This window comes from Fundulus heteroclitus, unplaced genomic scaffold (assembly GCF_011125445.2).
Source record: "Fundulus heteroclitus isolate FHET01 unplaced genomic scaffold, MU-UCD_Fhet_4.1 scaffold_80, whole genome shotgun sequence".
Classification (NCBI taxonomy): domain Eukaryota; kingdom Metazoa; phylum Chordata; class Actinopteri; order Cyprinodontiformes; family Fundulidae; genus Fundulus; species Fundulus heteroclitus.
Window position 1 is genome coordinate 1180681 of NW_023397252.1, and position 72089 is coordinate 1252769.

Consider the following 72089-nt stretch of genomic DNA (forward strand, 5'->3'; position numbering starts at 1 on the left):
CTGGGCTTCAGTCTGACGTCACTTAATCAAATTAATGTCACTTATCAAATGTCAGACCTTTGTTCAGATTTAATTATATGATAGCATTATGATGAAGGGCAGATTTTTATCATAAAATGTTTCACTGATTACAGCTAAATATTAAATATTGGGGAAACAATACATTTCGACATGTGACGTCATAATCTACACCTTTAATTAACCGTTTGCCACAAACTTCTGGTGTGAAGCAAAATCGGTTTGGTTTTCTCAGTGAGGTTAATAAAAAATAATGCAGTGGGATCTTCTATGATGACATTTGGAGGTTGAAAAAGACACAGAAAAGAAAAAACATACTGTCAAACAGAATCACACATACTGTACCTGCTCCTTTGGATCTTTGGTTCTGACAGAATCTGGTTTTGAAAAGTATTGGACCACCAATAAACACAAGCTATTAAAACAAAGAGACCCTGACATCGATTATACAGTTTAATCTAATTTTACCGTGCTATAATTGTGCATTTATGGTTTTAGTTTCTTTTATCCATTTTGAGTTTTACTTGTTGTGCAGCACTTTGGTCAACCACGTGTTATTTTTTTTGTAAACTTTGTATTTATTTACATGTATTTCATATAAACACGTACAGTGCCCCTGTTCATGTTAATATTACTCCATTGCTTACGGTTATGCATGTATTTAAAACCATTAGTCCATAACGTTGGTAGTTTAAAAATGAGTCAAACTACACAGAGGAGCAGCTGGTAGCCCTGTTGTCTTGCAGCCAGAAGGTTCTAGGGTCTTTCTGCAGGGAGTTCCCATGTTCTCCCTGTGCATGCATGGGTTCTCGCTGGGTACTCCGGCTTCCTCACACTGTCTAGAAACATGACTGTAAGGTTAATCTGTCTCTAAATTGCCCTTAGGAGTGAGAGGGCATGGTTGTTTGGCCTTTGGAACTCAGTGCTGTCCTGTGATTGGTCACCTGTGCAGGTGCACCCCACCTCTCGCCCAATGACCACTGGAGAAAGCCAGGGACCAGCCGCCATGCGGCCCTTCATAAATAAATTTTATTTTGGACAGTTTCTCCAACATAAGTTAGAGGTTTGACCAAATTTATGATGTGATGGATGGTGTGTTAAAATAACGCATCTTATGTGTTACATAAATAAAAATGTCATGGTAACTTATCTTAAACACCAACACAAAAATATACTTAAAGTTCTATAACAAAAACTTAGCGTCAGCCGGAAATAATGAGACGGCTCAAATGTTCCAATTGTGTTTAATTTCTTGATGAATTTCAGGATTTAGGGGAAAAAAAGCTGAAATGAAAATTCGAAAAACACCATTGGGTGGTCGCTGCCTTCACTGACTGTTAATTTACACGTCTGTGAACGCACCGCTGGTTATGAACCGTTCCTACAGGTGTTTAGGCAACACATGCTGCCTCCCAGCCAGATAACATCTCTTTAACAAAGAACTTGCATATTTCAGAAACAAAAAGCCTCGCCCTGTCTGCGTGAAAAGGGAAAAAGATGGAGACCTACCTGAAGGACCACACCTGGAACCCCAATGAAATGATCTGGAGCATTAAAGTAAAACATGAGCGAAGGACGTCCAAACTGCTAAATCTTACTACAGATTAGGAATATACCAGCACAGCAGAAGAAAATAGAAAAAAATAGAAGTTGTGGCAAACATTGTTCAAGCATCTTTTATGTAAAAACACGAAGATTTATCTATTTCAACATTAGAGTTTTTGGTTTTCAAAACTGAAATAAGCTGCAGACCACCGTCCCATGATTGGTGTACTGTAATAAAAAATAATTAATCCTGAAATATAGACAATCTGGTAGATAAGATGAGAGAAAAATAGCACAAAGGGTCAAATAATTAAAGTTGTAAATAAAAATGCATTCATGTTAAATTCTTATCAACAAATTAACATGAAACCTGTAAAAATAAGAGTTAATACAGTCACATATCAGTTCAGTTTAATTAAATCAGAAACTTTTTACTTCTGCTTAGTTTGCAACAAATGGCTTCAATATCATCCTCACCTTCCTCCCATCAGTTTTTATTAAAGGATAATTATTCTAAGATTAACGTTAATTTATGAACCATGCTTTCAATTAAACCTTCCAGATGTTACAAACTTGCTGTTTAATACGTTTGGGAGTGTAAGAATAAACATAAAATAACGAATATGCCATGGAATAATTTCTTACTTTTATTCATCTAACAAGTAAATGTTTTTATCAGCACTTTTTCTCAACGTGATCCTCACGCCCATCTAACGATAAGCCTCCGAGTCAAACTAAAACCGAGCAGAACCCCGATCCACTGATTCTCCAGGTTCACCAGAGGCTCAGCTCCAAAGTCACGGAGGGACTCCTGACGAGGATGAAGCCGGTGAGGAATGCATCGGTGGAGAGGGAGGGAATGTACCACAGGGGTGTTGAGGAAGGGGGTGGGTGGCAGCAGAGGAAACACGGAGGGGAGGAAACAGTGGAGCCTTTTGTGAGACAGGAAGCCGCTGAGAGCAGGGTCCTGTCTCTGGGTCCGCTGGTGAAGAGGACAGAAATCTGTGAACTGAGAGCGACGGCGATTAAAAAAAGATGGGACTGATGTGAGGAGGGAGGAGAGGTTCAAGAGCAAACAATGAGAAAGAAATAACAATGGGCGCAAGGTTGCATAAAAGTCCTCCACCAATCAACCGGCAGGGGATAGAAATCTGTAAATTTGCTGAAACCATTTTTGAGTCTTTGGTGCACCTTGCTTTTAGTTAAGCCAAAACAGATAAAGATTAAATTAATAAACTTTTTGCATAAATGGGGTAACCCAGTCAACCTACAACCTGCTGCACATTTTATGATTTATGATCAATGTTTCCTACATTTAATGCTCACATTTAAGAAAAATGAAACTAAAACCAGAAATACGTTTCAGTCTGTAAATGTTTTTTGCATCTTTAGCAGAAAGAAAACCGAACCATGAATAGAATACTTTATTGGGCATATTGCAGAGCTCAGTTCCCCCTGGAAGTCTCAAACTTCAGTCCTCGAGAGCCTTTGTCCTGCAACTTCCAGACGTGTCACTGCTTGAACACGCCTGACCTACTGATCCTCGGCATTCATTAATGACGGTAGGGTAGAGAGGGAGATTGATAGACAGATTGGGGTCATCTGCAGACGTTTGAAGACAGACCTGAGCCAGAAAAAAACAACTAAGCTCTCCATTCACTGGCTGATCGCTGTTCCAAATGTTAGATGTGGCCATAACTTATGGGATATGACCAAAAGAACAAGATCCTGGATGCGAGCAGCTGAAATGAGCTTCCTCCTTAGGGCTTTGCTAGCAAATCCTATTGGGAGCAGACCCAGAACATGCAGGTGGGACTTTATTTCGCTTCAGGCTTGAGAACGCCTTTGGGATCCCATTGAATAAGCCAAAAAATGTCACTGGGTAGCAGAATGTCTGGGATTCCCTTCTGGACCTTTGATCCCTGCGACTCAGTATTAGAAAAGCAAAAATAGATAGATATATGCAGCTCCCCGGTCACATATCTGCTCATAACACATGAGAATATCACGGTGACATAATGAAAGCACTGAACAAGTTTTAGTTTTAGAATTCAAATATGGGTCAAAATAATAATAATAAAAAAAACTTAAGAGGATGAAACCAGAATCAGGAGCCTGTGTGGAGCTTGTTGTCTCACGTTGGGATGCATAAAAGTTCAAGGAAAGAAAAACAAATTGCTAATAATTTCCAGAAGGAAGAGACAGAACACAGACAAATTATTTGTACACAGCAGCCGCTTAACGAGGTCAGGGAAAACCGGCACTAAAAACAATCCAACTGTTATGGTTTGGAGCTATTTCCAGTCTGTCAGACCTTTGAAGTATAGAGAGCTTTTCATCTCTGCCTTAAGTTCGGTTCATCCGGGCTGTTGCTGTACGAACAAAACATGCACGGGGCAAGGCGGCATCATTAATACGCGTGGCGTTGCAGGATGGAAATACTACCCTCCCTCTTCCTTCTTGTTTCTTCTCCTTTTCATCACTTTCTTCCTCTCTGATTTTCCCTCTGCACGCTCCCTGTAAACCGGCAAAAGCTCATTAACCAAAGTCTCAAATTCAACCATTACTCTCTTGTTTCTTTTAAGGCGGGAAGGTATACATCTGCCTGGTCTGCACGATTTCAAGAAAACATTTAACAGCAACACCTTTGCTTAACATATCCTGATTATATTGATTATGATTACCTCTTCATTCTTTACAACCACTCTCTCAGAGCTTTAGCAGGTCAGCTACAGAAGAAATACTCCTGGTGTTAGGATAGAAGGAAGTGCATTCAACAAGCATGACTTTTAAATATTATACCCCACAAAATATTTTATTCAAGTAGTCCCTTGGAATTGCAATCTTGCATGCACTGATATTTAAATTATAATTAGGATTCAATATATTGTGCAGCTCTAGCATGAAGCCTGGCTCACTGTATTAGTTTCAGTCTGGACATCTTTAGTTTTTGCTATTTGACACTGAATACTTCAACCTGTTTCCAAGTATTTGGTAGATCTGTAATGGAGGGCTTATGGTTCATTAATTGCTATCAGGGAATGTCTTATGGATTAATTTCTAAATGATTGTACAAGTTTTTTAGATGTGGAACCACTTTATTGAAGATGGGAAGATGATACAAACTGTCAGGTTCAGATAACTCCTTGTTGCCACCTGTCCTGTGAAACTGTCCACATCAACATGAACTCCGCTCTACAATTCGACCCATCCATGTTCGACTGAAACCTGCAGCTGCCCACATGGACAGGCCAAATGCTTCTCAATAAAAGGTTTTAAGGTCAGAATAAATTTTGAGCTATTTGTCTGAAATGTCAAGAAACGTGTCTGTAGGAGCTAAGGTTGAGTATGGTGGTGGTGGCATCATGCTGTGGAGCTGTTGTGCTGCCTGATTGTTGCATGAAGTTGAATCAGGATCAGTTTTAATCACCAAGTTTGTGCACACAAACAAGGAATTTGACATTAGTTCCACTTTGCCGTTAAAGCCCCAACGCGTAAGACTTACTCCCATTTCGTGGTTCGCTAAATGCATTTCAAACGACTAAGAAGCGAGCTCTGGTGCAAGGATCACCAACCTTTTAGAAGTAGAGAGCTACTTCATTGGTACTCTGTGAAGGCTTACCTGTACTGACCTTTGAACTAAAAGAGTCAAAACTCACCTTAACTTTGTTATAAAAACAAGTTTTTTTTTTTACATTTATCATTGTAAATACAAGTATGATTGAAAAGGATGAGCAACTAAATAAAAATAACATTTTAGATGCAGCTCACTGGAGGGTTGTGCTGGTTTTAGAACAGGCTTGAGGACACCACATATGGTCTTTGAAGGCTACCTGGTGCCCGCAGGCACCAAGTTGGTGACCCCTGCTCTGGTGCCTCACTGTTAAGCATGTAATATCTACTACTGAAGCTACGAAGTATCATAAATGTGACAGTATCAACATCCTGCATGAGTTCGAGTGTCCCGTCAGGCGATGAGGTACAGAAAGATAACTGATGGAAACGGAGCTCGTCCAGGCTACCAAACAAACTAGCCATCTCTACAGAGAGGACACAATAACTGCTGGACTACACTGCCCTGCTTCCAACATAACGGCAACATAAGATTCATTGGTATATTGAATTAACGTACCTGTCCATCAGAAAGCCTGCAGCCTCCGCATCCATTTTTAATCCCCTCTCCCTCATGAATTATCTCCACCTGGTAATAATAGCTGTGCCGATATAGCCTCTCATTTTCTCCTGGTTATTACGTCTTTTTTTCTTTATTACTTTCTCTTCCCTCTCGCTTGGCAAAGAGTATGGCTGGTCCTCCATTTTACCAGAAAACGGCACATAGAATAATCGACAATTTTGTTTGCTTGTTTATACTCCTCCACCACTGTGGAGGAGTATAAACAACAAACAAGTATAAACAACAAACAAGTATAAACTTAATATGGATGGATTACTGCTTCCCCCTCTTCAGATGGTCTCTTCCTGTGCCAATCCTCCAACAGGAAGGCCTAATTTCCAGGAAGTAAAGTAAATCAGGTAAATTCACTGAAATAAAATACACAAGATAAATGAAAAAACAATTACAAACTGAATGATTTGAACCACGATGTTATAGTAAATAATCATTAGAAATGCAAAACATAAACAAACCCGGGATAGTATTTATATTTGCAAACTAAAGACTAAATACAATATGGCTAAATCAAAACAAACCAGAATGTTACCAAATGTATATAAACAGACAAATGGTGTTCTCACCCACTTTGTCACACTCCCCCCCCCCCTTAAGACCGTTACTCCTCTGAGTCACGGGACAGGAAGTCAGCAATGACATTCTTGTGTCCTGGTCTATACTGGATCTGGAAACGAAAGGGCTGAAGGGATAAATACCACCTAGTTATCCTTGCATTTGTATCTTTCATTTTGTGAATCCATTGCAAAGCCCGATGATCAGTTTCAAGAACAAACTCTTTTCCAATGAGATAATACCTCAACGAATCTAAAGCCCATTTAATAGCCAATGCTTCCTTTTCAATCGTCGAGTACCTTATTTCTCTAGGAAAAAGTTTCCTGCTTATGTACTGAACTGGCAACTGTCGTCCTTCCTCTCCTTGAAGCAAAACAGCTCCTAGGCCGACTTTAGAGGCATCTGTTTGCACTGTAAAGGGAAGATTAAAATCTGGACATTGCAAAACAGGTTTCTGACACAGACAGTTTTTCAAATCATTGACTGCAGTTACAGTTTCCTCAGTCCACTTAAGCTTCGTAGGACTAGATTTTCTCGTCATGTCCGTCAGTACAGCAGCTCTTGAAGAAAAGTCTGGAATCAGTCTTCGGTACCAGCCTAGTAATCCCAAAAAGGATCTCAATCTTTTCTTGGTATTTGGTAAGGGTGCTGCTGCAATTGCATCCACTTTCCCAACCTGTGGACGGATACCACCCCCTCCTATCACATACCCCAGGTACTGCACCTCAGGTTTGGAAATGTGACACTTCTTGGCATTTATAACAAGTCCAGCATTCTTGATACGGTGAAACGCATCATCTAGATGTTTCAGATGGTCCTCCCATGTACGACTAAAGATAACAATATCGTCAATGTATGCAGCTGCATACTGTTCTGCACCTCTTAAAACTTGGTCCACTAACCTTTGAAATGTTGCCGGTGCTCCGTGTAAACCAAAAGGCATTACTGTGAATCTAAACAAACCACTTGGTACTCTAAATGTTGTTAAGTCCTTTGAAGATTCTGACAATGGAACCTGCCAATAACCTTTACAAAGGTCAAGGGTCGTCAGAAAGTTAGCATTTCCCAAGCGATCAATTAGTTCATCAACCCTCGGCATTGGATAAGGATCAAAAGCAGATACAGAATTTAACTTAGAAAAGTTTACACAAAATCTAAGTTTAGAATCATCTTTCTTTGGGACAAGCACTACTGGACTACACCACTCACTATATGATGGCTCGATGATTCCTGCAGCCAGCATCTCCTCAAGCTCATTCTTTAGTTCCGGCAATAGCTTAGCTGGAATACGGCAAGTGGTATCTCTAATTGGCTGTTGGTCTGGAGAATGCAGAGTAATCTTGTGTTCAATGAGGTGTGTCAGACCTGGTTTTAAACTAAAGAGTTCCTCTGTCATAAGTGACTGCAGTTTGCAACGTCTTTCCACTGGTAAATGATGGAGGTCTGGAAATACAGATTCAACCACTGAAGGAGGAAAGTACTGCTCCTGAGGGTCTTCTTCATCCACAACCGCGCACGCCCACATAGATGTTGCTTCCTGTGGCTGATCTGTCCATTCTTTCAACAGATTAACATGAAAGACTTGATGGGTCTTTCGACGCTCTGGCAAATAAAGCTCATATGTGACCGGACCTGTCTTCTTTGTGATTTGGTATGGTCCTTGCCACTTTGCAAGAAGACTGCTTTCAGAAGTTGGCAACAGTAGAAGAACTTTTTGGCCTTCACTGAAAACTCTTCTTCTTGAAGCTCTATCATATCTTTGCTTTTGTTGTTGTTGTGCATGAGCCAGATTTGTATTGGCAAGTTCTTGAAGCGTCTCCAATTTGTCCCTCATTTTTAAAACATGTGAGAGCTCATTGCACCTCTGTTCTGACATAGAACCCTCCCAAGCTTCTTTCAAAACATCCATTGGACCTCTAACTGGATGCCCATAAAGCAACTGGAATGGTGAAAATCCAGTAGATGTTTGTGGAACCTCTCTATAGGCAAATAACAGAAATGGGAGCCATTGATCCCAATCTGACCCTGTATCATTTACAAACTTCCGGAGCATTGATTTTAAGGTCTTGTTAAATCTCTCCACAAGGCCGTCAGTTTGTGGATGATAGGGACTAGTCTTGAATTCCCAACAAACTGTAGATGTCTTTAAGCATCTTTGAAGTAAAGTTGGTACCCTGGTCTGTAATGATTTCTCTAGGTATTCCCACTCTAGAGAACAACTGAATAAGGCAGTTAACAATCTGACGAGCCTTTATTTTCTTTAGGGGAAAGGCTTCAGGGTATCTTGTTGCATAGTCACAAATCACAAGTATATATTTATGACCCGCCTTACTTCGTTCTAAAGGACCAACTATATCCATAGCAATTCGTGTAAAGGGTGTATCAATGATTGGCATACTAATAAGTGGAGCCCTATCTGATTTTCTGCCTGGAGCAGTTAATTGACACTGTGGGCAAGCTTTGCAGTATTTTACTGTGTCACTAAACTGTTGGGGCCAGTAAAACCTGGGAACCATTCTAGCAAATGTTTTAGACTGCCCCAAATGTCCTGCCCAGGGAATTGAATGACTCATTTTCAAGATTGTAGGTCTCAAACTCTGTGGGATCACCAGCTGGTCCCCAATCTGGCTGCGGCGATACAACAAATTGTCCTTAAGCATAAACATTTCCTCTCTACCCTTAACTTGATTTGATTCATTAACACATTTAGCAAACAATGGTTGAAGTGTTGGATCCTCTTTCTGTAGTTTAGCCACATGACTAGCACTGGGAAGAGCTTCAACCTCTAAAGGCTCTGGAATGTGCTCAGCTATTCTTGTTCCCCTCACCTTCTCATGTCTTCTCTGCTTTTTGCTCTTTTCTGTTTTATTGCAAGTGCTAAACCCATCCAATGGTCCACCCTCATTTGCAAAAGGCAACTCATCCCAACCTAAAGCATTAGCCTGTTGCTTCTTTGCTTCCGACCTTGTGACAGCTAGCAAACTCTCCCCAACTTTGGCCTGACAGGAATGCTTCGTTATTAGCCCAGCTAGTATTGGGAGATCACGGCCCAAAACCACTTGATATGGCAGTGTTTGCAGTACTCCCACTGAAAGAGTGTAACACTGGCCATCAACTTCAATTGAAACCTCAGCAATAGGATAAGGTACATTGTCACCGTGAATACAACACACATCCACTGTTGCTCCTGAAAATATCACATCTCTAGGAAGACTGTCTTGTCTAACCAGAGTGCGGTTACTTCCTGAATCCAGCAGAGCTACACAGGGTTTATCTTCAATAAACACCCCTATGGATGGTTCATGTTGCTGCAACTCACATACACTTTTATCCTCCCTACTGAGTTGATTTTGTAAAGCAGAACACATGTAGTTTTTACTGGAAGACATCTTTGTACATTGTGCTTTAAGATGACCTATTTGACCACACAAATGACACGCTTTATTTACTGTACTTCTCTCAGATCTGGCAGGATCTGTGTTGTACCAGTTCTGTCTTGTAGCTTTCAGACGAAAGTCAGTGCCACTAGATGACTTGTTGGAAGGCAAGTGTGAAAAGGACTTAGCTTTAATGAAGTCTCTGGATGGTCGACGAGCTGACAAGAAGGCTTCAGCCAGTTCTGCTGCTTCTCTGGAGGTCTTTGGATTGCACTCTTTAATCCATGTCCGAAGATCAGGATTCAGTACCTTGAGAAACTGTTCCAAGATGATGGCATCTCCGATTTGTTCCTTTGTCTTTGTTTCAGGAGTCATCCATTTGATGTACCAGTCCTTGAGGCGGACCTGCAGTTCCTTCGATGTTTCCTCTTCCCTCATAGTACTGGAATGAAATCTCAGTCGATATGTTTCCTCACTTATTTCATACTTCTGCAAAACAGCACACTTCACTTTTGCATAGTCCATAGTGTCATCCATATCCATAGCTACATATGCCGAACGAGCTTTACCAGTTAGCAGTGGGGCTAGGTGAAGAGCCCACTCATCTTGTGGCCACTGGCAGGCATGTGCAATCCTTTCAAAGGTGGTCAAATAATGTTCAATGTCCTCACCTTCATTGTAGGGTTGCATTTTTGGCCCTTTCCAACCAGAGTGTCTCACCATAGTTGGATGCTGTGTTCCACTGGGTTGTTGCATTGATTCAGAGTCACGCTGGGGTAGATCCTGTGGAAGGGAAGATGGTTCTGGAGTAGGTCCTCTTGATAGCGCAGAAGTAGATGCTGGAGCTTCCCATGATTGCAGATGGTCAACCCTCTCTTGCTGCACCTGCTGTTGAAGCTGGGAAAACTGATGCCGAATTTGCCTCCATCTGTCCTCCTGTCGCTTGTACTCCTGCTCCAGTTTGACATCACGTTCTGCCTGTTGTTGCATCAGGGATTGCAAAAGTCTCGTCAGTTCAGCCACATTTTGTTGTCCGGTAACATGGCCACTTACTGCCCCTTGTTGGTCATTGGCTTCTTCAACTCCTTCCTCTTCACAGTCTGGAACGAAGGCCCTCTTTGACCGGGTTGACATCTTCTCCACTGCCTCTTCCTTGGCCTGGAAGTCACCACTGCCACCAAATGTGAGTTAGCCTGGCCAAAGTGGCTAAAAGGAAGGCAGTCAGGCAAAAGATGTCCAGTGCAGCAGGTGATTTATTCACAAAAAGGTGTTGAAAAATATTTACAAAAAATCTCAAAAAAATAACCAAAAGGTTTAACATGGCTAAACAGATCAAAACTGAACATAAAGCAACCAAAATTAATGTCACGTGCACACAACTACACTGACCTGGTTCTCTCCCTCTCTAGAACCTCTCAATTTCTTGTCTTTTATACCTTTCCCCACCAAGGTAGACAAAATGGCCTCCGATGGACTCTCCCACACAGGCACCCCCAAACAATTGATACATTTCCTATCAAATGTATCATTGTTAAAATCAATACAATTCAGCACTATCTGAATATGAAACAATGCAACAATTGAAATACAAACAGCATTAAATTACACAATGCCCAAAACTTAATATGGATGGATTACTGCTTCCCCCTCTTCAGATGGTCTCTTCCTGTGCCAATCCTCCAACAGGAAGGCCTAATTTCCAGGAAGTAAAGTAAATCAGGTAAATTCACTGAAATAAAATACACAAGATAAATGAAAAAACAATTACAAACTGAATGATTTGAACCACGATGTTATAGTAAATAATCATTAGAAATGCAAAACATAAACAAACCCGGGATAGTATATATATTTGCAAACTAAAGACTAAATACAATATGGCTAAATCAAAACAAACCAGAATGTTACCAAATGTATATAAACAGACAAATGGTGTTCTCACCCACTTTGTCACAACCACCATCAGCACGTCTTCATATAGAAGAAAGGCTGATAAGTTTGTCCCCTTTCAGCTGCTGTAATCAGAAATAGTAAAGCAACATGGCGTCTCCCAGTGGGTGCACCAACACCTTTGTATTTATAAACTTCTAGTTATGAGAACGCTTTCATTTATGGTGTGATGTTATTAGACTTGGCCAGAATATGTATTTATAAAAGCAATACTTGATTTTCACTAATTAAAAGCCAAATTAGTTACACACATGCTTTTAAGAATAAATAACGGAAAAATATTTTGTTAATGTGTTTTTACAAACGAGGAAGACATGGTGGTGTTGGTGCAAATGAGCACAGCGTTGATCTCTGACTGTTAAGTGTCCATCAGCCTGAGGAGAGAAACTCTCTGTGGCGGCCGGTTATAGCGAACAGCGCTCTGTAGGCTATACCTGAAGGTAAACTTATTAAGAATTTGTTTTCATGATGTTTGGGGTCTGGAGAGTAGTTAGCTGCTTTTTTCCTGATAATGAAATAATAAAGAATGAGGACAACACCTAAATCCTTTAACTTACCTTAAATATACGGTTGTTACCCAGAATCATGTTAGAAAGTTGTTGATGGCTACGGAAAGTGCATGGCCAAGATACATCATGGTAGGGGTGGAGAACTACTGTATGTTTATCAGTGAGTCTGTCGTGAGTGTATTTCTGTCTTATGAGGAATATAGAATACCCATAAATTTTAAGACATCTTTTTTAAAGCATTATTGACCTTTTAAGAGATATAATCAATTATCCTGGAAAAAGATTGGTTTTAATGCACCAATAAAAGCCCTGAATTAATTAGATATTCATGTCCATGAATTGATCACTTTAACCGTAAGTTATAATCGTAAATACTAAAATTCACATTAGAGCAGTCCTAGGCAGTTACAAATAAACTAACTTCAAATCATGATTATACTTTTGAATTCTCTACAACATATAGTTTGCAGTAAAACCCTTCTATTTAACATTTTTATGAGTAAACACTTGTAGTTGAAAGCAGAACAGCCTCCCTCAAATCCTGACCTTTTCTTCCACGGCTTCTAAGACTCTAACTATCTCAGTCTGTCTGTTTCCTTGATTACAAAGACCAACTGGCCCCAAATGTTAAATTATTATATTTTGTTGCACTTCGCCCACATTTAGCTCTCCTCAGGAGGAGCTCTCAGTCATCTAAGTGTACCTTGGCTCTGATTTAGTCTGTTTATGCCCAGAAAAAAAACATAGCATATGATTACAGCTGAAAGAACATGGGGACAGTGGCTGACCAGCAATTTGGTTTTGCTAAATACTCTCACTAGTCATTCAAAAAGGATTTTACCCCCTTGATCGTCTGGATCTTCAAGATACAAAAAACTAACATTTGGTTTAAGAATTAGACGTTCTTCATAATCAAAAATAAACATGAACCTGTTACAATTATCTTGCAGACACAAAACCTTTAGGAAACAGTAAAACATTAAATTCTTGTCCTCATTTCAAAACTTTGGTCCTGTCAGACAGTTTTGATAAGAACCAAAAAGATAAATTGGCTAAATATTTGAAGGCAAGTGCAGATAAGAAATAATTTGGTTATTTTTAACCTAATTCATGAATAATAAATCATACTGGTACAGATCAGCAAACGTGTTAAAATCTCACCTTCTGAGTTCAAACAGGGATTATTCTGTTTATTTCACTGCTTGACTGAACACAAAATAACAGTGAGCAGCAAACCCAGCTGACAAACTGCCTCGTCTCAAGAATGCGCAGCATCAAATAAGCTCTGTTTTCCACACAGGTGTGTGTTTTAATGGCAGAGTGTGGGGTACCTCTACCACACAGGATCCAGCAAATGGCTGGTGCCAAGTGACTTCAAACACCGCTTGTTTATCCAGGGCACAGCAATAACATTCAGCTGCTGAAAAGTGACATTTCTGTAGCAGAAATTAAGAGGAATTTGACCCCGGGCATAAAGGTGTCTTTCTATAGAGCTCAGCCTCACATACCAGAGCGGACGGGAGGGAGAAACAGGAGAGGGAGGCCGAGCCAGGAGGGCAGAGAAGATACTGTAAGGTTGGCAAGGCAGAGGAGACAAGGGGGGTGAATTAGACAGAGGTGGATGGAGAGAAAACGAAGATAATCTGACCTAAAGAAGAAACAAGGAGGAAGAGAAGATGAAGCTGGAAACAGCCAGAGAGACCAGTAACAATTTAAAACAGAGCAGAGAACTTTAAATAACTCTTGACTTTAGACCCCTTATTCTGAAGCTGAAAACATACCAAATATGTGCTTAATATTATATCATACTCACTTTGGAATGATTACTTGTATTAGGTGGAAATTATGTTTAAATATTCCACCTTTAGAAACTAAAAACTTTATTTTTGTGAACATGTATTTGACCAAGTTATGAGCTGATTCTGTCTTTTCTAAATCTGCTGCTGCTGACTTGGCTGAAAATGTCTTTCGCTCCTTAACAGAGAAGTCATTGTGCTTGCGCCCTCTGCTGGTGGCGGTTGGTACTACAGTAAAAAACCTTCCACACAGGTTGGTCAGCCCAGAAACCTGCAACATGGAAACAAATGCTCCTAAAAAATAAACACTCCTATGTTCCCTAGTCTACTGACTTTAAGCCAGGAAAACAATGCTTAGTTCATGATTTATAGTATACTCACATTTAATAAAATACAATTGGGTTTAAAGGTAATTTGAGGGATTTATAAAAGCAACTGTGCATCAACTTGACTGTGCAAAAATAACGTGTAGTTATGAGGGGGTGGACAAAGATGTGGGAAAGTAGATGAATAATCACAAAAAAAAAAATGCTGGAAATGTTTAACCTCATGTCTGTGTTAATTTTATCAGTGTTTTTGTGACTGGTAGAGGGGAAATAGGCACCACTGCAGGGTGAAATGTCTCTGCTCCTTTAATTTTAGCTGTGCTGCATCCTTTTAGGTGAAGTTGAGTCAAACGGGTGGGGTAGGAAGATGCACCAAGGCTGCTGCTAAGTAAAAACAACTAAGGGGGGAGACAAGAGGGGGTGGAGAAAAGTTAGCAGACCATTGATGTTGGAAGTTTGTCAGGATAAAAGGTCAGTGCTCCCTCTAGAGGTTGACAGGAGGTAGTGCAGGGCTGGTGGTCAGCAGGGGCCCTGGGGTCCTGCTGGACTGAGGAGCGCATCATTTTACCAGGAAACTGTAGGAGCCCAGGTGAGACGTTCAAGTACCACTACAGGATGGGTTTTATGTGCGAGTTCTGGATTCTTTCTAGGTTGTTTATTATTTCTTCCTGATATTTGAATAATTTGGAACAACTGGTCAGTCATGAGGGTGCAGAGTGTGTGCTTTCTCTTAATAATAAACAAAAAACACTTCACATACAGTATTAAAACTTTTACTCGGACATGATACAACAAACAGAAACAAGATTCAGAATTAATGACTGAAAAAAAATATTTTTCATATTTTTTTTTCTTCTTTCAATCCCCAAAGCACACAATAAGTCAATCAGCTCCACGAGGAAAATGGAGGAGAATACAAACAGGACAAAAACGAGACACAAAAGAGGGAGAGAGAGAGAGAAACAGAAGAGTGACAGATTCAGTTCTGATCTTTTTTTTTTCAGTTCTTGCATGTGTTTAATACTTGGTAATAAAAGGAGGATAGCATAGTTGGAGTCGATGGAGACGAGAAACAAGACAAAGAAACATCGTGTGAAGGTTTTTAAGATGAAGAGTAAAAGATTAAGGAAGATCCTAGATCTACTGGGAAATCGTTTTTTTCTTCTACTTATCCTCTCGATCAATAACTGAACGCCTGATCAGTCATTTAAATACTTTCCCCGCTTCTGACCCGACCTTTAAGAATAACCCCCTCATCCTGCAGCAGACCTGCCATACTGGACCAGTCCTTCCTGTCAGGATGTTTCACCGTCCTGGTCGGGGTTTTTATCTCTGAACTGCAACTCTTATAGTTCCCAGCTGTAGTCACAACCACAGCCTAGCAGGTTCAGCCTCGCTCCTATGCATGTCGTCAGGTTGTGGGACCCTATAAAAGCACCAAATGATCAGCTTGAGCACCCAGAGGGGTCCGCCTCTCCGCCCTGTGACCAGGCCTGCCCTCTCCACACAAGCTGCCACTCCCATTCCTATCAGGGCCCCCGTTCAGAAAGCACTACCCAGGCTGAGGTGAGCGCACCGTCTTCACTGTGCTGCTCCAGAATCACCATTTACAGAAGTGACGAGGACTGAGAGGCCCCACATGAAAGATGGCTGCAAACAGCTTGGCAGTGATTGAAAAGTGTGAGGGTGGTGGTGTGAGGGCTGCATAGCACACGCTGGCCCTCTGATTGAAACAGCGGGGGCTCCGGGGGAACGTGCGACGACACCCTCAGGTCAGATCCTGCCATCCGTTTAAAAAAAAATTTGCCTTTTATCAAAAAGAAATCTGAAGTCATAAAACACAAGAAGTTTCAACAACGTAACAAAGACGGCGACAGCAGTACCGCCACGCAGTCAGAAGGTGGCAGCATGCGTCGGCCTTGAGTGCACACTTGCAATGACAAGCATTTGTGGGCGGGGCTTGGCGATTCACGCAGATCCTCGCAGCTCTGCCGTCAAGTAAAGGTAAGCAAAGAGGGACACGCGGCTCCGAATCCTCGTCTCTACAGCCTCCCGGCGAGAAAAAAAAGCTTCACGTCCTCAAACAGTCCGAGAACCAGAGGTTTTTAGCTGCAAGTCTATTCCAGCGCGAAGCCCGAGCGGGCGAGGCAAGCCGCTGTAGCTACGGCAGCTGAGAGGGGCCAAACCGCCGCCGGGAGGCCCGGCTGTTTTAATAAAGCTCAACATACCAGCTTGGTTTCTTCACTCCACAACGCTCAGCACGTCACAGCCAAAGTTACAGTTTCTGCCAGTTAAAAAGATGTAGCTGCAGATTAATGAACATAAATGCATAAAAACGCGTTTAAAAAAAACAAAAAAACACTCGACCGCCAGCTCAGCAGAGCTAGAAGTGGCTTAGCTTAAGAGCCTGCGCTGAGTCTATAGCTTTCATCACTGCATGTTTCTAAATCATTCAAAGCTAAGCTCTCAGCTAAATAATGACACAAATACAGAAACCTAAAGCAGAACAAGTAAGGAGGGACGAGGGGGAATAATCACTGTGCTGCTAATTAATATCATGTAACAGACAAATCAATGAAACAGACAGAAACATGGTGCATATGTAGCAGAATAGCTGTTTAATCATCTGAGTGATCGCCGTTAAATATCCAAAGCGTTTTCGTCCTCCTCCCTGGTCATGGACACCGTGCAGTAGCGGTAGGCTCAAACATTCAAGACAGAAAGCTCCGAAACGAAACGTTTCAAACAGTCAGAGGAGAGAAAGCAGAGATCCGGCAGTCGGCTTCACCGCCGAGATACGAGGAGAAAAAAAAAATGCTCGTTATGGGTTCCTGGGGTCCGACTGAACTCTGATCCGGACCACAGAGCTAAATGCTCAGCAGCTACAGAATCACTCTCACTCAAGTGTCACAGCGGCATCCTAAAGCCACACCAGTGGAGCGCTGAGACTTTCCTACACGGCAGAGACGGCTGGCAGATGTTGGAGGGTCACCTAAATCACCAGGACGCCTCCATCTCTTGCTTTCCTTCGCCAACAATCTTGAGTCAGCAATGCTGCACAAGAAGCTGACTTCTCTGCAAATAATGGCAGCGGAGAAAACGCCACTAGCTTGACCAAACATATAAAGACGGGAGGAAGGCAGAAGTCTACGGTTTAGGCCAACATAATTAAAATAAATCACCCGTTTAACAGGTCAAGCCTCTATGCCGCACTAACAGGGAGGCCAAACTCTCTGAAACAAACTAGGGATCATCTGCTGAGCTTGACGCTCACCGCTTCCTCAAACCCTGCAGCTTCCTACGTCTCACCGCTTCAGGTTCTCTCTAGAACCCGAACTCTACAGGAACGCCACCGTCAGTCGTTACAGACTGCGGCCGAGCTGATGATGGAGAAGAGAACAAATCTCTGTGCAGCTGAGAGGGGGAACGTCGTGCGACTCGCCTGTTCTTGCATACTGTGTTTGCATTGATGTGAATGAATGTGCAGGCCTTTAAAAGACCACGTGGATGATTTAGCACCTGGAAGAAGACAGCTGTACCTCCTCGCTAGAAAAGACTCTAATTCCTATTAAATCTGCTGACTAAGGAGGCGGCTAAATATACTTTAGTTTACCAACTCTTTAAATACGCCGCTGCCTGCAAAGGGAAGTAAATCTGTGCCCCAGTGTTGCTCACATTAGAGGGTGCGTGGAGGGTTTTCTTCTGAACGCGTCGTAGCTGCTTTTGACCGTTTCACCGATTCGGTTCTTCACAAATTGAAATCACAGTAAAATGTCAAGTGCTAATGTCAACAGAGACGTCCAGCCAATGGGTTACTGGGAACGACAGGAAACATTGGCAGAAGCTGGTGCAAAAAGCAGCAATGAGGTGTGGTTCTGGCCCCGGCCAGTTTCATGTTCTCCAGAGATAAAAAAAACAAAAAAAACGTCGTGTTTGATAAACAGACAAAGAAAAAAAAAACAGGAATTTTATTTCTTTGAAGCCACGAGTTTCACTCTCCGAAGTGTGGGGAGACCATTGTTTCTGCAGGAGTTCTCTGTTTTTTTTTTTTTTTTGGTATTATTTACAGCTATTGTACAAAAGATTCAAGCAAACACACAACAAAACGTCCAGATCCACAGGTAGTAGGTGTAGGATTTCCTTTATACTGTCGGGCAGAAATAAATGGCCTTATTTTAACACTAGTCAAGACATCCTGTCCTAATACCAACAGGGACGCACCGTCTATCGATCCACGTTCACAGCCAGCGGTCCGAGGTTCTGCTAAATGTTAACACCAGTCGATACCGTCTACACTTTTCCCTCCGTGGCATCGTTTCAGTTTCCAGCCTCCGACTCCTCTGCTGCGTCTTTACGAAGCGCAGCTAACGAGCGCTCAGCACCTTGTTTCTAAAACAGAACAAAGTGGAGCCGAGCCACGTCTTTTAGCTCCGACACCCTCAGCGTACGGTCCCAGGACGCTTCAAAAGTCCGACACGTTTGTTTCCTCAGCGACGCTCAGAAACAAGCCGTCCCGATTATACACACGATTTCTGAAAACTATTTCCTCTTTCATGGCCTCTTGGATAAAAGCCGTGCTGCTCGTTAGGGGGCAGACCCTCGTCACGGTTTTCCAGCCATGGTTTAAGACCCGGCCCGGCCCAAATCTGCACCAAAACTCCACAATCGCTCGCCAAGTTCAACAAGTTAGGTTTGCAATAATGAGGAAAAAAAACCTACACTTAGTACCTTCAAGTTCCTCTTAGGTGTCTGGGAAGGGGGGGTGGTCATTTTTAGGGAACAGGAACATTTACACAGTTACAACTCACAAAAGTGCATTAATGACCACGAGAGAAGAGGGGGAGGGAGGGAGGGGAGGGGGCGGGGAAACGGAAGATAAAAAAAGAAACAAATACTTTTATTTTCATTGCAAGAAGCTTTACTTCCTGTAAGCTTCAAGCGTCTTTAAAATGCCGAACTGGAGAAAAAAAATCTAAACTTAAAAATCAAAAGAAAAAAAAAATTATTCAAGTCATTCTTCCTTTCTTACAAAGCCCGCTGTGCGCATCAGGGTGGGGGCGGGTGGGGGGGCTTCGTTTTCTTTTTTAAACAAAGCACTCCCGGCCCCCTTTTCCTGGATTTCAATGCCTTAAAAAAGCGCTCATTTCATGAGTACAGTACTTCAAAAATAGAAACTCTTAACAAGTTTCTGCGTGAATACAAAGAAAAAAAAATAATATTTCTATGTTTACCCGATTGAATAAATTTGCTCTGATGATGTCTTTGCATGATTTAGTTTAGACGCTGGACAGTTGATTCAAATGCTAAGCACCTGATTTTTTTCAGCTCAAATGGTGAAAAACAAACAAACTAAGCAGCTCGTTCTGAGTAGAACAGAACAGAGGTGCAGCTGGCAGTAGCTGTAAGTAACCAAAGTGAAAAGAAAAGAGGGGGAAAAACACCGGTTGTGCAGAAGCAAAAGTCCCACTGAGAACATGAAGATGTGAAAACTGGCGTCTGACTTAAATTAAGACGTTTTGCTGTCTGGGTGTCACGGTTCCTAGAGTCGACACCCCAGCAGAGGAAAAGTGATCACGGGAAACAATAGTGAAAATCCATGCGTGGGTGAGCGTTAGCAACTATTAGCTTCAAGCCTTTTTCTGTGGATTTGTTATATCTTTTCAGTTCGTGTATCCAGTTTCAGTGATCTGCATGTGCATGGGTGGATATAGTGAGCGTGGTGACAGGAAACGTGTGTGTGTGTGTGTGTGTGGGTGTGAACGCTGGCACATTAAAACCAGCAGGTGCTGCAGTTAAGCGAGGCCCAACAGGAGGAGCCAGTGACCAGACACTGGGGGCCGCGGCCATAACCCTGCTGTGCGTCGGATCCGGACCGGGTCTGAACGCGGCTCCCTTAGGTCAGCTGGTGAGGCGCCTCCAGCATCTCCATCAGAAAGGTGTCGATGGGCGTGTCGCCGATCAGCTTGAAGAAGAACAGATGCTCCAGGCACTTCAGACCGATGGAGCGCAGTGCTGGGAGTCGCAGGAGGAGCTTGGCGAACCTGCGGGGGAAAAAGGAGAGGCGGGTTACGACGGGCGGCGGCAGAAGCGTGACGAAGCAAAACGAACGTTCTGCTCGTGTAGAAGCTTTACCTGCCCTGCTGATCGGGGTATTTCTGTTTGCAGTACGCTTCAAGAGATGCATAAACCCGCTCTCTGAGGAGCTCCACCTCACTGGGGTTGGACAAACCCTTGGCATCTTTCAGCAAGAAAGGACAAACAAGCCATCAGCGGAGGGAACGAACCCATTTTACATGAAAACACAGCCAGAACTTCTCTGTGAATGTGCCGAATGCGGTTAAAGGAGCGGCAGTCTGTACCTGGGTTAAAGAGAATGATAGCCCGAAGGCAGCCCAGCTCTGTCTTGTCCATTTGCATGTCTCTCATTTTGCTTACAAGCTCAGTTAGAACCCTGAAGAGAGAAGAGAAATGCAGTAGGACGGTACGACAATGGTGGCATTCATTAAGAGTAAAGCAGCAGCAACAGAGAGAGTGAAAGAAAAAAAGTGGCGCATTAAAAAAAAAAAAAAGGCGGGACAGAGGAAATGACTTAAAGAAAGAAAAACAGACTACGTGGGCTCACATGGCTCATTCATAATTGCTTCTCAGTGCTGCTATGGCATGGCTGAACTGCTGGTTCTGCATAAGGAAACCGGGACGTTTATAACCAGGGCGGCAGACCTGTTGGCTGACTGAGAGCTGCTCTGGTTCAACACGGATGTACATGGAAATGTGGAAAGGTTGGTGTTAAAAGATGCTGAATGTTAAAACTGAACGCAACCGATGAGGAAACAATAAGAAAAATACATTTAAATACAGTAAGATTTAGATTTTTCAAGTCTTAAAGTCACATTTTTTTTTCAGGGATCAACCTTTGATTGTGCTTGGAACCTCTGATCAGTTGATCACCACTTCAGAAACGTCAAGAACAAATTTTATTTTATGCTTTTATTACAGTAATGAAGAAACCCCCCCCCCCCGTCTGTTAAATTGTTGCTGGAGGAAATGATAAGGCCGTCCCACCTGGAGCGAATACGGTTCTGGTAAACAAACAAACCGACCCGGTTCAATAAGATCTGGAAACCTCTTCCATAATATATTGACAACTGAATTTGAATAGTTGCACAATCTGACCCGCGGTGTAACAAGATGCAAGACCAGGGAAGGAGGAGGGGAATATGAGAGGTTATATGCAGGTTTTTATGGCGGGTTCTTTTTCCTGTCTCGTCTATAATGCAAAAATTTAAAAAAGAGAAAAGAAATAAGGATGGATGTGCATTACTGACTGTTTTTCCTTGGATTGATTTCTCAATAAAACGTTCAACAGCAGTTCTAATTTCACACAGATCAGTATTTTTAACAGGACCAATCTTAAAGTGGCTACAGATTTGAAATTTAGTTGTTTTTATACCTTTATCACAGCTGAATAGGTGCAGCGGTAGTTTAAAGTCTGCAGTATTTTGGACTTTGTATTTCAGCTGACAGCTACAGTTGACCCAAAACAATTCACCTAACTGCAGTTTTATTATTAAGGATATCATCATTTTCACCAACCAGGTTCCTCTGTGCTTTACTGCAGCTATACAGAATATAAATATATTAACAGAGGATTTAATTCAAATGCTTTAAAATGTCCCGGGAGTTAGAACAACTGTGGTATGTTAAAGTGCTGAGAGAGAAGACTTGCTTCCATTTTTTATTATGATAGGATTATTTTGTAATTTAGGCATCTTCATAAAGCCAGACATGGTCAGCAATGTTTTAACAGCTCATTTTTCTAAACTATTACAGCCAAAACAAAGATTAATTTACATTAATTCACAGTTTTAACTGCTTTAACTCCAAATGACTTCATTCAACAACAAAAGGCAGAAAAGTGATTTTCTTACAGTCTGACTTGAACTTAATGTGTTTGTTAGTCTCAGAGCTTCGCAGCCTGTGTGGCTAAAATTAGTTACTGGTTCTTAGAAAGAAAACCTGTTAACCCAGTCAAATATTTCCCCATTATTCACCTTTAGGAGTTAAATATATTTTAAAAATGTACTCATTAGGAAATGTACTGTTCTTATTTTGCTACAGTTGAATAAAATTTAGTTAAAAGTTTTGCAAAGTTTGAAAGGTTAAAATAAACCTTTAGCATATCCGACCTCTCCATGTCTAATCTGATTTAATCTGTTTTTCTCATGTGTATATTTCATCTAGGAAACATAAATATAACAAAAGCTAATTCAGGAATTTGTCCACTTTAAGCTGCCATCTTTTTATTCTGATACCCAAATTAACAAAACTGTTTAGAAAAGACAGAAAGCAAAAGAAAAAACAACAATCGCTGAAATGTTTCAGTGAGATCCTCCTCTGCCTCATTAATCAGGATGTTTAAATAAAGAAGTTAGCATGCTTTGTGGGAAATGTGTAAGAATTCATTAACAGTGTCTCACAGAAAAGTATCACCTGTATTAAAGATAAAACCACCAGGAAGGATTCAGCAAAACATGCAAATTAAAGTGTGCTTATCTACAAATGGATCTGATTTTAATGTTTTTTTCACAGGCAACACCTAACTAACTGCAATAACCAGTAAAACTCCAAATGAGTTTTTTTTTCCTGTGTAGACTTATCTGGTTTAAAGGTTAGTAGATATAAAAGAAGAAAAGAGCAGATTGTGTTTCCGATCACAGCTGGTGTTTACTGATGCTGGCCAGAACAATTTATATAAACCTCTACGGTAAAGTAATGTAAGCAGAAGACCTGGAGACGGGTGTAATATCTGTCCAAACAAGCACAGATCTTCTGACAGCACTAATGGTTTGGAAGAAACAGCGTAAAGAACCGATTTTCTTTCCGTTTTTTGTCTCAAAAATGTTTGTAGTTAAAAGCGATGAGCAGAAGATTCCTCTGGGAGATTAAACCGAATCAAAGGCACAAAATAAATAAATAAAAAGATGGCGTCAGACAAACCATGCCAAGGCTGAGCCGTATGCCGTGGTTTCTGTTCAGATTTTTATTTTGCACCGAGGAATCGGGGAAAAAAGCTACGAAGACTCAGCTGTTCTGCTTATTTTCACATCAAGTCAAAGAGGAGGGGGGGGGTTCAAGAGAAGTGTTTGTGTTGTGGCGTAGTTACCTGTCAAATAGGGCCCCAACCTCAGCATTGTTCGCCCTGTGTATTCAATCACAATGTGTTATTACAATGTCATTACACAGATGCTCATTAGTGTGCATAGAAATAAGCCGTTATGAACGTCTGCTCAAAGAATCCAGAGAGAGGACGCCAGAACGTCCAAATGACACAACGCGGGGCTTTGTTCACGCAGCGTTTTCGCCTTTAGAGCCGAGTTTAGTCTGAGGCAGACCTGAGAGAACCAAGAGACCCGACTGATGATCGACTTGCTTTACTGAGCATCACCTCAGCGTGCAAAAAGCCTCAAGATGGTTACAGCTGAACTATAAAATGCCACTACACCAGGGGTCTCCCACTCAAAGCCTACTTTTCTGCAGGACTCACTGCAGACCCCGACCACCAGCTGCGGTGGAGCAGGGATGCATCTAAAGCAGGGGTGTCAAACTCATTTTGGTTGAGGGGCCGCATTCAGCTTAATCTGATCTCAAGAGGGCCACACGAGTTAACTCATTGCAAGATTAAATAGAACTAATAAATGTGGACTTGTTGTTGATTTTTATATTAAGTTAATTTCACTTTTACACAATATATTATGAATAACCTCAGCGTTTTTAAGAAAAGTATGTGCAATTTCAACAATACTTTTACTCAGTTAAACATTTACTTGTGCATTATGCACAAGAACTGATCACAGTGATTGTACAATGTTGAAAAACATTTATTCACATTTTCTGGAACTTAAAAACACTGTCCTGCATGACAAAATACATCAAACAGATAAAAATTAAGAAATGATTTGAATTTTTCCACACCTGAAGCTTAATCTGCTAATTAAAACACAGCGCGGACAATATTGGAACTGCATATTTTCAATTATACGAGGTACACGTTTTTTTCAATAATTGTTTTATCATTCTCTTCCTTTTATCTTGTCCACTTGTGAAAGTCAAATCTGATGAGCTCTTTGTGGCATCGTATTGCCACATTGCCAGACAGGACACTGGGGAAAAAAAAATAAATAAAAAAAAAAAAAAAAGAAAAAGATTTTTTTTTTTTATAATGATAATGCATTTAGCCACAGGGCCGGACTAAATTGTTCGGCGGGCCGGATCCGGCCCACGGGCCGTATGTTTGACACCCCTGATCTAAAGGTTCGACTACAGATGCTGCTGAGGACTGGAGGCGGGGAACCCAGTGAAACAAAAACCAGGACATTAAAAAACGACTTCGTCCTTCTGTGGACGACACCGTTCCTCTGGATTCTTAAACATGAAAAGGGCCAATGGCTCTTTTCTTTTTTGACAAAAATCAGCCTTAGTTTAGGACTGATGCATTTAACTTTCTGAAACGACGTAGAATAGCAGGGAGCGCTTTAAGACCTACACAAAGTAAAGTCATATAAAAACAAAACAAATCGTGTGTTTATGTAATTTTTAATGACTCCTTTTAAACAGAGGATGACGTCAAGCTGAAAATAATCCTGCTGCAGCAAAGGATCAGAGTTTTGAGGCAATTATCAGCAGAAAATGAGCGATTTGCAGTGAGCAAAATTAAGCATTTATAACAAAAATAGTTAGTGTAATTGACAGTGAATTAACACGTTGTGACGAGACTTGATTTTTTTAGGACGTTCTGAGATCTGCAGCAACACATTTTGATCAAAGAAGATAGCAATCAAATACAAAAATTAAATAATATATAAAGCAGCAGATAATATATATATAATTACTTCCTAATGCCTTATATGGGACAGCTTCACTTAACCTAAACTTTATTTATTAGGGTAATCGTCCAAACCTTGCGTGAGGTCATTAAACCAGCTACTATATATAGGTTTTGTCACAATAGAAATATCTTCAAAATTAAGATAAAATACCAAAAACTGAAAAAATTTTAAAAACAAACATGCTCTAGAATATTCACAATAATGGGATGCACTCTTAACACGGAAATTAAATCATCTTAAGAAAATTGCTATGAAATATTCCTTTGTTAGTATTTTTCCCTTCTCCAGCCATTATTGTTGCATTATTAAATACGACAGTGGGTGCTATGCCGCTAACTCAGGGTGGGTGTGCATGCATGTTCATGGGTAAGCATTAATCACCCCCCCCCCCCTTTGCCTCGCATGCACTAAAGTCTGACAGCCAGAACAAAAAAATAAAAAAGCAGAATCTTTCAGCCAATGCAGAACACAGCAGTTGCAGCCAACCAAAGATGAGAAGATACTATCCTAAATACGTAGCCCAGTCAATAATTAATAACCTTAATAAGCATCCAATACTAAGTAAAAGCATAAAAAAACCATTGAGACAAATGATCGTTAAATTAAAAAGGTAAAATTAAGCAGGGATTGTACATTTTCTCTTAGTATGAGATCATAGTCTGCAGAAGCAGATCATTTTAAGCTCTGATCTCTGATAAAGTAGCAAAAGCTTCTGAAAATATCCTTAACACGTCAGATCCCTCCGATTAACAGCATCTTTCGTGAATGACTCTGCCGAATCCCGAGGAAAACCTTTTCTTCTGCGCATGCTCACTTCAATTACCTGTCAAAGATGGCTCCAACGCCGGCGCTGTGGGCGCTGTTCCTGTGGACATGGAGGCCGGTGGCCAGCAGGATGCCGTCCTTCACCGAGATGGAGCGATGGGAGAAGGAGGCGATCAGGAGCTCGTTCCAGCCTGTAGGACAGTTGGTGTCTCAGCATCTCAATCTTAAATACTCCAAGAGTCTGTTCAATTCTGTTACTAGAATAATTAAGATAATTACTAAAAACGTCTGACATTAGAGGCTGATGTTAAAGCCATATTATAAAGGCTCAAATCTATGGATCAAAACCTCTGACCTATTTAAGGTTAGACACAGCACCATTTTATGCAGTTATGCAACACTTTAAATCTAACTGGAACCAAATGTGTCACAACAGATTATATAAAACCAAAAGAAACCCTGAAAACCTCTTTCCCAACGAAGCCGTTCTGGCTTAGACAAAACGCTGATGCACAAACCAGTTCTTCGTCTTTCTGAGCATCGTTTCAAACTGTGAAATGTCCGGCCTCCCAATCACAGACTCAGAACTGAGCTTTGATACAGTTTGCTCTGGCCTTCAGGAATGCAGGCTGCTATTTACCTTTTGCAACAGTTTGTTGTAAACACAGACAGCTGATTGTTAGAAACGGGTTTTACACACAAGAACTGTGACAGCAGGCTGCCTCCCAGCAGGGAGATCATCTGAACACCCAGAGGAGATTTCATCCGTACTTCAGAGCGCAAAATAATGGCGTCACTTTGAAAGGTTTTAAAGTAAAACCAGTTTCATACAATTAACAAGTTAAAACTGGTTTGAAAGATTATTATTTAGTTTATCAGAGGTGATTTTGTAGTGGATTTGCAGGATTTACGCTCTTTTATATGACACAAGAACAATGATCGTCAGGAAGGAACATTAAAACATCATCTGACCCATTTGTTACAGTTTAAGAATGTGAAAGACAGAAACTTACACTACATATGATAAAATGCAGGTAATATCAAGTTATGCAGCTATAGTTGGACAAAACTCCTCTAGATCAAAAACCCCCAAAGATTTACTTAGTAGGGCTGAATATTGATTCAGATTTCAAGAATGGATTTAATTCCATTCTTAGAATAGATTTTTTTTATATCCAATCTCACATTTGATTGCCGGTATTAAAACAACATTTTTTGTCTGTTAACTGAATTACATGACTGTGTAGTTATGCAACATATCGATACTAGTATTATATTAGCATTCAACAGTAAATGAATAAAGCAATGGTAGCTAATGGCGGCTCTAAGGACCAAAGCCTCTCCCCGAGTGTTGAGAATTAGTTTCATAAATAAAACCCAAACAGATCCAGGGTAGAAAACAGAGACACCAGAGATATCGACAGCTGCTATTTCTATTCAATCAAATTCAAAACACTTTATTAAACCAAAATGAAAAATAAACTTGGACACTAACCTGGTGCAACATTAAACATATCACATTAAAAATTCTCCTCCCAGACTGGAGAGTGAAGGCTCCTGTGATGCATGTCGAGCCATGCCTCCGACCACTAGGTGGAGCTTGGCGCTTTGTTTTGTTTTTGCTGTGCTGAGATCTCAGAGCAGAGGAAGAACTAATAGACTAACGCGGTTACCAAACTAAAGTCGGTTCCCGGTGTGCTTTACTGATAAAAAACACAATATCACAGCTCCCACATACTGTGAGCCGCACGGACTCTCAGCTGACCTTTTACCTTCACAGCCAAGCGTACCCGTTTCCTACATTTCTTGTGACAAATTCTTACAATTCCCACACTTTTTGCCAACGGGACGAAGCGGGAGAAGGGATAGTTAAATGTTTAATTAGCTAGCGGGTTGAGCATGTAGAGCCGTTTCTTTTCCAGCAGGCTACCACAGCACATCTACCAGTGCTCACACAGAGAGAAGGACTGTGAGGCCGACCGGCTGCCTGGAGCAGCTCAGTGCATCAAGCTCAGTGTCAAATACGAAAAGGTTCAATGTGAAGACTTCTTGAAGCCGAGCAGTTTATAGTGCAACATCGCGTACGCAGTCGTGAAAACTGAGTTTTGTGTGTGCCGGCTCACATTTAAGGTCAGAATGGATTTTTTTTTTTTTTTTTTTTAAATCGATCTTTGGTTATGTGACTCGATCTTTAGAAATTAATGAGAATTGATTCATAATTGGAAAATAGATTTTATTTTATTTTTTTATCCCGGCCCTGCTACTTATTTAATATCTTATTATGAATAGAAACTATTAATGATGCTTGTTATTAATTGTTTCTATTTATAGTAAGAATTTCCAGTGAGATTCTTGTTCCAGTGAAAGAAGTCTAGTCAAGGATTTACTTAGATTGTTCCTTTATTGTAATGTTTTTCTTTTAATATTTCCCTCTACTGTTTTTTTGTTCGTGTACAGCGCTTGTTAATGAAACGTGCTATATAAATAAACTTGACTAGCGGTAGTTGTGGCTAATAAAGCCGGAGACTAACCTGCACGGAGCAAGATGACCTGATCATCCAGAGGGAGCTCTGAGAAGTGAGGGATCCTCTTTGCCCACTCCACCAGAGTGAAGAGCTGCTTGTCTGCTGCCTGACAGATGTTGGTGACAGGATCATTGGGCTGAAAGGCACAGAAATGGAGGTTTATTACTCACAGGGACAGTCGATTAAAAAGATTTAATTCAACCTGCAGCACCAGAACACGTTTGTAATATTCCAACTTCAGATTCAGGTTTGGAACATGGTCGTTACTCACAGAGCTGCCGCCTGAACTTCCATCCGCATGAAGCTCCGTCTTCTGCTCTACAGCCATCTCAGCCTCTAAGATCTTCTCCACCGGCATCTCCTCGTTCACCGCGCTGGTGGACTCCACCTCGCCTTCGCGCTCCTTGTTCCTCTGCCGCTCCTCTTGGACAGCTGCAGAACCAGGGATCAGAGCGGGAAAGGACGAGCGCAGGATAAACGACGTTGGAGAACGGAGCAGGGAAAGGAGAAGGTGTGATGATGGTCGAGTAGATCAGGTAAAAAAAAATGTATGAAAGGAGTAAAATAAAAGGGCAAAGATGAAAGATAAAGAGAAAAGTGAGATTAAAAAAGGTAAAAATGTGTGACAGCGAGGCCAGGAAAGAAGATCAGCGTCAGAAAAGGTTTGTGAACAGAAGGAGAAGCAGAGAAATGTAAAACGGCATGAAAATATGTAAAAGAAAAATATAAAAACACATTTCTGTTCAGTTTGTAGTTAAAAGAAATGTTTATACTTTTATGTACTTTAGGTTTTAATTCACACCGCCCTTAATAACAAGTACAGATGCCGCTGAGACAACTAAAACACTGAATTCATAAATTATATGGTTGCAAAGTAGGAAATTATTAAAACAGCCCGAGGAAATGTAATTCCTGAACACGAGTTTCTATTTGCAATCAAGAAATTTCTCCACAAACTAAATTACCACCCCCTCCATCCAATTAAGCCGCTCAGCACAATACATTACAGCTAAACAACTTAAGCATTATCAGTCTACCTCACATGAGTCTGGAATGTAATTTGATTATTTGTTAATTATTGTTATTCTATAAACATGTTCATAGAAACCAGTCAGAACTGTTTACACCGGCGGATCCCAGCTTTTTTTCAAGGACTTTTGACCATTAAAATAATCCAGATATTTAATTCTTCTGAAAAACAAACATCTGTGTTGGCATCAGAAGTCGGGATGTGGAGAATTTTTTATAGGCTTTGTTTTTAATTTAGCTATTGAGCTGAAATCTCTGATCAAGGCTTATTTTCCAGATCCTGATGTAAATCTGACCGGCGACATTTTGAGGGAGTTTCCTGACTCAAACTTATTTTACCGCTACAGATGGAAAGACACGCATGAAAATTAATCTTCTTGCCCTGCAGACACACCACCGCCCCGGCTTTGTTACACCTGCTGCTACCTATACGTTTAATTTTAGACGTTGCATCTGCATGTTGGTCTCAGAGCAAAAACTGATTTATGTCGTCATAAAAAACATAAATGTGCCTGAAACAGTTTTTAAAACAAGGTTTTATTTATTATTTTATATAACTATTAGTCCTATTTAAATGTTATATGTGTAAAAGTAGCAAATTAAAGCTGCATCTGGATTTTTGATAATCATTTACTGTAAAATCACAGGTTTAAACACCGTTAGGAGAAAAAAAAACACAATATGATTTAGGTTGCTGTTGGCAACAGTGTAATTAGACTCCCTTTACTCCGCTTTATCAACCATCTACACTGATCGGCTTGTGAGATGGAGAAAGAAAATTAAATGCCGTGCCATAAATGAGAGTCAAATAAAAACATGTGCAGGAAATGAAGCATCTATACTTCCAGCCCCACAAGCATCAAAGTCTCATTAAGCCTCTTAACAAATGCAGCTATGTCCTAACTGTGCAGCAATCAGATGGGCGTAAAATAGCCTTTTTTTTTAAAAAGAATGGGGACGACTCAGGAAGTGTGAATATTTGTCTAAGTGCAAATCCACAAAGGGTGAAAACACCTGTGGAAGTCATTGAAGGCTCGCTCTGGTCTGCCTCTCAGGCCTGGCATTAAATTATGGAAAATAAAACGATTTAAAACGAGCTCCTTAAGTGGCAGCAAATCTGTCTCTATGGTGAGATCGCTCATACAGACAGCCACACCCCCCCCCCATCCCTCCCTCCCTCTTCTCCTTACATCTGTTGTTCATCTTGGCCACTACAGAAGGAGGGAGGGGGAGAGAGAGAGAACGAGAGGAAACAAAAAAAAGAGGAAGAGAGAGGGCAAGGGGTTAGTGTTTACAAGACTTATCCACCCCCACATCCCTCTCTACAACTCTTTCCTCGTTCTTTCCATCCCCTACTGTAAACACGTCACCCTCCCACTTTCAGACACACAATATCAACCACTTCTGTACGGCAGGTCAGTGCATAAATCCAGTTTAGCAATGAATATGCAAAGTACTTCAAATTAAGAGATTATGCAACAGATGTAATCTGGGAGAATTCCCAGCGGCTCTGTAGCGACAGACCAGCTCATGTTTTTTTTTTTTTCCACACAGTGACCCCAGATTACACCCGGCTGTTCAATAACGACTCAGATGTTGGACTTTAGGGACAATTAAAGCAAGAAAACATGCTGCGACAGGCTATAGTCGTTCAATAAATCCAAATGTGACATGATAAAACATTGAGAGAGTTATAATCTAAAAATGACAACTAGAGGTCGACTGATATATCGACCGGCCGACTCTTCGGCGTATTCAGCAGCCGTGCCTTGAGATCACGTGAAGCGCATACGTTGCCACTCCGTCCCTGGCAGAGAGCGGATGGTAATGTTGTAAGATCGGATGCTAACAACAACAAAGGTACGTTTTCAACTTTTGATGAAGTTTTAACTGTCTAATTTGGCTGATCTGGCCTTTGAAAGTGTCTCTGTCTCACTGTGAGCAGGAGGAAACAGTGGCGTCTGTCTGCTTCTCTAAAAACACACGTCTGGTCTCCAGCTGGTGAGCTGCCACTGCTGGACATGTTTCTTCCGTAGCAATCGCTACGCGTACAGCATCTAACTTTACATAAAATAATGTCCTCACACTGCAGCGGTGATGTCAGTTTTTTTTCTCCTCCTACGAACTAAATAAGCTCTTTTCTCGCTGGGATGCGTTCATTTAGTGCGAGAAAATCGCTGCCATAAGAGTTGTGACGCATGTTTTTTCAGCGTACCCGATAGTTAATATTAGCTGTTTTTTACGAAAGTTTTGAGACGTGTAACATTTGTTAAAATTGTCCTTTTTATCGAGTAAATCTCGAAAAAAAAAAATAAAAAATATCGGCCCCCCAAATAAATCAGCAGCACATATCGGTACCGGTTAGACTGATGTCAGAATAATCATATCGGCCTTAAAACACCTTTATCGGTTCTAATGACAACTTTTATTTAATGGTAACTGTTACGAAACACTTCTGTTGTATTTCAGATCAAATTAGTCTGGTTTTAACACATATGCAGATAAAATATGTCTGAATGATAAACAATTACTGCCTGAAATATTATTCCTGGAAATAGCTTTACTACAGATTTACCTGCTCTGATGAAAATAAAAAAAATAATATACACTTTAAATATTGATGCAATACTAGTGTTTATGGCTGCACAACGCATCACTAATGTATTGTTATCATAATACGCATCCAGCGTAAAACAGGCTGGACGGTAATAAGTGTTAGCTAAGGTTCTTTGGACTAGTGATAAATCTGGTGACACCTGTTGTTTAATAACGCAGCAATAATTAAATAATGCAGCGTAAAATGTTTGAGATGGTATAGAGGCAGTAAGGTGGTAGAGAATACCACTATGCTGTTTCAGTGCTAAAACAAAACAGCAACCAGAAACAGCATTTTTTTTTAAACTATGCTGTCATGTTGTTGCTGCAACATTAACCAATACTATTGCAAAAAGTATGTTTTTAGACATTAGATATGCAAAATTAGATATGCATCAGACAAGGTCACATATCTAATGAGAAATGCACAGAAGACCAGCTGCTTTATATGTGCCTAACTAAAAGAGACCGCTCCTGTTTAACATTCATGTAGCTTTAATAAAACTATACTTCATTTTGAAACTGAGCCTGCTGTGAAATTCTCCCTAAAATAAAACCAGAATATGAGAAACACCAAAACAACCCGATTACTTCTTGAACTCTAAGCGATAACCTGGTTTAAAAAAAAGGATGCAGGTTGATCTGCTGCGATGAGACTCCAGTTCATGTGGAGAAAATCATTTAGTCTGCTCCACATCTGGACATTTTAATATTCTCATTAACAAATCATCTATATTTACCGGAACGCACACCTGGTTAACTCAGGTAACCCAACAGTTAACAGTCTGAGTTTTATATAGAACAATCTAAGCAGAATGGGGATGTGCTATACTTCTTTAAAAAGCCCGTCTGGGGCAGGTTTTGCTCTTCTCTTTTGTAGAAATGATCGGATGTTTCAATAAAATGAGGAATAACGCTTGATGCTCCAAAAACGAACCAGACAACAGCTTCCTGATTCTCTCTTCCCCAAAGGATACTTACTTTGTTCTTTATTTAAAAATCTTTGTCTACATTAGACGCAAAACACTTTTGATTTTGATTCACAGTAAAATGATTCAAGGACAAAATAAATAAAATAAATTGCTGCCTATAATAAAAGCTGATGACCTTAAAAGGTTCTCTCCCTTTTTTTACTGTAAGCTATAGAAAAATAAACCAAAACACTTGAAGAGGATCTGACAGAACCTCCCGACCCCACTGGGTTTAAAAGGGACATTTTTATCTCTTTGAAACCTGTTCTGTTTTTTTTTTTACCTTTAAAACAGAACATTTATCTTTGAAATAAATGAAAGAGTGCGTCTTTTTGAAGCTCTCTCACCTTCCCTCTTCATGCCCATGGCCAGGCATTTCTGATAGCGGCAGTACTGGCAGCGGTTCCTCTGTCTCTTATCCACCGTGCAGTCTTTATTGTCCCGACAGGTGTAGGTCAGGTCTTTCCGCACGGTTCTCTTGAAGAAGCCTTTGCAGCCCTCGCAGCTGTAGACGCCGTAGTGCTTACCTGACAAGCAAAAAAGGGTGAAAAGACAGCAAAAGTCAGAGGACTGCTTTGATGCAAGTTTGGTCGAGACTGCCGAATCAAAGAGGTTTGCGGACCAGAGGATCTGTCTCCACAGATGGAGCAGAGGCGTTTCTGGGAAAGCATGGGCCCCGGGCTGTGGGACGACAGCTGCTTCAAGCCAAGAGGAGGTTTCACATCGTCGGAGCTGCTCACCGCATGGAGCCCTGACATGGTCACTGTCGAGTTGATCTGAGAGAACGACACAAAGATGGGGTTTGCTGAGCGGGATCAACCCTTCATCAACCCACACCCCCATTTAAAACCCCGACTTTGACATTTGGTACCAACTTGTTTCCGTCCCATAACCGTAAGCGAATGCAGATTGTGACACTTGATTAGGGCTGAACAATTAATCGCATTTTCAATATAATCGCAATTTAAAAAAAACGCAATTTCCAAATCGCAGAGTCTGCAATTTTTGGCTATGTAACAATTAGGGAAATAGACACGTCCATTAGGTGTTGGTAAAATGTTTAAAGTGTGTTTGCCTCCACATGGAAGGGAAGACAGTTGCGGAAGTGAGAAAATCTAATTGTATTACTTGTTTTAGTGTTTATATAATCATACATAGCATTAAGTACAGGTCAATCAGTTTAATACATAGACTTGCTTGTTGGTTGCACTTTATGTTCAACAAGGATTGATGTCCAAATCAATTAAAAGCTGTTCTCTTGAATAATATTCTGATTAATAGAAACATTAAAAGTTCTTTAGTTTTAAATAGTCCTTGTTTACAAACATCTTTATCTAGACGCCATTTTTGTTGCTTGTGGTTAATGTAGAGAAAAGTCAAAATTGCAATTTTGGTTGAAATATATTGTAGGCAGAACGCAATAATTTCTGCTCTGAGTTTAGATGCTGCGAGTCTTTTAGCAACTAATCCGCACGGCGAGGAAACAAAATGATTTGTTGTTTGTATATGTTTAAAAAGACATGATAAATTAAACTGGAAAAATAAATTGCATTAAATCGCAATATTAAGAAAAAAAAAAATCGCAATTAGATTATTTTCCAAAATCGTTCAGACCTACACTTGATCGAACTAAAACAACAAAAATCAGCAAAAGGCTGAAATGTCCGGCTCCAGTCTTTAATAGACTTTAATAGTGGATGTGAAATCAATACTGAAAAAAAGCAAACGCCAAAGGCAGAAATATGACAGAATAATCAAAACACTTACTTTAACATATTTTGGATTTTAGTCTTAAACAAAAAAAGTTAAACTATTATCATTTGTAATCCTTCCAGGATAACGTCTAGGCATCCTGCCACGCCAGCCTTGCTTACCTGGGGGCTGCTGATTGGGCCGTATCCCACCGACGGTGTGCCGGGCAGGCAGGGGGAGTCCAGTGACGAGCTAATAACAGAGAAGGGCGAGCCGATGCTGCTGATGGGGCTGTTGACCCCGCTGGTGGTGATGGGCGCCAGCGAAGTCATGGACGCCGCTGACGGAACCAGCGGGGGCGAGCGTTGGCCCGATGGAGGGGAAGACATAGACGAACTGTCTGGACTGCGAGAATCTGACGAGAGACGACCAGAGAGGACGTCAGAGGAGGTTTAATTCTCTGAGTGACGTAAAAAGCCGACGATAACATGTTTGCAGCTGCAGGTTTGAGTAATCTGTTAGGCAAAACATCCTGAGTGTGGAAACACATTGTTGGCAAATATATTCTTTGTGGAAAAAGTTTAACAGTTTTATGTGAAAAAAATGATCCCCCAAAACATTATAAACTGAAGCTCTGAAATGTGAAACATTTATTTCAGTTAATTTGGATTAAAGAAGTCATCTTTCAGAGGATTCACTGACATTTCCAAGTTGTCCTGTTTTAGATAAAAACTTCAAAGCAGCATTTAGGACCATGCAGACAGGACGAAACCAGGTTTTTAGGTAGTTATTAAATAAATATACTTTAATTAGACATCAAACAAAACAGGTAACAGCAGATGGAAAACTATTATCACTTGGTGACCAGTGGGTTTAGACTGAGAAACAACAATTTATGTTTAACATTGTATTTTAATGCCACTAATGAAGATTAAATGCATTTTATGTTAAATAACCACAGACCAGGTTGAATTTGGATGTCGTGATCTTTTGTGTTGTTAAAGTAAAATAAGAAGCAGCATTTAGTTCCTATGCTCCACTTACCTGGAGCAAACTTCCAGAAAACTGTAAAAGTGCTGAAAGCCTAAGTTCCTTTAAATCAAGATAAAAAACACATTTGTTTAGAATTGCCTTCAACTGTTCTAGATAAACTGTTAACTGAAAAATAATAAGTTTATGTCTGTAACTGTTTTTCAAATCATTAATATTTGCTTTTAGTTTCCATTTGTTTTATTTTTCTACATTTGATTCCATCTGTTTTTACTTTCCTTTGTTTTAATCATGTAAAGCACTTTGTGCTGTCCTTGTACTGAAATGTGCTACACAGATGAATTTGCCTTGCCTAATTTACGCTACCATTTTGGAAGTCTGTAATATGTCTACGGGAGATTTTTTTAATTATTATTTTTTTTTTAATGTTTTAGGTCAGTTTTACTGAAACAAATACTGTGACAGACTTGCCTGTGATAAATTAGCAGTCGTGTTTGCTTTGATAGCTTCAAAAACCCGACACCATCACCGGTCGCGGTCTGGACTGCATCGCCACTGCTGCTTTAGGCTAAATGCTATTTTTCACCTGATCTGTTTATTTTTCTTCCGATAATAAAGATCAGCTGACAACACCAGTCCTTATAAAACCAATCAAACACTGACTTTTATTGCTACGTCAAAAGTTGTTTCTCACAAAGGGAAATTAATCTTGTAAACTAGCTGTTATACTGGAATATTTTATGATTTTTACTCCTAGTTTACCAACAAAGATTCAGTGTTCAGATGCATTAACACTAATAAACACTTGAATTAGATTTCAATCCATAACTTTGCTTAAAAATCTCCCCTAAAAAGAAATAAGAATAATAAATGCTTGAGGAAACTCTGCCATTTCGATATTGACCGAACCATAACGACCCTTTATTTACGTTTTTTTTAGTGAATCAATTTCATCATTGTGCAACTTCTAAGTTATCCGGGTCATCGCAACAGCAAACAGGCTTAAATCGGAGGCGAGCGGACTTTCGCTCAGTCCTTTCTGAAAACGTTTCGACACCTATCCAGGAGTCTTTGTCAATTCTGGTGGACCGCACTTTTTTTTTGGTGTCATGGTTTGGTAACACAGCTCTGAGAGAGAAGAGTTCCCCCCCAGCCGGTTGTGAAACTATCAGACTGATAGGAGAGCCCTAACCATCCCCCTACACTGGCAAGTACGGCGTAACCACCACGTGTCCAAATAACCGTGACAATGGCACCGTCAGAAAGTCACAGAAACTCCTCTAGTGATATTTGTAGTGAATTACAGCAAACCGACAGCTTCTTGAGTGACATCAGCAACCTTTTAAAAGAAACTCAATGAAAATATACTGTTTCTTTCTACAATGTTTATGAAATTCACTCGGGGCTGTCTGGCTGCTGCTTGAGCTCGATTATAGCTTAATGCTTTTTATTCTAATATACTTCAAATCACTGTAATGTAGTGAATATGCCTCCCATATTTGGGATGAGAAAGTCTGTCCACATGCACATTTGTCTAGTACTTTAAATATTTAAGATGTGTCTGGATGCTACATAAAAAAAATGACCAAGTCAGCGATCGCGCAAAGAACATGCTCTTATTTTGTTCCCAACACAACTATTATAATGTGAATAATTCATTTTTGTACATTAAATTAAGTCTAGATTAGTTGGTTTTATGGTTTTTACCCATTGTGTTCGGAAAAATATATTTTTGTGCCCTGCTTTGATTTGATTGGTGAAGAGCACTTTGGGCTCTGTTACATTTAATTGGATGGTTCTGGTTTCATTAAGCTTTTTGTATAAATGTGTGAATGATTCAACCACTGCAAAACAAATCTAGCTACGAGTATTAATAAAGTATCCTTGCACCATGGCACACAAAAAGTGTATATGTTCATCAGTACCTTACATGAATTTAGGGAATAAAATAATGTGACGAATCAGATAATTTGCTGTTTTTTTATTACTGAAATTGAAACATGAAACAAAAATAGCAAACAACTCACTTTGCTATTTTTAAGATGATGACTTAGTTTAATGAATCAACCTCAGGCCTTCAGGTGGTTAGTGGAGATGCTGCGTCCTGATGCCGAAATGTCACTTTATCCAATTTCACTATTTTTACCTTCTGATTTATTTGACTGTATCTTAATTCAAGCTGCTAAATGGCACATGTAGATGGTTGTATATTGTACATACTTATCTATTAACTGCAATTAGTTGATTTTAGTTACTTATTTGATTTTATGTTATCTGTGTTTTACTTTCCCACTTTGCATTGCAACTGTTGCACAGTAATCTCCCTTTAGGAGAAACACAGTTTCTTGAATCACAAATGTAAGTATAAACATTGTTTAACATCTCAATACAAATATGGTATATTGTAGATAAAAAACAGTCGAAATAAAACAGATCTTTGCCGTTTTGCTCACCTCTGCTGTCTCCCATCTTGGTGGCTGGGGCACAGGGGCCGCCTGGCAGCGTTAAGCCGGTGTGCTGTCGTCTTTAACAGCCAGCTATCAAACTCGAGACCGCGGACTGAGGCCCGGGCCGGAGCTGGTTCGGGAAACCAAAAACGGGTCTGAAATTCCAAACACAGGGAAGAGAAGGGGAAAAAATTAATGCGTGTGGCTGAGGGTGACACTTCAGTGACAGATAGTCAAGACAGTTGTTTAAAAGACTGCGAAGACTTTATCTACTGCTATCAGAAGAAATAGACGCGAATAGAAGTATTATATTTTTTAGTAACGTTAGTTAGATTTGAAAAGCAGCCAGCTGCTCAGCTGATGCCAAGAACGTCTCGTCCGGATATAAAAAACAGGGTTATGACCGTTTAAAAATCAAACTAACAACATGTTATTCACATAAATCACAGCGCGTTTATCGCAGTGATTAAAACCTCCCACGGCAGCAGAGTTACGATCCCTGACAGATGGCAACAAACCGCCGCTGCTCTCAGACGGCTAACGCTAGCCGCTGCAGCTCGTAAACTAGCGGAGCTAACGCTAACGCTAGCAAGAAAACTTCCAACGCCTGACTCTCCCAGAAGCAAAAGTTGTTTCAGTCGGGTTTTAATGTCAAACCCGTACGCGCAGCACTCGGTACACGGTTTAAACAAAGTTGCCATTTCTTGTCACGTTTAAAAAACATAAATTAAGTGTCTGGTTTAAGTTGGCAAGGTAAGCTAGCCGTGTTTAGCCACCTACCCCCCAGCAAGCTAGCCAGCTAGCTAAAGTGGATCAGAGGAGAACTGGACAGGCGAGAACAAACCAGATTATTCCGGGCTGACCGCTCTTAGTCTCATTCTGTCACATATACGATATCTGGATTAACAAAACCGACATTTTACAACAAATAAAAACGGATTACTGACGGTTTAACGACGCAGCTTCCTCGCATGAAAAGATGTGGCGACTAGGCCCCGTGTGTGTGTGTCTGTCTCCCCCCCACCACCACCACTTTGCCTCGCAGTCAGCCCTCCCTCCCTTCCTCCCCCTGCGCGGATGAAAACATGATGATGGCGGAGGATTTGGCATAGAGCTCCTGTACAGTTGCACATCGGCCCCGAACAAATCCGTGCAGCAGAGCGGCGTGGTTTCTGCGAGGGGCTGTGCGGTCATGATGCGGCTCACATGTCTCTGACAGAGGGAGACACATCCAGTCAAGGGGGTTAGGAGGTCAAGACAAGTTCAGCTTTGCATTTCAGGAGCTCCAAAGGTTATTGTCGGACATCGGTGGGTTCTGCATGCTGCTTAAGCCAGTGGATGCAATAACACACTAAGTTTGTTCAATCACTGCTGAAACAAACACATATTGGACCTGATTTACTCCATCCTGTGGATTTTAGTTTTTCCAGAATCAAATAGAAAAACTAAACTGATCCAAAACAACATTTTGACAAAACTTATAACTAGAGTGGCTCATGTTATTTACTCTGAGCTACCTTTATAGTTTTACTGCTATAGGCTTAGGCTACTGGAGGATATCAGGATCTAACTTTCTCACTCTATAGAGTTCTACTGTTCTTCAATTATGCTCTAAGTGTTGTCATTTCTGCTTTAACTTTCTGTTCTCTCTTATCTTCATAGTAGGTACACCTGGTCTGTCTCTGCCCAGTCGGTCGAGGCAGATGACCGTTCATACTGAGCCCGGTTCTGCCGGAGGATTTCTTTCCCGTTAATGGGGAGTTTTTCTTCCCACTGTCGCTTCATGCTTGCTCAGTATGAGGGATTGCTGCAAAGCCATGGACAATGCAGACGACTCTCCCTGTAGCTCTACGGTTCCCCAGGAGTGAATGCTGCTTGTCGGGACTTTGATGCAATCAACTGGTTTCCTTATATAGGACATTTTTGACCAAACTGTATAATCTGATTAAACTTGACTTTGTAAAGTGCCTTGAGATGACATGTTTCATGATTTGGCGCTATGTAAATAAAATTGAATTGAATTGAACATCTAATTAAATTATATATCAAAGAGTTGAAACAAGAAAAGCTCATAAATGACACAAACACTGTTTTGCAGAATATTTTTCATACGCGACCAGTTAAGAAAGTTTATTGTTTTTAACTTTTCTGGTTAAGCAGCAGAGGTGGGTTGAGTAGCCAAAAACTGTACTCAAGTAAGAATAGCACTACTTCAGCATGGTTTTACTCAAGTAAAAAAGTTGTCAGCCAAGAAGTTACTCAAGTAAGAGTAAAAAAGTATTCAGTTAGAAAGCTACTCAAGTACAGAGTAACTAAATCAGCTGATGATTTAATATTAAAAAAATACTGTAATGTAAAGTTATGTGCAAATTCTAGTATTCTAAAGACAATAGATACACTAAAGACAAAAGAAACACTTTTCTAAAACTTCTTTTCAACATTAAACTTACAATACTTACAGCAGTTAATGAATGTACATTATATTAGAACATTGCTAAGAACTTTCAACGACAATTCTACTGATTACTGAATGTTCATTTGACCACCAAATGGCTCAATGAGCTCAGCAGATGGAAAATAACATTAAACCAACAAAGCTCATGTACAAACAAGAAGTCTCACTTTATCATAAACTCTAGGTTTTTGTCTCTGGTGCATTTCTGGTTAAAATTAGTATGTTCTTTATTCATGAAGTTACTCACAGTAGGTAGAGTAGCCAGACATTTTACTCAAGTAAGAGTTTCGACATTTGAGTAATATTACTCAAGTAAAAGGAAAAAATACAGTATAGTAATACTACTCCTAAAAGTACATTTTCCTTAAAGAGTTACCCAAGTAAATGTAACTGAGTAAATGTAACTAGTTACTACCTACCTCTGATAAGCAGCTGCGATAACAACACTATAATAGCTGCATTTACCACAAATGACTCTTCAGGTAATTGTGTTATTAGTTGAGATTATGGGACCAAATAAAACACCTGTCAGGTACACTTCTATGTTAGCTTATATATTTAGGGGGAGTGGTCGGAAGTTACTGGGTTCAATTCCCACAGACTGCCACTTTAGGTCCCTGAGCAAGACCCTTAGCTCCAGACTGCTGTCACTGGCACTGCATAGTAGCAGCCCACTGTTCCCTATAAGGGAGTCTTTGTCAGTATTACGAAACCATAACAAAACTGAGCAGATTTCATTGGAATGTATTTTGCAGTGAGATATAAAGATGATGATGATTATTATCATTAATATAAAATTTTTGGTCCAGATTAAAGCATCAGCCTTTTTTCTATATGTTTGATGTTTTCGCTTTCTGATTTTAAATCATATTTTTTGTTTTTACAAGCATAGCAGTTCTCTTTGGAACAAATTTTGCACTGGATGTTTTTAAATCTCAATGGAGACAAATTATACCCTAAAATGTCTTATTTTCCTGCAGAACTTGCCTGTGATAATGATGTAATAATGAAATGTTTTACATACAAATACTTACATTAGTTCATTGTAATTTCATTGTATAGAGAATAGCATCCAACAAAAGAGTGAACTTCTGAGTTATATCATGGGAAACTAAACATTTCTAAAATTGTTCTAAAACATGACCCAAATATGCATTACAGATTTATGAATTCATTCAAATTTACTCAGCATTTTATATACATGTCTAAATTTTTTGATGAAAATGAAAACCACTTGATCAGATTTCCATGTCATATTTTTTAATTTTTTGCCCCTAAAAATAATTAAATCTCTCCCAAATAACAAATGCTTATTTGAAGCAGTCATTATTGTCGCATATATATTTTATAAACGATAATGTTTGTCTTGTTTTCAGTTCCTTAACAGTTAACAAGTGTCTAATAATACAACTCAAGTTTTTTTCTATGTTTTGTTCTTAAGTTTTTGGCAGAAGCTCCACTTTTTGTTGACGAAAATACTTCATCACCCCCAAGCGGATAGATGCGGTATTACAATTACATAAATTAGACATTGCTTTTGGGGTTGTTAAAACCTTAAAGACAGATTATGAAACAGAGTTTTATTTTATTCAGTCAAATTACAGTCATTCTGGCTTTAAAACAGAATTACCTGTATCCTCCAATTTCTTAAACAAAAAATGTAGGAAACCACTGGGAAGTTTAACACAAAAACCTTACTCTGGGAACAAAAAGAATTGTGGGTAAAATTCTATGAAAATACTAAAAATAATTTACTCTCTTCCCCAGAATATTTTACTATATGTTTATATCACATAAGTAAACTCAATGATTAGTCTTTGTGGAATGTTAAGTTAAATTTACCTTAAATATTCATCTCACCAACTTTAACCTCAGACAAAAAAAATGTGAATAAAAAACAATATGCTTGTAATGATTTGCCATTTTTGGATTGCTTTGCCCATAATGTCATTAAAGACTTGAGCAGTTTGTGATTTTTTTTAGTTCACATAGACAGCAAAAACCCAGAACAGATCCTGACATATTTTTTTTATTCCTTTTATTCAGAAAACATGTAAACAAATGTACCAACGTATCAGATTTAAACACATCACATGAAATAAGATGGTAAGGCAAATAAAAGCAACAAGAGTTCAAATTCAAGGACTAAAGATAATTTTATCTTAATGTGTCATAGCACTTTATACACAGACATTTTTGGTAATCATATCAGTTGTACACTCTTGTTTTCTAGATTTGAACAGGTGATGTTGATGTGTTTGCATGTATGCCAGATTAAAACGTTACTTTGTTAAATGGCCAAATTACTAAAACAGTCTTTCAATGTCTGAACTTTGCAACCTTTTTGATCTTTTTCTCTGTTTTGTGTTTTAATTTGCACTTAATCTGCATCACATGAAACCTTAAAATATTGTCATTTGTCATTAGACCGATGGAAGCGATCGGTTGTACCTTTTTTAAATCATCTTGAAATCCTCCCGCTCATCAAGTCTCTAATCATTTCAGAAACTGAAATCCAAACCTGATCATTTCACACATTTCAAGCTGTGCTGGACACTAATTAATGCTAAAGATGTCACTATCTAAACATGTGCATGTTCTCCTCGCGCATGTGTGTGTGTCAGTGCTGCGTTGGGGATTAGCCCCAGTGTGTGTCCACTAGTGATTAGCCTGGTCAGTGGGCCTGTTGTGCATTCACTCAGGACATTAGCATATTAATGCAGCCTCGCTCTTGATCTCCCTCGCGCCCTCTAACTCTCCCGCTCTGTCCCTCTCTCGCGCTTTCTCTTTCTCTATACATATTTCCCAGACTGCAATGATGCTTCCTGCAGCTTCAATCTATAAATCTCACCAATTTACGCTCCCCGTGCTGTGAAGCAGCACACAATCTGGCCACACAAACTTCAAGGTTCCTGGTCCTCCTTTTTCCCTCCAAAAACCTGCCTCCCCCCCCCATTCTTTCTGCACCACATTCAAATCCTTCGCTTGCTCTTATTTTCCCCTTTTTCTTTCTCCAGGTCCCCCCCCCCCCCTCGCCCCAACTTTGTCAAACACAGGAAAACACACACAGGAGCAAATTCACAGGGGCAAACACAGAGAGGCCGAGCACACACCCACAGACCCCCAATCCTCATTCATGCTCCTTTTCTGTCACTTTACCCTTTCCAGAGCAAATTTAGCAGGGCCTGCTTTAGACTTTGGTGTTGAAGTGTGAACAGGACAAACTCGACTATTTAGCTTTTCATCTGCACCTTAGATAGGCTTTAACCTTGTTTCCAAAATGGGGACGCTCCTGATCTGCAGAGGGAAGCTTGTAGAACCAATCAGACCTTGCACCTGTATGAAGGAAACAATTAAAGTTAGTAGACAATTAATGAGTTAATTTCTACTCCCAAATGATGCAAGCTTCAGCACATGTTCCGGCATGATGAATGGAAAGCATTCAAGAAACTTTTTATTTAGGAAGTTTATAAGTTTGGCATATATCAAAAAGTGTTATTTATGTTGCCTTGTGTTTAGGCAAATCAGGTGACTTCCTCCTCACTTCCTGTAGTTGTTGCCAGGAGAAAAAAAGTACTTTTCTTAACATCTTTGTCTTCCCAATGTGCTGCATTCTGTCAAAACTGAATAATAATAAAAAAAAGTTAATGAAAAGGTTTTAGACACAGAGCAAATCCTAAAATTGCTTCAGTCTTATTGAGAAAACCGTTAAGCTGTCCTGCAGATGTGTCTTGAAGGCTTTAGATTTACATAAACTCACACTCTGCCTCGTTCAATAGCTCTCTCACTGTTTGCCTTTCTGTGTCTCGCTCTTCCACCCACAGAGCCACTGAGCTTGATCCCATCCATGGTGGTCCGTCCCTCGCTGATGTTCAGAGGTCAGGGGCGTGATGTCCATCCACAACTCCTGGTTTCACAAAGGCAGACGCAAGAATTGCGTTTGGACAATCAACTCCAGACCTCCATGTCTCCTTTTTGGTCATTAGTGGACTCGCATTCTTGAAGAGGCAGGTGCATCGCCTGGTTGTGTGGCAGTCGATGCGGAGCTTTATTTACTGATTAAAGTTTTCGAGCCACCAAAGCCTCTGAGAGGATCCAAAATATCAGTTACCCCTGTTGCTGGGAAAAAAAAAAAGGTTCAAAGCAGCGTTTGTCTGCAGCCTTCAGGTCAGTGCATGTGGATGAAAAAAAGAGAAAGAGCTAAAAAAAAAAGAATAAGCCTAAGAAAAAAGAAAGGGAAAAAGCGCTAACTCATGCTTGCATTCTGTGCCGGTGACACCATGATAAACGGAGGGGTCACCACCCGGGGGCAGGCCCATCCTAAAGGAGCCAGCGCTGTGACCTTGTACAAAAGAAGGAGTGGGTCCCCCAACGGTCACACGGATCAAAGGGGACAAAAGCCCGAGATGATAACTCAGCTCAGCAGTTGTGCACCTGATTATCAAGCATATAATCAACAGGGGTAGTAAATTTCCCCAAGTTAGAGCCACTTAGGGTGGAGTAACGGGGTGCTTGAGCATTAAAAAGTAAAGCCCGGACTCGCTCTAATCTGATTTGCCGAACGAAACATTTTCTCTTGATCTGATTCGCTCTGTTAGGCGTTCTCTCTTTCTGTGGGACTCCGTCTTTATCCAAACGATGCGGTCTTTGGTGAGGCCTGGCCTATTCATCCGAACCCCATGTGCTGTGTGCCCACCATTGAGGTGCAGAGTAGCATGGTCACAAAGGATGGCAGCAATTCAGGGAGCTTGTTCCCTAAAACTTTTTAAGCCTGTGTTCAGAATAAAGTTTGCAGTTAAACAGTGGAGACAGAAAATCTTCCAACTAGTTAGAAATAAAATACAATTGAAATGTGGTAAAAGTTTTCTTAAGCCCCGCAGTTTGTGGATATGGCATGTTTTTGCATAGTCATGGTAAGTTGTAATCATTTGAGTTTACTTTTCCCAATGAATAAGTCCATAAGGCCTAATGGTGAAAAGTTTTTTACATGCCTTAAATGCTTTCCAGCAAAGCTCATCCTCAACACATGCATTAACGAAAAGGATTAGTTTTATATTTTGAACATTTTACATAAAAGATCACTTTGCTCCATTTTCCTGACAACCCCCCCGCCCCCACAAACTAGTCCTGAAAATGTTGGAATTAAAAAGGCCTGAAATCCTAAACTTTTCTGCCTCACACTTGTCTACATGTACCAATACGGCCCGTTGTCCTGTTTAAAAGTGACAAAAAAGATGCATTACCTAAAGAAAAGGAGGTTTGTAGTGCCAGGTATTAAGACCCTTTGGGACCTAAAATCTGGATCAAGAATTTCTGGAAAAAAGCCCGCCATAAAGTCCCTCTCAACCACCGATCATTCATCCTTACATGTGCGACCGACATCCTCTCCTCCGCTCCATCCTCCCTCCGTTCTGGCTCGGATATTAGCTGCATCGCTCTCGACGTATGGCCGCACTTGTCCTACTTCTCCATCTTTCACTTGCTCTGCTTTTCGCCTCCTCTGATCCTGCATCCTTCTCCCTCTCCTTCTTCAACCCTTTCTGCCGGGCCCACCCTCCGCCTTTACATTTCCTCTTGGTCTCCCCGCCCTCTTTCTCCTCTCTCTCCCTCTTCTTTCACTCGTTCCTTGTCTCTCGCTCTCTCCCTACCCTCATTTCATGCAGCGCTGGGGTTACCTAAGAGACTGGGCCTCAATGGAGAAAATCTCCTTTGGTACAATGAATTTGGCGAGAGGCAGAGGGGAGGGAGAGAGATGGGGGGGCAGGGTAAAATCAGGGGGTGCTGGACACAGGAAGGGAGGTGGGGTGGAGGGAAAGTGAAGGGAAAGGATAGTGGGATGCAGATGCATGCAGGGATGGAAGGGGGATACGAAAAATTGAATAAGTGGCTTCGCTTGTGTGATTTCGCCTCAGTGGTCAGTCTTTTGATGGTTACTTATAGTGCCCCCCCCCACCCACTCCCCCAACCTGCTCACCACTCGGACCAGTTGGTCCCACTAATTAAGAATGAGCTCATTTAAGCATTTCTGCAAAACCTTAAAGAAATCATGATTATTATGAAACTAAAGCCCGATTTTGATCAATTTTGTGCAATATTGTCCCAGTGTGACGTAATTTTGCGTGCATATGATGGATGACGTCAGTGTCAGTTGGGTGCTGTTTTGTTTGTTCAGTGTTTGTTTGCTCTTGGCTGGAAGTTCAAGATGGCACCCAAGACAAAAAAGTGATTTAACTGCATGAACCTTCTCCGTTCAGGACAAGTAATTACACAATACCCCTTTAATCGTTTCCCTGTCTTGGCTTGGAAGATGTTCTCCCTCATAAAAATAAATAAATAAATGGAGGCCAGACATGCACAGTCTTGTTTGGAAGTTAGTTACTGATTGGCACAAAAGTGTTGCAGTTCATTTTCTTGTTGCACCTTATTGAGCTCCTCGGCTATTCTATTAACTTTGTCATTTGTCTCTGAGTCGGCAAACAGATCCCCTGCTGCTCAGTTTTGTCTCTTTACAACTCATCCCCCCTCCACAAGCTCCCTCATCACACCCGAGGATGTGAGAAAACAATCGGGCTAATAAAAGAAGCAGAGAGATAATTACGGCACGGCTAAGGAGTTGGCCTACGCCCTAAACCCTATAAAAGGAGTGATGTAAATCTGGATATGGGGGGCAACGTTGGGGCTCCTTTAATGCGCTTTTCAGATGAAATGAAACTTATCCTTATTTCCATGAATTTCCCGTGTAAATGCTAGGATGAATCCGGGATCTATGTGTTAATGACTCTATCAGGGCCTGATACCCAGAGGCTCCTGCTGTGGAAGGAGATCCGAAGGGATCGGGGTGTTCGAGTGTGGCGCAGGAGGTGTCAAAGTTGGGTCTCTGAGTGTGAGTGTGTGTGTGTGTGTATAAGTGTGTGTGTGTGTTTAAAACTGGGGACCGAGGTGGGGGGGATGGCGAGGGCAGATTGTCCGTGGTTTTCTCCCTTCTGCTGAATGAAGTTATTTCCAGGCCCCTGTCCATCTGTTACCGTGGCAGCAGCGGTGACCAAGGTGTTGCCATGGCGAGGTGGACACAAAAAGGCGTGGCGTGGGAACGGGTCCAGGGGTCAGGAGTGAGGGTCAGGGGGTCGTGGGGTCACAGCCAGCTGGACAGCACACAAGAGGAGACCGGGGTGAGAAAAGAAGGAGGGAAAGTTTTATTCTCTTTCTCTTTCTCTTTTTTTTTTTTGGGCCTTTTCTTCTCCTGGTTTTTCTGCTCTGGAGGGAGACGTCCGAAGAGTGGACACCACTGGACAGTAACATTGAACTGGTGCGGTGAGATGAAAAACAAGAGGGGGTGAATTGTGGAAGAAGGTCCATGGGTTTCACAGAGCGGGGGCCCCCACAATGTCCAGGCTTTGGGGGGGGGGGGGGGGGGGGGGGGGTCCCCTCCATTAGGCCTTCTACCTTACTGATGTCTAATCGCGCAAAGCATTTGACAGGCAGGCAATTGACTCTGGTCAATGTACGTGCAAATGTGTCTACTGAGGAAGGCTGTGCATGTCTGTCTGTGTGGTCACAGAGTTCGACACTCAGACCAAACAAAGCCTTTTTGACAGCATTTCAGTTCGGTCATTTTGTTTTCAAAACCTTTTTTCATATATACAATGGGAAAATATGAGGCGGGTGATGAATCAAAGCTATACTTTACCAAAATCTCTCTATATTGAAAAAAAACAACTTATTTTCATAAAATTGTCAAACATGGACCTATTTTATGGCTGTAGACACAAAAATAACTGCATAAAGACCAGCAGTAATGTTTATTATCACTATTATGTTCATTAAAATGGGGTTTGGTGCTGGAGAAACAGTGTTGGTAATGTTTCATTGAACTTTTAACCATTTTTTTAATCAGGTTTTTTCAGCTTGGAAAAATTATGCAGCAAAAAAAACAAGAGTAAGGTGCAAAAATAATAATAATAATTTTCTCTAATCCATATAGGTTCAAATTTCCACATACAGGACCAACTTCATACACGCCATGTTTTACTTGGATAAATATCTTGGGAAAGTTACAAGGAAAACAACGCAATACTTGTAAGGCAAGGCAAGTTTATTTATAAAGCACTTTTCAGTAATAAGATGATTCAAAGTGCTGTACATTAACAAACTAAAAAACAAACGGAGGAAACAAAATATTACAGAGACTGAAGACATTGCATAGGCACATTGCATTGCAACAGTAGCAGAAGGTCAGATACAATATAAGACAAGTTGGATTACAAACTTCAACACTAATGTATAGAGGCAACTCTAAACAAATAGGTTATTAATCTTGATTTGAAGGAACTCAGTGTTTAAGTATTTTTACAGTTTTCTGGAAGTTTGTTCCAGATAAGTGGAGAATAGGAACTTAATGCTGCTTCTCCATGTCTGGTTCTGGTTCTGGTTCTGCAGAGCAGGCTGGAGCCAGAAGACCTGAGTGGTCTGGAGGGTTGATACACTGATAACAAGTCTGTGATGTATTTAGGTGCTAAGCGATTCAGGGATTTATAGACTAACAGAAGGATTTAAAAGTCTATTCTCTGAGATACAGGGAGCCAGTGTAAGGACTTTAGAACTGGGGTGATGTTCTCTGCTTTCTTAGTCTTAGTGAGGATGCAGGCAGCAGCGTTCTGGATCAGCTGCGGTTGTCTCATCCACTATTAGGCAGACCTGTGAAAACACCGCTGCAGTGATCAGTTCTACTAAAGATAATTGCAAAGATTGGTTTTTCCAGATCCTGCTGAGACATTAGTCCTTTAATCATGGAAATGTTCTTCAGGTGATGAAAGGCCCACTTTATAATTGTCTTTAGATGCTTTTGGAGGTTCAGGTCTGAGTCCATCACTGAACCAAGATTTTGGTTCTGATCGGTGGTTCCTAGCAGAAACGACTGAAGCTGTGTGCTAACTCTTGATCGCTCCTCCATTGGTGCACTGAGCAAAGCGAATGGAATAACTAAGAAGGAGGACTACTGTCATATTCTACAAGTTTACCTCAAATAAACTGTTAGATGGTTAAAGGTTTGAGACAGTCGGGTTTTACACCAAGATAATATTACCAGACGCCGATCAAAACCGGTTTAGGTGTGGAGGAAGAAGCTATAATTAAGCTCCTGCAGTGTGATGACCTTACAAAAGTCCGGACCTTAGTAGTATAAAAAATGCATAAAATCACATAAAAGAGGTACAGTTAATAAAGTATCAATGGGGTATGTGTGCATATGAACCTGCTTATGTATTATGTTGACCTTCTTTTGGATTAGAGAAAAAACAAATTAAATTCAAACGTTTTTAAATAAATCAAAGTTGTATTTTGTATAAATATTCCACCCCCGAAATGAGAAGCTTGAATGCATAGTTAAAAGCCCCCTAATTAATATGAGTTTGGTGCTGATGATGAGTCTAAATAAACCTCTGATCTATACTTTACATGCTTTTCCTAATGAAAGTCATTAGTTTTTATTTTTGAAATGTGGTCCTTATGGTTAGAAAAACATCAGAACATCCATTTGAAACTTTATTAACTTTGTATAACTGTTGATGTTTTTTTCCTGATTCGGCTGCAAAACATGTTGCAGGTATGAAACCATCAGCAGAAAAAGGTGAGTAGAGCCGAGTTGGTTCTGTAGTGCAATTAGGCTGAAGTTCATCATCGGCATGATTGTTTTTATTTTATTTTTTTATGTTTTTACTTTAATATCATCCCTAAATATTGCTTGTTTTTAATTTCTTGCTTTTTTGTTATGTATGTAATTGTAATTTGGAACCGGACCGTGATTTATGCTAATTCATTGATTCAAACCTTAAAAGTCACTGTGAGCAAATTCCACATATAAAGAAATTAATAATCATTGATCAATATTACATTAAAGTGACTATCTGCATTAACTAAACTATGCTCTGACTGCAATTAGGACAACTGTTATACCTGCAGTATAAACCCTGCTTTGTTAACCTCATTGTTTGGTGCAGTACTGAAGAACAACAAGTATTGACTTTTGAAAAAAGTTAATTTTATTGCATCTGTATTTTTCCAGGAGAATCAATTTTGTCAGTTTTCACAGTGTTTTCATTTTTGTGTTTAACTTTTCTACTTCTGTTTGCAAAGTTGAATTGAATTTGTGTGGACAGAATAATCATGAAAATATCAAACTGAATGCCTATTTGATCGTCAGATGTCTGCAGACATCCATGATTTAGTTTTGTTTCCATCTTCTCCAACGTGTTCCAAGTGATGAAACCTAATGTGTAAGTTTTGTTTTATTTATGGACCAGGTTACAATGCCATAGAGGCGGTGTTACAGTTTAATGCATTTTTCAAAATTTTAAACGATAAACTGTCAAAAACAAAGTATTTGTTTGACGTTTTACATAATAATCTTGGGATTTATGGAAAAAAGAGATGAAAAAGTGACATATTATAAAAACAAATGAAGACATGTGCAAAGTAAAATAGTAAAAGGCTGTAAGCAGAGGCTCTGATGGACTCGTGACCAAGATTTAGCTCCTCTGTGGCCCTGCAGGTTATTGCAGGGTAAAAAATGAGGGAGTGGATGAAATGTTAACTTCATAGATGTTGTTGTGAAAAGAATGGTGGAAAATGTTTTCACAAAGGTGTTTTAGATGTGCATCAATTAAGTCACAATGCATTATGGGTTAGAATACCACTGGAAGTACAGTTTACATCTGGAATAAAAGTCTCAACAGATAATAAGGGATCTGTTTCTGTACAAATTACAGCCTTTAACAAAACCTTTCCCCCATATTTTCAGAGCCGACAGATCTGAGAGAAAAGCCTCTTTCAAAGAACTTAGCAGAGGACGTAGCAATAACGTGTTAGGCAGCAGGGAATGGCTAACGATTGAAATGTCCACCTGCCCCATGGCGAAACGAAGAGACGGCGAACCTTGAGCCGCATCAGTGGATAACACATTATGACAACGTGGATAAGAAGGCGCTTACAATGCAATTACAAACGCACACACACACACACATACACAGATGAACACACATTGCACAGAGTAAACACGCTGGTCCCCCTTAAACCTTAATAGTTTCAGGGATGAAGGGAGTGCAGGATCCATACCCCTCCGTAGCCCATATTAATAGGATTAGCAGCGGCCTCAGGAGGGGATGGCCGGCCAAGTCCAACGCTCCGTTTGACACCTTTTGTCAACGAGCCCTGAGACGCAGCTCCCAGCAATAGGGTGAGGGACAAAGGCTTTTGAACATTGTGTTGTAGCTACAAATATATCCCAATGGGGGAACGCAACGTCGAACCTCAAGTTCCAGCAGATAAAACGAACAGACAGCTATTTTAACAACTCAATCAGTTTTCGAGATAAATCAGATCAAACATGCCTTTTGACTTCTTAATACATACAATTTCACTTTCAGAACTAAATTAACTGTGATAAAGTCCTCACTTTTTTCATGATATGAAAAATTGGTACTCAGAAGAATGTCGTAGATCTAACCTTTTAAAATCAAGGGTCTGTTTCAGTAAGTCTTTAACTTCTAGGTTTGAGTTTCTTCCTGAACTTCACAAAGGCTGTTAATCAAAACGAATCTGGAGACAGACAGCAGCCCACCAAGGCACTGAGTAGGAGCAAGTTGATCGGCAACAGATAGATGGATGAATGAAAAATTCTTCAACAAAAAGAGTTGAAGTCTCTGCAATCAACTTTCACATCAGCAAAGAAACATCTGACATGTACCAGCGAAGAAATATGTCGGATTAAAGATGCTCCAAAATCTGAGCTTGATGCACATGCATGCACTGTGAACAAGACTGTTGGAAGGGCCTTCATAATGACATCACGCTGCACTAAAAGGACCTTTTACTCCCCGGACTGTTAGTCAGATTACCACAAATGCAATGTTTAGGACTGTTAGGACTGTTATGTAAGGAAACCCAGCAGGGTTTCCTTACATAGGAAAGAAAGAAAGAAAGAGTTAGAGCCACAGTGGACAGTCGTCTGCATTGTTGATGGCTTTGCAGCAATCCCTCATACTGAGCATGCATGAAGCGACAGTGGAGAGGAAAACTCCCCTTTAACAGGGAGGAGAACCTCCAGCAGAACCAGAACCAGGATCAGTGTGAACGCTCATCTGCCTCGACCCACTGGGGCTTAGAGAAGACAGAGCAGAGACACAGAAAGCTCAGAAGCTCACATTGACCCAGGAGTACTTTCTATGCTAGATGGTAATAGAGGATGATCTGCCTCCCCTGATGATGTCACAGCTAACAGAACGCCAGACCAGGTGAACTATGAAGAGAAAAAGTGACAGAGAGCAAAAAGTTAAAAGTTTAAATAACAACAAACAATGCAAATTGGAGAGCAGAAGGAGAACTCAGCAGAACAGAGCGAAGTGCTCTGTTAGGAACATACGGGGTAATCAGAGCTCTGATATATGATGGAGCTTGATTATTAAGGGCTTTATACGTTAGAAGAAGAATTTTAAATTCTATTCTTGATTTAACAGGAAGCCAGTGAAGGGAAGCTAAAATTGGAGAAAGATGATCCTTCTTGTTGATTTTTATCAGAACTCTTGCTGCAGCATTTTGGATCAGCTGAAGGCTTTGAACTGCATTTTGTGGACTTCCTGATAGTAAAGAATTACAATAGTCCAGCCTTGAAGTAACAAATGCATGGACTAGTTTTTCAACATCACTCCTGGACAGAATGTTTCTAATTTTGGCAATATTCCGGAGGTGAAGAAAGGAAACTCTGGAAACCTGTTTAATATGAGATTTAAATGACATTTCTTGGTCAATAATTTATGTCATTTAATTTGTTTCAAAATGTTTTCATAATACATTCTTCTCATTCTTTACATGAAGTATGCAATTTAGGCTCCCTGAAAAACGAAATATACTTCTTCAGATTGTTGTTTGAGACTGATAGGAAATTAATATAGGCACCAGCGGGGGTTGCTGGTGCCTATCTCCAGCGTTCACTGGGCGAGTAATTATATAAATATATTATTTTAAATATTTAATTATTATACATTTAATTAACGAGATTGATGTGATTTTCACTAGTAATATAAATCAGTTGCTTATCATCTGCTCTACTTAATGATACAGTGTTTTCTTAGGCATTATCGAGTTACCAATCCCAGCTTTGAACAGAATAAAAAACTGTGTATCACATGATTTTTATTTTTACACATGCGATCTCAAAGCCTTTACTGCGGATGAATGAGGTTAAATCTAGTGTAGACTAAACTTGAAGAGAGAGTCATAAAGATATCATGAGGTTTAAACATTGGTTACATTTCTTGTATAAAACTCCTAAACCCAGAGAAACTCTTTGGAGTAAAATGTCTCGCAACTAAGTTGTTAAAATTTCCCATCCAATTTTACAGATGAGAGATTATAGAGGTTCTGAGTTACAGCGGAGGAAACGGTAAGAAGGTGTTTGATCCATAATTACTGGGAACTTCTCTGAACTGGTTGTGTTTTATGAGAGCAGAGCCAGTTTCACTACCACTACCACTAGACATTAATTAGACAGAAACACAGGGAAGTTGATGGAAATTGTATTGTTGTGTCTGGATCTGTTCCAGGATGCATCTAAACTTTCTTATTTACAAGCCAAGAATCAGTCCACTGTCCATCAGTGTTTGCACCAGTGTTTTAAACTTGTAGTTTAAAAATAAATATCTCATGTTTCTAAAAACTTAAACTTTTGAATGACACAGTTCTTCCTTTTTCCTTGACTTGTTCTCATTTCTTCTAAACCCACTTCACAGAACCACATCTTCAATGCAATTCAGGATGAGTTTGCATCTTCCTGAGGGCTGGCTGCAACAGAGTACATATCAATTAAGCAATAAATAACATTCAATGCATCACTATAATTGTACAATGTTGGTTTCAGTACAGTCCTGATAAAAATGAAAGTACACCCCTTTAAACTTGTGCGTTTTACATATTTTGTACGTCACTGAGACTTTTTTGTACAGAGTTTTTGCATTTGGCTTCATCTTTGATGTATGTAGGAATTTGTGGTGTTTTGTATACTTGAGGCCATATTTAAAGAAACTTAGAACCTGAAAAAAGCATGATAAAGCTGGAGAAATTTGCAGTGTGCTTCTTTTTTTTTTACCATCTCTGCATATCTCAACTAAAAATAAAAAGCAATAACCATAATCAGCGGTGTTTCTTGATTCTGTGTGACCTGCCTCTGTGCCATTTAATTGAACTACTATTAGAATTGGAAAACCAGTAAAGATATTATCTTTATATAAAAAAAAGTATTTTAAAAAGATCAAAATGTTCTCTATTTTCCGTTTCTGGTGCTGATATTCAGGATGTTCTATTGCACTGATGGTAGATCGTGCTCAGTTTGAGCAATTATTGACATTCTCAGCGATGGCCTCACATCCCGTGCCATCACCAAGTGACACAGAGATTCTCTGTCCTCTTCCCGACAGCGGCACTCTGGGAGCGCAACCAAAACCAGTTTTACGACCAAGAGCTGCTGACACTCATGTCCTGCTTGGAATAAGAAAGACTAGGTACAAAGTCATCAAAAGCTCACATTAACAGAAGAGCGTTAGAGAAGATTTTAGAAAATATGTTAGAAATTATGTTTTAGGAAAGATGTTTCTCCTGCCAAATCTAAAGTTTTTATATTGCCTTTATTCAATTCAATTCAATTCAATTTTATTTATATAGCGCCAAATCATGAAACATGTCATCTCAAGGCACTCAAGGTACAAAGTCAAGTTTAATCATATTATACAGATTGGGTCAGATTATACAGATTGGTCAAAAATGTCCTATATAAGGAAACCAGTTGATTGCATCAAAGTCCCGACAAGCAGCATTCACTCCTGGGGAACCGTAGAGCCACAGGAAGAGTCATCTGCATTGTACATGGCTTTGCTGCAATCCCTCATACTGAGCAAGCATGAAGCGACAGTGGGAAGAAAAACCACCCATTAGCGGGAAGGAAAAACCTCCGGCAGAACCGGGCTCAGTATGAACGGTCATCTGCCTCGACCGACTGGGGTTACAGAAAACAGAGCAGAGACACAACAAGAGAGACAAAAAAGCACAGAAGCACACATTGATCTAGTAAACTGTTCTACATTAGATGGTAGTAGCGGGTGAGCCGTCTTCTCTGGATGATGTCACAGTTAACAGAACGCCAGACCAGGTGTACCTACTATGAAGATAAAAGAGAGAGAACAGAAAGTTAAAGCAGAAATGACAACACATAATGCATAATTGAAGAACAGTAGAACTCAATAGAGTGAGAAAATTAGATCCTGATATATTCCAGTAGCTTAAGCCTATAGCAGTAAAACTATAAAGGTAGCTGAGAGTAACATGAGCCACTAGTTATAATTTTTATCAAAAAGAAAAGTTTTAAGCCTAGTCTTAAAAGTAGACAGGGTGTCTGCCTCACGGACCAAAAATGGGAGTTGGTTCCACAGGAGAGGAGCCTGATAGCTGAAGGATCTGCCTCCCATTCTACTTTTAGAGACTCTAGGAACCAGCAGCAGACCTGCAGTCTGAGAGCGAAGTGCTCTGTCAGGAACATACGGGGTAATCAGAGCTCTGATATATGATGGAGTTTGATTATTAAGGGCTTTATAAGTTAGAAGAAGAATTTTAAATTCTATTCTTGATTTAACAGGAAGCCAATGAAGGGAAGCTAAAATTGGAGAAATATGATCCCGCTTGTTGATTTTCATCAGAACTCTTGCTGCAGCATTTTGGATCAGCTGAAGGCTTTGAACTGCATTTTGTGGACTTCCTGATAGTAAAGAATTACAATAGTCCAGCCTTGAAGTAACAAATGCATGGACTAGTTTTTCAGCATCACTCCTGGACAGAATGTTTCTAATTTTGGCAATATTCCTGAGGTGAAAAAAGGAAACTCTGGAAACCTGTTTAATATGGGATTTAAATGACATGTCTTGGTCAAAAATAACACCAAGATTTTTTACTTTATTACCAGAGGCCAAGATAATGCCATCCAGATTAAGTGATTGATTAAGAAGTTTATTTTTTGAGGACTCTGGTCCAAAGATTACAACTTCGGTCTTGTCAGAATTTAGATGCAGGAAATTTAAAGTCATCCAGCTTTTGATGTCATCAAGACATGACTGCAGTCGAAGTAATTGATTGGATTCATCAGGATTTATGGATAAATATAGCTGAGTATCATCAGCATAACAGTGGAAATTAATCCCATGCTGTCTGATAATCGGAAGCATATATATAGTAAAGAGAATTGGTCCAAGGACTGAACCCTGTGGTACTCCACAGGTGACCCTAGAGTTTGAGGAAGATTTATTATTAACATGAACAAATTGGAATCTCTCTGACAGATAAGATTTAAACCAGCCTAATGCTTTCCCCTTAATCCCTACAGTATGCTCAAGTCTTTGTAGGAGAATATTGTGATCAACTGTATCAAACGCAGCACTGAGATCTAACAGGACAAGTATAGACACAAGTCCATTATCTGAGGCCATGAGAATATCATTGGTGACCTTGACCAGAGCTGTTTCAGTGCTATGATGAGCTCTGAAGCCTGACTGAAACTCCTCAAGTAGGTCATTACTTTGTAAATGTTCACAAAGTTGATTAGCAACTACTTTCTCAAGAATTTTAGAAAACAAAAGAAGATTAGATATAGGTGTGTAGTTTATTAACTCATCCTGATCAAGAGAAGGTTTCTTAAGTAAAGGTTTAATAACAGCTACTTTAAAAGCCTGTGGTACATATCCATTTACCAAGGATAGATTAATCATGTCTAAAATAGTGCCACTGATCAAAGGGAATATGTCCTTAAACAACTTGGTTGGGATTGGGTCTTACATACAGGTAGAAGGCTTAGATGAAGCTAAAATTTGACATAGCTCAGAAAGCTCTACTGCTTCTAAACAGTTCAGACACTGCACAGATTCTAAAGATTCCTCCAATGCTACCTCACTTACTGAGGACGAGGTAATCATGTTTGGAAGGATGCCAATTATTTTATTTTTAATGGAATCAATTTTATTTATGAAGAATCCCATAAAATCATTACTGCTAAGAGCTAAGGGAATGGATGGATCAACAGAGCTGTGGCTCTGGGTAAGTTTGGCAACTGTACTAAAGAGAAATCTAGGATTATTTTTATTCTCTTCAATTAATGATGAAAAATATGCTACTCTAACTCTGCGGAGGGTCTTGTTATACAACAATAGTCTGTCCCTCCAGATTAAGTAGGATTCCTCTTGGTTTGTAGAGCGCCATTTTCTCTCCAATTTCCTAACATTGTGCTTCAAGGAACGCAGCTCTGAATTAAACCAAGGAGCCAGCTTCCTTTTATGTCTCTTAAAAATCCATCATTGATGGATGGATGGTTGGATTTTATAAGTTAATAAATTATTAGACGCTGCTAATAAAATAAAAACTTTAATTAATGAAACAATATGCCAACCTTAAATATTTTTTTCTCATTTACTTAAATACAGAGACAACTGAGTTCATGTTGGACCACAGTTCCCAGAAGGTTTTCATTCTGAATAAATAGCACTTTAAATATAAAAAAACCCTGCTTTTAATATCATATAAAAGAGGATAACATCTTCTCTAACCCCCAGTCGGTCGAGGTAGATGACCGTTCACAACCTGCTTCTGGTTCTGCTGGAGGGTTTCCTCCCCGTTAAAGGGGAGTTTTCCTCTCCACTGTCGCTTCATGCATGCTCAGCATGAGGGATTGCTGCAAAGCCATCGACAATGCCTGAATGCTGCTTGTCATGAGTTGATGCAATATGCGGGGTTTCCTTGGATAGGAACCTTTTTGACCAGTCTGTCTGGAGGATTTGATAGAATTTTTTGAGATGAAGTGTGTTGTAAATTGTGTTGTAAATTGGCACTATATAAATAGAACTGAAATGAACTGAATTAAGCTAACACTTCTAAAGCCTGTAATGTGAACTGGAAATCTGAATGTATGCATTAAGTCCTTTAAGGTTTTTTCTTATTTACAGCTTTTCTTTTTGAATACTCTTTGTCTACAGATGCTCGGTGATACCAATATGACCTTGAAGGATTTTTAAACTAATATTTGACGTCATAATTTGTCCCAAATGCAGAAAACACCGAGGACAGAGAGTTAAGGTCAAGGTAAGTTTTCCTCTTAAAGCAGGTAAATGTGTAATTGTCGGTGCTTTGAAAAGCTGAGCTGGAGCAGATATGAGGAGGGGGAAATAAAGGTAGTGTGGCTCAGAGGAAAGTGGATAAACGGTGAGTATTTATGTTTGGGTATGTGGTTTTACTTGTGTTGAGGTGGTTGCTGATGCCAGAGAAGGAACTGAGGTGTTTGAAAGAGCTTTGGTGGATGACAGATTGGGAGGTGGAGGTGATTGTTAGATGATGGTGGATAGAAAAGAATGAACCATGTACTTAAACCAGTATCAGTATCATTGTATCAGTTCATTTTTCTTTGAAGTCTTTTTGTGTAACATGGATATAGTTGGACATACAAATGATAGAACTTTATGTATAATTTAACACAACTGTGTATTTTATTCACACCTCATTTCCATAGGGTTTGGCTCTGATGTCCATTCTTCCTTTAACAGAGGACTCTTATATATCTTATGACAGATTAGGAACATTTGATGAAATCATAATAATTATTGCTGATCTCCAGGATGATTTCAACCATTTGAGTCAATTTAATAATATTTCCTGACAATAAGTTATAAGTAGCATATTGAAAGTTACCTTAAACCTTAAAGGTACCTTATACCTGTCAAAGCAGGTATAAATCCACTCTCCAGCAGCTACAAATTGATGTACAGCTTGAATGAAACATCTTGCTGCAGGCAGCCCCCCCCCCCCCCACCAAAAAAAAATGTGTGCACAAAACGACTATAACACAAAACTATAAAAGTAAGAAATGGTGAGGGGTTGAAATGACCTGCACCCAATTACTGCAACAGAAGCTGACAGTCAGGCATTGAGTGAGAGTTCTGCTACTTTCAAGCTGAACATTTTTAGATTTTCCACCACCTCTGGGTTTCTACTTTTAAGTATCAATCCTCACAGAATTCCCTACAATGAGATCAACAGTCTGATGAGATCCTTTGTTTCTTTATCATGAAAACAGTCTTAAGTGGTACGTTTTCTCCTAAATTCCCAAAGTATTTGTTTAGCATTTGCAAAAAAAGCCCATTTAGAAGATGTGGTGATGCTGCAAGCTTACAGCACATTTCGACTGAATGTTTCTCACTATGTTCTTGGCAGAATCAGTCAAGTTTACCCATGCAAGCGCGTTTTACCACTGTGCTGCCATTTCCACTTTAGACCAGAGATGTTTAGCTGGCTTCAGGTTCAGAGATTGTGTGAAGGTCTCTTATGAAGGCTACTCCAAAGTTTTGACATCCATCGCTCACTCTCGCTCTGATAAGTTTTATGTGTCTAGATTTGACTGTCAGGACGGTAGTGAAGAGGTGATGCTCGGCTCCTGGTCTTCTTGTGTCTCTTGGAATGTTAGCCAAATAGCTGAAAATGTATTTCTCACTGGAAGAGCATGAGGAATACCCAGAACTCTCTCTTTTCTGGTGAGGTCCAGTTTAGTGTTGCCTCGTCTTTCCTTAAAGTTCTCCCACCCCGCAGAGGAACTCAGTATCATGTTCATAACTTAGCTGTGCAGCTGAACTTTTGTTTAATCCAAAACTAATGTGCTTTTTGGCTCATTATTTTTACATATCCGGCTTTTATTTAAATTCTTCATTAAATCAATTTTATTTCATAGCAAATAGTGAAAAACAACCGATGATGCAGACGGCACGTCAACAATCAGTGACTAGGATCAAAGGGCAAAGTTTCAAGCACCTTTAAAAAGACACTGAATACAACCATAAATGTAACAGTTCAGGCTCACATTTTATATACCGAGTTAAGCACTTCAGTGCCACATCTTTGCTTATGGTTTTGTTGCCGTCTTCGAGCTGTTTCAGATCAGTCTCTGGTTCAAACAGGAGAATAAACTATCTTTTAGTCTTTCTGATGAATGCTTATCGGACTGGGTGCACAGACTCCCTACTGACGAAAGAGCTCAGCAAAATGATAAAGCTCTGCCAGCACCCAAAATTGTGGACCCAAAATCCCAGCCAAGTTTGTTTTTATTTATTTATTTATTTTAAAGCAGCGCTGAGGGACGTGCAAGATCACTTGAGATTATATACCTCGAGATAGAAGTCCGCAAAAAGAAATCCAGACGTTAGGCAAGCTTTGTAGGTCAGGGGACAGAAAATTAGGTGTTTGTCCAGAAATCAGAAGCTTGCTAGAAGACGGACAAGGCCAACGCGCGGCAGAAAATACCAAGAGGCAGAAATAAGGTCAGAAAGAGAAGAGCAGACATGAACAACCGCTGGACGTGTACCAGTAGGAGTTTTTGATAATCTGTCAAAGATCTGCAGTCAGGAATAGGGGTATAAATCACCAGCTTTATCACAATACGATGTTATATTGATTTGTTTGATTGACGATCCAATATTTGCTCATATCACAAAGTCTGTTACCATTTTCAATTGATGCAATCGATATGATGCAATATCATCTGGTCATCTAACACTATCATTTACATTGTTATTAACTCAAATATAATTTGACGATTTCATTTCTGAGCAGGCATTTAAATAAAAAACAACTTTCTTCCAATTTTATATAATAATAATAACAATCTGTTCACCTGTTCAAAATAAAGGTGCATCTTAATATTGATTGATATTTTATTTTGCATCGATGTAGTTGCATCGTTAATCATTTAATCAATCTATATCGATGTGGATCAATGTGCTGCTACACCCCCAGTCAAGAGAGCGTTTAAACAGAGCAGATAACAGGTGCATGGCAAGAGGCTGATTACAGCAGCGCAGGAGTGGAAACAAGCACAAATTATAACTAGCTCTGAATTTACCAATCTATAATATAGTCCTTAGCAATGAGACAGGGATCAAAATGGAATTAATAAAACCTTAAAGCTTCCTCTATAGGGTGGCTAAGCTCCGCCTTTGACAAAGGTACACTTTCATCCACAAGCCGTTCTCAGCTAGGATGGATGGATGGAAGGAAGGACGAATGGATGGACGGATGGATGTTCGGTCTTGACGTTTGCAAAAAAATTTAATTGACATAATTTGACTTCTGTAAAATGAGGAATCTAACTTGCCCTGTTATCCATTCTCGTCTGTTTCAGTATGTTTTTCTCACTCCTAAAGAAGACAACATGGTTATTAAAACATATTGCAACTTTTGTTTAAAATATTTTCTAAATTTATTTTCTAGCTGATTTTCTCTGGTTTAGGCTCAATGCTGCTTAAACAGAGATTGAACACACATTGAAACGTGTTGGTTAAAAAAAACACGAGCTCAAAATAACCCAACTGGATGTTATCTCACAGACACAAAAGGCTCATTGACCTCAATGCATCAGTTCCCTCTCTCCATGTTGGCTGCTAATTTGAAGCAATGAAGATGTTTTCTTTGAAACCAGCACAGACGGATTTAGGTTGCTGGGAGATTCCTGAAGTACCTGCAAAACTTTAATCATCTCAGGTAGCTTGTAGGAGAAGCACCACTGGCTGTGTTAACTTCCTCCATCAGAAGTCACACAGGTTTTAGCATGGGGTTTTCAGTTTTCTGCTGCACAGCCATTTCTGCATGTGACAACTCTGATGCATCCCTCAAAATGTTTCAGAAAACCATGTAACAGAGAATCAAAAGAGGAATCTTTTATGATTCAAACAAAGAACATATACTAAAACCAGTGATTTTAAGCCTCTTCAAGCCTTTTATTATAAATAAGCTCTGCTTCAGATGTGTTAACTGTTGCAATTGGATGATATTTGGTGTAATTATTCGTTATTCCATATTTGCCTGTTTTATGTTACCTTCAGCCTATATTTATGTTTTATTTCATCGCTGAGCATAGTTTTTAAACTTCTTGACTTGTTTGCATCCTTTCCGAACGCTGAAAAGAAACCAGATGAATCAATAAGAGTGATAGAAAAAAGGAGGGAAATGGTCTGAGTGGCTAAGCTTTCTGAATGGGAGCTACTTACAATGGAGACTCTCTAAAGAAAGGAAAACCTTCATTTTCAAGGCAGGCCATTAAGATGTGCCCTTTTTAGAAGAGGTTGTTGTGGGAAAAAAAACAAAAACATTTTGAGCATCTGTCTGTTTGGGTGAAAAAGTGTGGAAAAAGAGCGGTGCATGTGATTACTGGACGTGGGCTGGACAGGTCCCGGGCAGACGGCTACAGCCAAAGGGACATTTACCTTGAACTCCACTCGTCTCGTCTCTGGGGCGGGGTCAGGCATTGTAGCCGGGCCTGACAGGGTCAGGAGGAGATGAGAGGGGGAGACAGGGGGCGGTGGGTTTGGAGCAGGGACAGGGGGCTGCCCTCGGGGTCACGGGGTGCTTACCCCACTGGGGGCCAGTGGGGGGATGGAGGGATGGATATTGGCAGATTTTCGTTGTGTGCAGATGCTCAATATGCAGATGTCTAATCGAATTGTGAGACGATGAATTGGTTCCCCCTCCTGATTTGCATCGGGACAATCCCGAGCTGTGGCTCAGGGGTCAGCGGAGTTCCCCTGGACAAAATGAGCAGCCGGCTGCAGACGCCCCCGAGAACGTGTGAACTTGAAGAGACTTTACTTAATGACAAGGATATTGATTGATTCAAATGTCTGTCTGTCTGGGAGTGCGTCTGACATCTGTCTTTCCTGTGAGCTTGTTGTTTCTGAGTGGATAACAGAAAATAAAACATTTATTGCTTTTCAGTTCAGACCAAGTTCTGCCTAAGCTAAACTGTTTTATCAAACAGGACATTTATGTAAAAAGCAATCATAGAAAAACAGCAAAATAATCCACTTTTGTTAAAATAGATAAATGTAAGGCTCGAAGTACATTGTCTATGAAGTTTAACAATTCTTTCACCTAGATAAAGCAGAAATGTAAACCTATTTTATTAAGGTGTAGGTTTTTTGCTCAAATGACATACAGTGATGAATAGTTTTGAAGTAAGGAGGAAAGAACACAAGGTTTTCAATATTTATTACTAATAAAAATCTGGAAACTGCGTGTTTAACGTTCATTTGTCTTCAGTCCCTTTTACTGTTATACCCCTAAACTTCAGTGTAAATCCAGTCTTTTAGTTAAGGCCTTAGAGGTTTTTTTTTTTTTAAAGATATTTACTAAAAAAATAAGACCAAGAAACACAGCGGACAGGTCAGAAAAGCAGCTGTGGAGAAGTTTAATGCAGGGCTTACTTATGGAAATGGAAATAGTATAGGACAACTGCTGGCCTACCAAGACATGGCTGTTTGGCATCACAGAAGCAAGCACTCTGTTAACTCTAGAGGAGCTGCAGAAAGCCACTGCTCAGGTCAAAGAATCTAAGAACAGAACTCTTTGTGATGATTAATGATAAATCTGGCCTTTATGGGAGCAGCAAGAAAATACATTATTAAAAGCAAGTCCCAAGAAGTCCAGTTTGCATCATGTAGATCACAAGAAATCCGTGCAAGCCGATAAGACAAAGAAAAAAAATACATATGTATTTATTTGTTTGTTTGGCCCACAGGCCAAACTTTGTGTGGAGAAATACTGATGCTGCACATCTGTCCGATTACAACATCGCCAGGGTGAAACAGGGATGGCAGCATCATGCTGTGGGTTTGCTTTTCTTCAACAGGTACAGGGAAGCTGGTCAGAGTTGATCACAAAGACTTATGGAGCTAAAATGAGGCTAAATACAAACCGGTCCTGTTAGAAAACCTGTTGGTGGATATGAAAGAGATCACTGGGGCAGAGGTTTTCCGTCAACCAAGTCATCGACTTTAAATGACTGCCACAGCTACAATGAAACGGGTTAGAATTAGGGTAGAATGGCCCAATCAAATTACAGATCGTAATCCAAATAAGAATCTGCAGCCAGACTTGAAAATTGATGTTAACAGTTGCTCTTCATTCAAAATGATTGAACTTGAGCACATTTAAAATGAAGAATTAGCAAAATCACCAGTCCTTACATGTGCAAACCAGGGAATGCTGCAAATGTTGTCTCAGAATGGTATCGTATTGGTATGCGCTGCAATTTTCAGATTTTAATTTTTAAAGATGTAGAAATGTTTGATTTTTCTTCCACCTCAGAATTATGAACTGATTGCTGCTGGTCACATAGGAGCTAAACAAAATAAAACTGTACTTGTGGCTGTAACAGCCAAATATGAAAGTTTTTACAGGATCAAGATTCGATGCAAGTGGATAGTATGCAGTCAGTTTTTTGATCAAAATTAAATAAAAGAAATATATATGACCCCATCTAAAAGTAATACAATCTTTTCTTCTGCATTTGGTTGACATTTGTTGCAAATTGGGTGATACAAATAAACTGTATTTAACTGAAGCGAGACACCTGAAAGCTTCAGCTTCAGTTTCTCCATAATAATAAAGTGATAACAGAAATCACAGGAGTACATTTTAAACATTTCAGGAGTTGTGGAAATTCTAAGATTACAAGTGTCTAATTACTTTTATTGCGAAAACGGTCAACATTTATCATCAGAAGTATAATTTCTCTTTGGGTGGACACTATAGAAGAATTAATTCATTATAAGGTACCTGCTCTGTACTTCTTTGGTGTTAAGTTTAAATATTTGTGACATGATTTGTGAGCCTTAGTTCTAATGAACCAAGATAAGATAATTAATTATATTATTTAAGGTTTTTTAAAATTGAGTGGATGGTTCATTAACTATTGATACAGAAATCTCTAGGTTGTACATTAAAATAAATACCAATAATAGACTGTTTTTGTAATTGGTGTTTTATTAGAATAAAGGTAGATACTAAAAAATCTGCTACTGACAAAAAATATAAACAAACATCAAAACCATCTTTTAGATGCGAAAACACTGAATAACGTAATCTGAATAACACTGCCCTCCAGAGGTGAAACACAGAAATACACCATTTGAGGCAGACCAATGTACAAAAAATAAAAATAACTTTTTAAGAATTGATTACCCGTTATTTAACCAGGTAAGTTAATAACAACTATTTCTTATCCAGTGATAATGTGGTTGATAACAAACTTAATTAAATATATTCAAAAAGGTAAATAGAGACAGTTCAAATAAGAACGTAATGCAGAAGTGAATTTCTCCATTGTGAGATCAATAAAGTTCAATTATTATGTAATGGAGGAGGAAAAATATTTGCATAGACACATTTGTATGTAAATTTTGTCCAGTCAGCTCATTTATTTACACTTCAGAACAATCAGTAGTTTGTGATGCTGTAAAAAAATCCTGAAAAGCTTTATTTCTCTCTGATAAATGTTTATTTTTTATTTCTAGTTGGACATTTTTGAATATATTCTAAACAAAAATTGTTAATTAAACCAAGACCTAAACACACCTATTTTCTGTCACACTTTTAAAGGTTAAACAGCTTTGTAAAAAACACGTTTGAAGTCCTGAAACAGCGATAAAGTTATCTTTTAATAACAGCAACAACCATTTATAACAATGAGCTGAAAACAATTTATCTACTATAAACAAAATAAACTATTCAAAAAATCAATATGCATTAGCAGATATTTTAAAAAAAACACAGTTAAATATTTTGGCCCATTTCAGAAAATTAAAGCTGACAACTTCTAAACATTTGTAATTTAAATGTAAGTTATTTAATGCATAAAGAGTTTAGATCGACATGTTTGTATACATGTTAGGCTAATCTAAAAAATGTTCTGTATATTTACAGTGGTGTATATTCAAAGTCTCTAGGTATTTAGTAGAGACTTTCTCTGTTTATAATAAAGGTTTTAGAACAATACTTACACCCAATATGTACTTTATAATTTGTATCTTAACAGTCACACCTTCTTGAAGCTCCTCTCCATCCTTCCTCCAGAACATCACAGCTCTGTTTTGGTGGAAACCTGCAGCGGGGCAGAAGAATGGAGAGGAGGAGGTCTTCTGGAAGAGAGAGACACTGAGGGAAGCTGTGAGGAGAAATGTAGTGTCCCTTTAAGGTCCTGATGTTCTGTAGGATAAATACATTGTAGTAACTTATGAAGTGTAAGTAAACCTGAGCCACAATGTGATGAATATTTCCTCCCCCAGAGGGCGCCAAAACTCTTCTCAGTGGCTAAAAACCTCTAGTGAAAGGATTGGAAATTCAGCCAATACTTGAAAAATGGCTTATGTGAGACTTTTTACATAAAATATTTGGTTAAGCTGCCAACATCTCAACTATCCTTACTTTAATAGAAACCATAGAGCTAATCATTTAAGAATTAGATTTTTAACTGAGAGAAGGATGAATACAGGCAGCAGAAAAAGGACAGAAGGCAGCCATACAAGGTGACAACAACATAAACAGAGAATGCATAAAAACAGATTGAAAAAAGAAAAAATACTTTCCTTTCCTGTACAGAAAAGTCATTCCGTAATGCAACCATATTTTCAACCATGCAAAGCAATCAGTTGTTAACCGGTTCTTCCAGTGACTTTTGTTGATTTAATCTTTATCCCACGCTTGTTTGGTTTTTCCAGCATGCTGGTTTGAATTTAACCACGACTTCCCCATTATAAGCATACTGTTAAAAACCTTCATCTGCGAGAAAGAGAGAGGAAACTGACCACAGTGAGAATCTTTTTCTGTTATTATGTCAAGAAAAAGGACTTAGCTCCACCTCAGATTTTGCCTAGCTCACTGTTTTATTTATGAAACTTATACACAAGTTACACATCCCATCAGAATATTCTTGGTCTCTCTAAGAATGAGATCTAAACAGGGATTTATATGTAGGATTCTAAACATTTGTTTACATCTTGATAAATCATTCTTGTCGGCATGAAACATTCCAGCAAACACTCTTGATGAAAAGCCAGTTTTACAGATATCTTTAACAGGGATCTTAACAGTCCTCTCCAAGGTCAAGTGACCTGAGGAAAGCACAGATTCATCTTAACGTGACATGCAAGCCTCTATTAGGTAAAGAGTCTGTGTGGTGTGTGTTTTCACAGAAACTTAATTCATTACAAAAATATAACGTCTTTTTCTTCCACACAACCTCTCTGGTCTCATCATCCCACTCACCGCCTGCAATCTGCTGGATAATGTAAGGGACAAAGAGGCAGAAATGAGAAACAAATGTATTTAATCTTTTTTTATCCAAAAATAAATAAATAAATGCATTACAAGTCTTTAAAGAGATTTAATCAAACTCGTCCTTACATTCCCTGGAAATACTTACGAGTTTAACCTTAATTTGTAAGCTTGAACCTCTTGAAGATTTTAAAAAACTATTTTACTTTCATTTAAAATAAAACAAACAACTACACCAAATTTACCACAGTACTTTAGATTGCAAGACAAAATTTAGTATTTCAAGCATGAGGAAGCAGAAACAAGACACTGACCTTTCATGAACCTTTGTAGCTCTTATGTAAACTGCATTTTTGGCTGTAACTGAATAAGTACTGGTGTTGTACTCACTTAATAAACCTGTTTTGATCAAACTTCTAACACTTATTTCCAAAAATCAAGAACAGATTTGATTTGTGGTTCATGAGAGACCTATCACTGAAATGCAGAATCATTTTATCCAAAACAAGGATTAGTTTATCCTGCAAAAGTGACAGATGTTCCCAAACACTTTATAAAAGAAGTAGACTCTGCTCTTTATAACTTCATCTGGAAAAATAAATCTCATTACCTAAATAGATCAGTACTTAATAATCCTTATAATCAAGGGGGCTAGATTTCAATACATCATTTATGATTTTCAAGTTGAACTGAATCAAACATTTTATTAGAGACAAGCATAAATTGTGGTTCTTAATACCAAACCTCATCTTTAAGAAAATTGGAGGGATTTTAAGTCTCTTAGATGTGACAAAAGAGTTAAAAAAGAAGTTTGGAGAGGTGAATTTTGCAAAGATTCTCAGGGATGGCAATTTACTAATAATTATTGGAACAGAGGAGCAGAAAAATAAAGTGTTGAACACACAATGTCTATAAAAAAAGTGGTGAGTGAGGTTACAGTTGTTGTGCAATTACACACTGTTTGTAAGTTATTTAATGTTTAATAAATAACTCTCTGTCTGTTAGATATTGTCCGGTGAATATCAGCTCGAGGGTTGAAAGGGATGATTCAAGCACTGGCGATCTTTAAACAGCAAACTGCACACATATATAATAAGGAGGGACAACTTCTCTTCAAGTTCAAGAATTTATTAACAGAAATAAAATGAAATTAAAGAATGTGAATTGAGGTTAAATTAGTTAAACTAATTCAGAACAACATTTGGTATGTGTTTCAGCCCATTCACAATGCAAATCCTGAGTTAAATAACACATTATTTAATGAAATAGCATTTTAAAGAATGATTTTCTCAGTAAACATCAGTAAACTTGTAAACGCTCAATTTCATTAATGCAATTATACCTCTGCGAGGCTAGGGGTCGCTGCAGCGATCGGTCGCTAAAATCGGGCAATCCTAAAGTTATACAAAAACACCATTAATGCAACATTAATCTTCCACATTAATGCGGTAATAACGCTCAAAGCACTATCAAACGATGGTGGAGTGAAGCGAAACAAACCTTATGTTTGAAACAAATCGTAGTTATGCATCCGGGAAGAGCGGAAGTTATCCGGAAGCTAATAGCATTAGGCTATCAGACATTAGGCACTAATTTTAAAAAGTTTCGGCTTTATTTTACTCGTAATAACCACACCGGATAACGCAAAAATCAATATCACATCAATGTCACTATCTTAAACGGACTATCTCACTTTCTTACTTCACATCATTCGATATTGAAGGAAAGTAATGGCGGCAATTTGAATTATTTCAAACTAATAAAACATGACGACTTACCATTTAATTCGCACGCAACACGGACAGTAGAAGTGTTTCACTTTGGATGAGGAAAACTTGTTTGCACGGCTGCGGTCCTTGCAGCTGTGTTCCCTCTACTACTGGACGTGCGGAAACCATTGTATCGCAAATTGGTTCCGCCATGACGCAAAGCGTCCGTACGCGTGCGTTTCAAGAGTGAGATTTTGATTGTAAGATTAAGATTTTCAAAGTAATGCGTGTGAGCGTGTGCAATTGATGAAATGCGTGTGTCACACGGTCAATGCGTGAGAGTTGAGAGCTATGGTTATAACCATAAAAACACACTCAAATTACATCGACAATGGCATGGTTCGAAGAATGCTAGCAGGAGCTACCCTGTAAGCTCCACGTGTTTAAAAAAAACTGAAAACATTAACGCAAGTAACATTCTAAATGACCCATTTAAGTTTCCCTGTTATTTCTCTGCCAAACCTGTCGGCACCTCTGTGTGAGTTCGGTTAACTTTGGGCATCCAAGGGAAAACAGTACTCCAAGAAAAGCAGCAGGCATGTGGCTCCGCGGCTAGCCGCAACGCGATCGAGTCGGGTCCCCGGCATTCGAAACTTTGTCCTGCAGCGGGCGACTCCCGGTCAGCCCCTCGTCTCAGCTTGGCCTGGTGAGGAAAGGAGCCCACTCCGCGCTGTCTCGTGTCAGCTTTCCTGTAACAGCTGACAAAAATAAACAAAGCTGGTTTTGGCCTGGACGGATTCTTTACTCCAGCGTCTGACGCAGAAGTTAAGACGGCAGACTTAACTCTGATTCACCTGGCAGTTCTCCGATGCCAGTCAGAAGACAACGAGAATTCCCCCGTTTGTCTCCCCATTGAAGCGACGGGAAATGAGTTTCACAGAAAGCACATTTTACCCAGCGTGTGAGTCTTTGAGCCCCATGAGGCCCGCATGGCTGGCTGGCCCCCCTAGCGTGGACCCTCCCCTTGACAGTCCACCGGCAAGAAGAAAAAAATAGTGAATTGAAGTCTGGCCTCATAGCAGGGCCCCCTGCTGTGGGAGGCTGTCTCTGCGTGGATGTGTGAAATTCCTTTGCTTACATGTTGTTCCCAATTGAATCTGATTTTAGCCCATGGCCTGATGGCATAACACAGTGTTGGGCAAGGCTAAATTGACTTGAGGAGTGATTTCAGGTATTCCTGAGTGGGAATAGAGCTCCTGTCTGAGCTTAAAATGTTCTGCCTATGAGTCTTAGGTTAAGAATGATTCTGATGCTGCTGAGAGCGGCTCTGAGGTTAGTGATGACAGAACTTTTTTCTTAGTTAGGAGGTTTACTTACCAGTCATTTTACTACTTTATACCTTTGATATTAATGTGCACTCACATATCAGCATTTTGCTGGGATTGCCTGCTTATATAAAGTGACAAAATTTGGCAAAACAACAGACATAAAATGGAGAAAAAAAGGTGGAAAGCTCAGGGTAGATAATAGAGGAGTGTGTTGAAAGATAAAAAGTCTCCTGTATCATGCCACAAATACAGACTTTGAATCATGTTGCTGTAGATCAATGTGCTTTTTTCTCTGCTTCTACACACCAACCTGCAAAACGAGGAGCGATCCGTGCAGCAATGACATTGAGGAGATAGCATCACACAAGCAAACTTCTAGATGACCATTTAGGCTACTGACATTATCATGTTATACAGAAAATACTTTATCACATCTTTTATATATATTATTTGTAAATGTCTCCACTTTTATTCATGATTATCTAACATATTTACTATTTATTCATCCTCAATAAAAGTATGTCACTACTGCATTTAACCAGTCGGGCCACTGAAGCTAATTCATTTCCCCCTTTGGGGACGAGAAAGCTTATCTTAGCTAGATATTAATAATTATCGGGTTGTTTTAGAAGTTTATGTGCTCATTTCCAACACTTTTTAGGTGGTGGATCAGCCAATCAGCTTTCTCTCTTCCCACCAACTTCCTGCTTCAGACACTCTTAGGCTCGCTAAAAGTCTTCCACACTACTAACATTTAGTCACATTAGGAGCTCTCTTAAGGTCTAAGGTGCTTTGTGAATAACTTTGATCTTACCGAGGGAAAATTCTGAGACAAACCTTAGAATTGGAGAAATTATAAGATCTTTTTCGCTAAAATGCCGTCACTAAGAGGTACTTTTAGCATTAGGACTCTTTGTGAATTCTCCGTAGTGTGTCTGGGCTCTCCCTTAGAGATAGGGTGAGGAGCTCAGTCATCCGGGGAGGACTCAGAGTAGAGCCGCTGCTCCTCCACGTCCAGAGGAGCCAGTTGAGGTGGCTCGGGCATCTGGTCAGGATGCCTCCTGGACGCCTCCCTGGTGAGGTGTTCCGTGCACGTCCCACCGGGAGGAGGCTCAGGGGAAGACCCAGGACACGCTGGAGGGACTATGTCTCTCTGCTGGCCTGGGAACGCCTTGGGGTTCCTCCTGAGGAGCTGGCCCAAGTGGCCGGGGAGAGGGACGTCTGGGCCTCCCTACTGAAGCTGCTACCCCCGCGACCCGAC

General features: G+C 39.8%; 1 protein-coding gene across 7 annotated transcripts; it reads right to left on the reverse strand.

Annotated features, from left to right (window-relative positions):
• Positions 1-19336: 19336 nt before the first annotated feature.
• Positions 19337-46156, reverse strand: LOC118562083 (retinoic acid receptor RXR-beta-A). Of its 7 annotated transcripts, XM_036134381.1 has the most exons (14): positions 45988-46156; positions 43872-43956; positions 38172-38320; positions 34911-35143; positions 33659-33812; positions 33384-33563; positions 30661-30681; positions 28713-28873; positions 28448-28577; positions 25975-26107; positions 23429-23464; positions 20625-20716; positions 20398-20503; positions 19337-20306 (listed from the first exon to the last, which is right to left on the reverse strand). In XM_036134381.1, exons 3-14 carry the CDS (start codon positions 38185-38187, stop codon positions 20159-20161), a joined length of 1410 nt encoding a protein of 469 aa, XP_035990274.1. In that variant the 5' UTR covers positions 38188-38320; positions 43872-43956; positions 45988-46156; the 3' UTR covers positions 19337-20158. The 7 variants fall into 7 exon arrangements, with proteins under 7 accessions (XP_035990274.1, XP_035990275.1, XP_035990276.1 ...); XM_036134382.1 differs by lacking the exon at positions 43872-43956; XM_036134383.1 differs by lacking the exons at positions 43872-43956; positions 45988-46156 and adding an exon at positions 39372-39390.
• Positions 46157-72089: the final 25933 nt, after the last annotated feature.

Excerpts from the sequence above, each read along its gene's own strand:
- LOC118562083 (XM_036134382.1), bottom strand. Across the intron at positions 28,874-30,660 it reads GGCCAAGATGAACAACAGAT|CTGTCCAAGAGGAGCGGCAG; the intron begins GTAAGGAGAAGA and ends CTGGTTCTGCAG. Across the intron at positions 26,108-28,447 it reads GGTCATCTTGCTCCGTGCAG|GCTGGAACGAGCTCCTGATC; the intron begins GTTAGTCTCCGG and ends ACTGTCCTACAG.